This window comes from Macaca nemestrina, chromosome 3 (genome assembly GCF_043159975.1).
Source record: "Macaca nemestrina isolate mMacNem1 chromosome 3, mMacNem.hap1, whole genome shotgun sequence".
Taxonomy (NCBI): Eukaryota; Metazoa; Chordata; class Mammalia; order Primates; family Cercopithecidae; genus Macaca; species Macaca nemestrina.
In genome coordinates, this window is record NC_092127.1 from 131,975,892 (window position 1) to 132,047,980 (window position 72,089).

Here is a 72,089-nt window from a genome sequence, read left to right on the forward strand (position 1 = left end):
AGTGAATAGTGATCACAGAGAAAGTTCAGGGCAGGATGTTTCAGAAGAAAGTTAGTTTGAAACAGGAGAACACAGTTTTAAATAAGCAATTATGAGTTTGAATGATAATTTATAGGCAAATAATTATTTACTCAAGTTTTAAAGGACAGTCACAAGATCAAGTTTTCTTTAGCAAAAACTCTTACATCTCAACAGAGTGGTATGTAAAAGTAAGAATTTAAAAATAGGGAAAATGATAAAAATTTTATATTAGTTACTGAGACATGTCAACCTAATGGAAAGAAACATAAATTGTTAACAGTAAATGCAAAAAATTAATTTTAAATTTGTATTTACTGGTAATATCTGAGATAGGAAAAAATGTATAAGAGAAAAAACATGGTTGTTGTTTCTGTCTTAATTAGCAGAAGGCGGATAATGACATTAGGTAAAATATTATGCACAAAATTTAGAGCAGTTTTCAGAATCAATATGATCTAACTGGGTTATTTTTCCTGTGGTTACTGTTCTAATTATTCAACAACTCTATGTAGATGTAAACCAAAAATAAAATCTTAAGTATCCCCAACCATCTAAATGGACCCTTACTCTCAGCAAAGAGGATTTCAAAGTTAATCTGAAAAACTAGTTCAAGCAATGATGGGAAGTGGGGTGGTGGGATATGACATGCCTCATTATACCCTCCTCCTTTTTGAATTCAGGAAAAACTTATTAGCACTACCATCAACACAGACCTTAAAACCAATAGAACAGACTTATTAAGTTTGACAAGAAACATTTACAGTCTATTCTCTCTGAAGCCTGTTGCTTGACAGCTTTATCTGCATGAAAAAACCTTGGTATTAGCCACCCCTTATGCTAACCCAGACATTCTTGTCTATTAATTCTATGTCTTAGACAACAATATAACTCAACCAATTGTCAATAGAAAATCCTTGAAATAGCCTATGACCTGGAAGTCCCTACTCCTAGTTGTCCTGCCTATCCAGACCAAGTCAATGTAAAACTTACATATATTGATTGATGTCTAATGTCTCTCTAAATTGCATTAAAACTAAGTTGTAGCCTGAGCACCATGATGATATGTTCTTAGGATCTCCAGAGGGATATGTCACAGGCTATTACTGACTCATATTTGGCTCAGAATAAAACTCTTCAAATATTTTAAAGTGTTTGACTCTTTTCATCAATAACAACTTGACACTTGAACATCTGGTGCCTCAGACAAAACTCAGGACACCATAAAACTTGCCTGAACGTGAAGCTAAGGTAGCAACAGAGGCTCACTGAATGCTTCTCCAATTTTGAGCTTCTTCAGTGGAACTGGTAAGTCCTCTTGAGTCTTACATCTCTCTTTGGTTTATAGTCCTTGATTTATTCTGAACTTTTAAAATTTTCTCCTTAGAGGTTGTCTTTTAGAATCCTACTTTTAGAATCCTAATTATAGTTCAGGAGTTCATTCTAAAGGGTCCTCTCCATTGCCTTTTCTCCCAAAGATAAGCTCAAATGGCTTCTCTGCACATTTGCATGAGAAGTTGAACTATTATTTTTGAAGATAAATAAGAGAGGAGAGACTGAGCTTCTCAGCACTGAAGAGAAAGGACATTTTGCTCCTCCCAGCCAAAGGGGCTTATTTGGAATTTCTGGGGTGTTAAAATCTTCATGATGTATAGTGGTCAAACAGAGAATCCCTCCCAACACAGTGAATTTAAAAAAAACTCATCTAGAAAATGCATGTAGGAGCTGATCACTCAGTGTTTTGAACCCTCATGGAGGTGATAGAAGTCTGGAGAGAGAAACTAATGAGAGAAGAGAAAATAAGAAACCAGTTAGGCAGATAGTTAGGATAAGGTTCTTGGTTGAAGTCATCCCCCCAAAAATAACAGTGTTTAAGAAATCAAGCTGCAAGCGCAGATAAGGAAGCAAATCCCAAAGCCTTTGAACCAGTGAGCTCTGCCTATATATGATGGCCTTCAGTGAGCATATTCCTTTTCTTTTTGGGCATACTCGGATAAAGGAACTTGAACAAGGTGCTTGCCTTAGACAGACCTGTGACTGTATACATAAGGAAACTTACACAGAACCAGACACGCCTCTGTGACACATACATAGTAAGCAAAATAAAACAACATGCAATAAGTCAGGCTAAGGACGTGCATACACACTAGAGGGAAGAAGTGAAACTAACAAGAATTTGTATGTATGCAAATAAGACATCCAATCCTGACTGGTTTTTCGTGTCTTATGCAAATGAAACACTCTGCCCCATTAGGTTTTTTTTTTGTTTGTTTTTTGTTTTTTTTTTTTTAATAAAAGTCTTTGCATTCTACTGTGAAATGACAACCCTCTCAAGAGCTCCCAGTCATACCTCAACAACAAGACTGCTCCAGTGACCCTAGGCTGCTTCACTGTAAAAAGTAAAGTACAGGTTCCTCTTCAAAGACTTTCCTCCCCTCTAATTAAGAATAAATAGTAACTTCTCTTAGAAGCAAAATTTGTTCAAAGACCTGTGCTAACATTCTTAAATATCTGCTAGCCGTAATAAAGAAATCAATATACTTTATGTTTTTAACTCCCACAATTTAGTCTAAATATTTGCCCTGGCATGCTTACACTGGTCCAAGCAAGCATTAGGTAATAGCCTGTTCCTTTTCCTTATTTGAAGGTGTTTCTACCTTTCTCAGCATTCCACAAGTTACTTCCTCCTTCCTTTGTTCTCCTCTGCCTTTGCCTCTTAAAAAGTTCTAAGTTGTTAGCCAATCTGCCCTAATAGAGAATGTGAGGTCCTATTCCTTCCAGTAGAAACCAGACACAGCAGTAAGGTGGACACGTCAAGTTATAAATGACCCTGTCTCTTTTTTTCAGTGTAGTTTCATGACTAAACTGCTGGTTAGTGCATACTTTCTGCAGAAAGTAGAAAAAAAAAAAAAAATGGCCTTGCTGAAGAAATTAAATTTATGTTCAGGTGTTATTTCTTTATGGCACTGAAGAAAAAGCATTTCAAAGATTCGCTAAGACATGTAAGCAGGCAGAAACAACTCAACGTTAAAACATGTGGAGTCTCACTTACACTCAGCACACATTGACGCACCACACAAAAAACCCTAGGCCACAGTTTGGTTCCTCCTTTTAAGAAAAAAAGTGGGAAAAAATTTAAGAATGAGGAAAGACAAGGACAAAATCTCTTTTGGGGCAATTTTTTAGTTTCATTGGGCTCACATTTGCAAGCATTTGTGTAAAATGGAGACGTTTGAGGGCATTCCGTGTCTAATGGTTTAGGACCACCCCCTTAGTGCTGTCTTGTCATGGAGTTTTCAGAAGATATGATTGTTTAAAAGTGTGTAGCGGCTCCCCCAACCTTCTTCCTGCTCCAGTCAGGTAGGACCTGCTGGCTTCCCCTTCACCTCATAATTAAAAGTTTCCTGAGGCCTCCTCAGCCATGTTACCTATACAGCCTGGGGAACTGGGAGTAATTTAAACCTCTTTTTTTCATAAATTACTGCTGTCTCTGGTAGTTCTTTATAGCAATATGAGAACAAATGTGAAAACAAAGTAATACAGAAGATGTGAGAACAATGGGACAGCAAATGAATACAGAAAACTAGAGATGTGGTTCATTATTATAAATATACCTGAAGATGTGGAAGCAACTTTGGAGCTGGGTAATAGGCAGAGGTTGGAACAGTTTGGAGGGCTCAGAATAACACAGGAAGATGAGAAAAAGACAGGCAGATCCATAGGGCCTGAGTTGCCTAAAGCCTTGAGAGCCCTCCCGTTGCACTGATGTGCCCTGGTTTTGAGACACAGAGTCAAAGGAAATTATTTTGGAGCTTTACGATGTAATGAGTGCCCTGCTGGGTTTTCGACTTGCCTGCGGACTGTAACTCCCTTTTTCTGGCCAATTTTTTCCTTTTAAAATGGGAACATTCACTCAGTTGCTGTATCCCCACTGTATCTTCAAAGTAACCCTCTTGTTTTTTATTTTCCAAGCTCATAAATGGAAGAGACTTGCCTTGTCTCAGATGAGACTTAGGATTTGGACATTTTGGGTAATGCTGGGATGTGTTAAGACTTTGGGGGACTGTGGAGAAGGCATGATTTTATTTTAAAATATGAGAAGGACATGAGATTTGGGAGGGTTCAGGGAGAGAATGATACAGTTTGGGGCTCTATGTTCCCACCCAAATCTCATGTTAAATTGTGATATGTTTCAGCCGTGTCACCATCCAAATCACATCTTAAATTGTAGTTCCCATAATCCTCATGTGTTTTGGGAGGGACCCAGTGGGAGGTAATTAATCATGAGGGCGGTTATTCCCATGCTGCCATTCTCATGATAGTGAGTTCTCATGAGATCTGATGGTTTTATAAGGGGTGTTTTCCCCTTTTGTTCAAAGGACATGTTTGTTTCTGTTCCACCATAACAGTAAGTTTCCTGAGGCCACCCCAGTCATGCTGAACTGTGAGTCCATTGAACCATAAATTATAAATTTCTTTATAATTAACCCAGTCTTGGGTATGTCTTTATTAGCAGTGTGATAATGAACTATTACGAATTGTTAACTTTGGTGCTAGATGTTGAGGGTGGTGGGAGGTGATTGAATCATGGGGATGGTTTCTAATGTTTTAGCACCATCTTCCTAGTGTTATCTTGTGATACAGCTCTCATGAGATCTGGTTGTTTAAAAGTGTGCATCACCCCCCACCCCCCACCTTCATGCTGCTCCAGCCATGTAAGATATGTTGGCTTCCACTTTACCTTCTGGCATGATTATAAGTTTTTTTAGGCCTCCTCAGTCATGCTACCTATACACCCTGTAGAATGTGAGTCAATTAAACCTCTTTTATTCATAAATTACCCAGTCTCAGGTAGTTCTTTATAACTATGTGATAATGGAGTATCAGACTTTCTAGGGCTCCAGATAGTTACATATTATGTTCTGTTTTGCATTTTTTAAACTGATGGCCAAATTCCACTAAGTAAAAATTTAGACCCAAAGGCTTACATGTAACTAGAAAGTTTCTAGTTTCTCTATTTTTACATATTTTTTCCTACCTGCTTTAAGTCTACTGGCAGTTTTCTACTGAGAAAAAAAAAATTACCTTTTAGCTAGAACCATTATTTTGGTGATTTTCTTTTTATTTTGATTATTATTATTTGTAAACCAGTGAGTTTGTATCAACATCTCATGTCTGGAGTTCTAAAGTAAAAGCGCTAAAATCTTTGTATGAGTGTGCATATGTCTACCTGTACATATGTGTATTTTTTTTATGTGTTGTAGCTACAAGGAGCCAAATAAAGTTAAGGACACCTCATAAATTAAAGAAACAACAAGCCTAATGACTTTTCAAGTCCATGTGACTTAAGTAAAATTTTTAATGAATAAACTAGCTTTAAAATTATAAGTAACCTAATATTAGAGATGTCTTAAGAATTGTCACCATTTTTCTTTCCACTTATTGATCAAGTGGTTTCTTACTTATTCTTGCCAAATATATTTTTTTAACTGCAAAATATTGTAAGGTGCCAAAATTTGGCATGAGGTTTATAAAACTATGAACCCAGCCCCAAACAGAATAATCTTTGCTTGTGTAATTTTTAGTAAAGAAGACATTTAATACTGTTGGCTTAATGAAGGCAAATAAATCCTGAGTGATAGTTTAAATACCTATATATTTAACTTTAAGTTTCTTAGTTAGGTAAATCCCTGAAACTCATAGGGTATGAAAATGGTTAACAACAACAACAAAAAATAACTAAATGATGACTGTCGCAGTTTTTATAAATAATCTAGGTAAACTATTAAATAAATTTATTATGTGACTGTAATAAAATGAATGTCATATAATTTGTAATCTAAAATTATATTAAATAATAGATATTTGTTAAATGTATGGGTAATATTTGATTTCAAGAATTATAAGGAAACTTTAAAAATGTTTTCTTATTAAAAGACAATTATTTTTCTAGTTCAAAGTTTATTTAAAGGGTATATATAATATAAGGCAAAAGAAACTAGGGAATAAGAGAGAGTTAAAGAAACATCAATATAAAAAGTAACCTTTGGTAAGAAAGATTACAAGAAAATAAATCTTGTATGGTAAATTTGTGTTCTAAAATAAAATAACAGGTCATTTAAGAATATGGATGTTTAAGAGAAATCTCAATGTCTAAGTATGTTATGAATAATCTGTGTAGGTCATAGTAAGTTTAGTAAAATGAAATGTATTCAAAAAAATATATGAAATATATATGATTATGTTAGCTATAATTAAAAGAATCTATAATAATAGTCTTTCTGGTAATTGGACTTTAATATTAAAATTAAACTAATACAAAACTAATGTTTGGAGTAAAAAATTATATTAAAAAATTGAGTTAATACAAGAATATTTCAATTTTTAAACTGTATAATCTGTTTAATAGAAGTTTAGTTTCTGCTGTACCTGCTGCTTCAGCTCTTCTTCCCTTTTGAGAAGGCCTGGGATGGTAACTCTCTCCTTAAACTTTTGTTAAATTCTATAACATTTCTTTTTATTAATAAAGTATGGGAGACAGTTTTTGAAAACAGGCATGAAAAACATATTTTGGTTCTGCCTGCCGAGACCAGCTCAGTCGTGGAGAACCTAACCCAGCGGCACTAGAGGAATTAAAGACACACACGCAGAAATACAGCATGTGGAGTGGGAGATCAGTGGTCTCACAGCCTTCAGAGCTGAGAGCCTGGAACAGAGATTTACCGCCATATTTATTGACAGCAAGCCAGTGATAAGATTTACTAAAATTATTCCTATGGGAAATAAAGCCCAAACAAAGGGTTGGGCTCTGGTTAGTTACCTGCAGCAGGAACATGTCCTTAAGGCACAGATCACTTATGCTATTATCGCAAGAACAGAAAACCAAACACCGCATGTTCTCACTCATAGGTGAGAACTGAACAATGAGATCACGTGGACTCAGGAAGGGGAACATCACACACCGGGGCCTATCACGGGGAGGGGGGAGGGGGGAGGGATTGTATTGGGAGTTATACCTGATGTAAATGACAAGTTGATGGGTGCTGACGAGTTGATGGGTGCAGCACACCAACATGGCACATGTATACATATGTAACAAACCTGCACATTATGCACATATACCATAGAACTTAAAGTATAATAATAATAATAATAATAATAATAATAATTTCTCATTTAAAAAAAAAAAGAACACCTTAAACGGTTTTCTGCCCCAGGTGGACCAGATGTTCCTTGCCCTCATTCCAGTAAACTGACAGCCTTCCAGTGTGGGTGTCATGACCATCATGAGTATGTCACATTGCTGCAGAGACTTTGTTTATGGCCAATTTTGGGACCAGATTATGGCCATATTTGGAGGCCTGTTTCCAACATCTGCCTTTGTCTGTATCTCTGTTATATTCATATATTACTTGTGTCATGTAGAAGTGATATTTCAATATCAAAATCTATGAAAGAGCTCTAATCAATTGACTTAAAGAAAAGTTAATTGCTTATCATACTAATAAAAGCTAGCTTGGATACCTTTGAGTTCACATGACTATAGTAATATTTGGTAACATTAAATTAGAAAATTTAACCTCAAAATTCTCTCCAATAGTATAAAATCTGACTTATGTTATATTAAATTAAGTAACCCTCAGTATGGTCACTGATAATTTATGTTGCTAACAGTTAAAATAGTTGTAGAATAAAAAGGTTTTTTGGGAGAGGTTTATAAAAACAGAAGGATGGGCCGGACGTGATGGCTCATGCCTGTAACCCCAGCACTTTGGGAGGGTGAGATGGGTGGATCATGAGGTCAGGAGATTGAGACCATCCTGGCTAACATGGTGAAACCCCATCTCTACCAAAAAAAAAAAAAAAAAAATTAACCAGGTGTGGTGGTGGGCACCTGTAGTCCCAGCTACTTGGGAGGCTGAGGCAGGAGAATGGTGTGAACCTTGGAGGCAGAGCTTGCAGTGAGCTGAGATCGCACCACTGCACTCCAGCCAGGGTGGCAGAGCAAGACTCTGTCTCAAAAACAAAACAAAACAAAACAAAAATGCAGGCGGCATAGATAGATAGATAGATAGATAGATAGATAGATAGATAGACCAAATGGATAAATAGAAAAATGAAAACTCAGGGAATGAGAAACTTTTGACTCTTGGGTGGTTACATGGTCACCCGCCTTCAGGAGCTGTAGCTGGACTACATTCACTAACTAAAGGTAAAAGTTACCAGTGGAATTTAGAGATGGATCATAGTCATACTCCCAGGTAGTTGGTTCACTGAATGCATAACCAAATGTAAACTAACAAGAAAACTACAAAATGTTACTTCCCTCAGTTAGTGCTATCTGTAATCACTAAAATGAAAGAAAAAGAATGCTGGATTTTGCCTTAAGACTGAACCAAATTTATGTGGGTCTTTCCCACCTCAGGAGTTAGTTCACTGAATGCATAACCAAATGTAAACTAATAAGGAAACTACAAAATGTTAATTCCTTCAGTTAGTGCTATCTGTAATCACTAAAATGAAAGAAAAAGAATGCTGGGTTTTGCCTTAAGACTGGACCAAATTTATGTGGGTCTTTCTCACCTAGCCTCAAAGCGACACACACAACACACACACGCGTGCGCGCGTGCGCGCACACACACACATACACACACACACAACTTAAGCCAGTGCAACAAAGTTACTTTTGAGACCTGTAGTTACCAAGATCCTGTTGTCAATGCGGAGAAAGGGAACACCAAGTTAACTATTAAACCCAGAGGGTGCAATGTAAAGAAATTGCTCCATTTTGTAGAGTAATATAATCAGTTTCTGAGAAACCTTTACTATAATGGATTGGAAAAAGTAATTTAAAGACAATATTTTTTATATTAAGTGCTACAGAATGAAAGAGCATGGGTTTATGCAGTTCCCACAACTCACGATTAAACAATCACTGAGGAGTATATGTGACCCAGCTTCACAAAAGGTGATTCCTAAGAAAACAAGCAGCCTAGTGGACTGAATAATTGCCACTGTAATGTTCTATCATCCTGAGAGAGGGACTGCCCAACTCACCCTGTAAAATTCCAGGTGGAGTTCCCCAGATGAAGCCCCTGATATGCTTCATATGAAAGCAATATGGGACTGGCTTTATGATGACCAGAATATTATTCAACTAAATATATCTATTACCCTGGTCATAGTAAATGCTATGGTTAATTGGGCCCCTTCTACCTGGGCATCCCCTGTGACATTACTCCTGCAGAATCAAACAAGTGTTTGAGAAGCCTTCCCAAATTTGCTATTCCTCATGGATCTTACCAATGCTATTAAAACATTAGGGTAATTTTTAAAAATGGGGAAGGCAAAAGGGAGTCAAAAGTCTCATCCCATCAAGGTGGAAATCTTTAGATGATTATTAAGAAATAAAATAAATAAAATAAAAATCGACAGGTTTAAAACAAAGACTTTTACAATGCTATCAAATGTGGGGTGAACCAAAGGGAGCGCCTACTGGTCTCCAAACATTAAAGGGACCTACACCAGTTTTTTGGTGTTTGCCTTAGATTGGATAATATTTTTCTCTAAAAAAAAAAAAAAAGCAAGATTTGTAATCTAATGGGAAAGCTGGCATTGCCTGTGGCAATGTTGAGGCAAGTTTAGATAAAGATTGACAAAAGACCTTGACTCTCTTGGCTCAACCCTATTTTAGGAGAGTTTATTTTTTACCAGAAAGGTAAATTGGTTTGAAGATAAAGAAGAAAAGCTCCTGGGATTAGGACATAAAATTGTAAATATTGAGAGGATTTTGAAATTTGAGATGTTTAAACAGGTTGGATGTAAGGTGGTTGTGACTCCTTTAACTAAATGTCTTATGAAAATGGGTATTCTATTTGACTGGGTGATATTTCCCAGTGTAGTTGTATAAAATTGAAGGCATGTAAACCTGCTCTTTAAGAAATGTTATTTGGACAGCTAAATGAATACTAGCCGAAGTCCTGGTTGAGACAAATTTTCCACTTCATGGCCCTTTGTAGAAAGTTTATTGAGGCTTGGGGCAAAAGCCTGTGAGCACTTTCAAATGGCAATTACTGGGACTTTGGACTAGAGAATTTCCACTTGAGAATCATTTACAGCTTTGCTATGGGATGTTAACTGAAACTACCTCTATGCTAGTGGGAACAATGGTGACTGAAAGAGCTCCATGGTAAAATAAAAATGGTTTATACAGGATATTGCTACCTGGGATGCAAGAAGGACATATTTATGAGCAGGGAGACTCTTTTTCCTTTAGGATGGACTCTAACTATGCGAGAAGCTATTATATTCTACAGTGCTTAATAAAAAGCTCTCACTATTACAAGAGCTGCTTATCTTGTGAATGGCAGTTCAAAAGTGAACAGACGCCATCTTGTTTGGAAAGCTGCTGCTTCAGTGAAAGAAGCGTCAAATAAATCTTTTTCTTATGAGTTTTTTATAGTTTAGAGCAATTGGGTAAAATTTGCTTTTGTAAGCAAATTTACCTTTCTATCTGACTTCTCCAAAATTTAGAAACTGTTCATGAGTCTTGATTTTGTGACAATATTGTTATTGGCATAAGTTTACTAAAAATACATATTTTTAAAATAGGACAATTGGAAACATTAGTTATTTTATCAAGGCTTTGACTAGAATATTTTTAGGTAAAGTTCCAGCAAAGCTAACTTGAAAAGAGCCAGTGTGGTTGATTAATTCTTGATGCACTTTATGTGAATAATAAGGCCAAGTATAATAATCCTGAAGCTTATTTTACACACAAATTGGTCTTACTGTAAGGTTTTTTTTAGTATGAAAAAGAACTAGAGAGACAGAGAAATTGTTTCAAAAGAAAAGTGACTTTTATTTTTGAATGCAGATTGAATCATGACTCATTTCTTGGCTGCAATAATCTCCTAAAGAATGCCAGTTTATCACTTTTCTTCATGTTTTTATTTTGCACCCTACTGGAATAGTTTGTTTGTTTGTTTGTTTTTCCTGATCTGACACACACATTCTCTTTTGTCAAATTATTGTTATTAATGTTTCCCAATTTCACTTCTGAGAAAATCAGAATAAAGCTGTTCTGAAGTCTAGAGATCATTTGACAAAACCTGTTCATCTTCCTCGTTTGAAATCCTATTGGGCTTTGTTATGCCCAGACCGTTTGTTCCCCAAAGAAGACCACCAGAGTCCAGAGTCAAAGCCAAGTGGCAAGGATCTTTTACTACAAGTTCGAACTTGGTCCCTCCATTCCACCGCATATACGAGGGCCCCGAACAATGCAAGTGCTTGCCTTTTATAGCCCGAGGTAAATAGGATACGTCAAGTTACAGAGGAACAAAGGAATTCTTTTGGTTACAGCACTACAATTGGTTAACATTTTAAGTTATACATTTAGCAGTTTTCTATTGGTTCCCGTGCTTTCAGTAAATCCACGAACGGCTGTGTCCTTATCGGAGACTTTCCAGGTGGTGTTTGTACTGGGCTCAGGAAGTTGAGTGATATATGGGGGATGTGTTTGTACTGGGCTTGGGAAGTTGAGAGATATATGGGGGGATGTGTTTGTACTGGGCTTGGGAAGTTGAGCCCGGGGCTGAGGAATGTGCCTGATTTATTTCATTCTTTTCATCTTGATTTAGTTTTTATTGCAAATGCCCTGCTACACAACTATACAAGTACCTACCTTCTGTTTCCAGGGACTACCACAGAAAGGGTGGGAGCATGAGATTGTAAGGGCCAGTTTTGAGGGACAGAATTAATTCAGACCCTCTAAATAAAGAATTGAAGATAAACAGCTGGTAAAACTAGGAACTTCACTTTCTGAGCTATTATATGGCATATGTTTATTTATCCCAACCTTAAAGAATTTTCTGCTTCCTGTAGAACTAAAGTAAAATTATAATAAAGAAAATATTACGATTCCTCATGACAAAGTGTCCTGGATATAATGCTCACAATTATGATATTTTATTTAGCTAGATACAGATTTGAAACAAATTTTTTAAACCACGTGAGAATAAATTACTAAAAGACTTCAAAAAGTCTTGCAGCACAGTAAAAGCCTCTTAATTGTATAACTAAGTGCGATAAATCTGTAACTAAGATTACCTTAGCTACACATAGTGGTTAAAGATAAGTTAGTTTTTTAACCTTTGACTTTTTGTTTCTTGGTTTTATATTAGTTTAAAAATTTTAAAGGTCAAATATAATGCTTGTCCATATTCACTCCTGTCTTGTATAGGACATTTAAATTGACTGTAAATATTTTGGCTCTAAGTCTCTTAGCCATAGGTGTCTCAACCATGGACAGTAGGAGCCCAGGGCTGGCAGCCATGCCATCCCAGCAATGCTATGGAACAAAATAAGAGGTTGTTCGCTATTGACCTTGCCTCCTGCAAACCCTGGCAAGAAGGGGAAAAATGTAAATCAAGAATAATATTCTAAGGCCCACAATCATCTGAATTAACCCTTCCTCTCATAAAGGGCATTCCAAAGTTAACCTGAAAAACTAGTTCAGGTGAAAGGACACAAAGATAGATGTGTATCCGCCCCCCACCCGCTACACCCTTGTTCTGCTCTCTAATCTTTGCACATACCAGAGATTTCGTAAGTTCTGTGAGTACCTGGTTTTCTGCACGTACCAGAGATTTTGTTTTGCACATACCAGAGATTTTGTAAGTTCTGAGGCAAGGTCACAAGACGTGTTTAAGTAAGATAAACTCTTGCTGCCATAAACCTGCTCTCCCGCCTCAAAGTTTGAACCAAAATATCAGAAATGGTGGGAACCAATCATAGTTAGCCAAATCGCCTTGTTCAAACACTAGCCAATCATATATCTGATTTGTATAATAACTCTATGCCCACTTTTCTTAAGCTATATAACACTGCTCGGAGCTCAGTGGGGGAGCTCTCCTGCCCGTCTCGTTTCACGAGTGAGGGAGAGTTCCAGGTTCGAACCTGTAATAAAGATCCTTGCTGCTTAGCTTTGACTCTGGACTCTGGTGGTCTTCTTCGGGGAATAAACGGTCTGGGCATAACAAATGGGGGCTCGTCCAGGATTTCCCCCAAGCCCACCAGACCCCCAAGTCAATGGATCTTAATCTGTAGGTAAGCCGGCTTTGTCACTGTCTCTGTCTTTGTCTCTGTCTGTCTCCCTGAAATTTCACGAAATCCGTAATCTGTAATCTGTATTGGTCTGTTTTATAAGTGGCATGGTCTTGGCGGACGCGCTAAAAGACAGCCACTCGGGACTGGTGGGAGACATCCCCCAGTGCCCATCTGGGGGCCTCCATCCTTGGTTGCCCCGTCTGACTCAGGTCGGAAGTCCGACACGCGCTCGCGAAGGCTCATCGTTTCTCACTGTCTGTCCGTTATTGTTAAGTGTTAAGTGTAAGTCCAAAACGAAATATAAAACCTTTTCTTCCCCTTCCAGGACTGGACCTGTCGGATACTCCCCTCTGTTTCACACTCATTTTCATCCCTCCTTCTCTTTGTAGGAGCAGTCCAAAGATGGGCAACAACCAGAGCATGCCGCTCTCACTCCTTGTTACCAATTTTAAGGATGTGAAGGCTCGGGGGCGTAACTTAAGCATAGAACTAAAGAAGGGAAAGCTAGTTACTTTCTGCCGTTCGGAGTGGCCCTCTTTCGGCGTAGGGTGGCCCTCCGAAGGAACTTTCTGTCTCTCTATTATTACTAAGGTAAAAACTAAGATTTTCCTGCCAGGGCAGTCAGGACATCCTGATCAAATTCCTTATATTCTAGTGTGGCAAAATCTTGTGGAAGACCCACCGCCCTGGATAACTCCATTCATCCTTGAGCCTTGCAAGGTCCTAGTAATGCGACCTACAAGACAAAGGACTCCCTCTGCTCCCTCGGCCCCTGTGCTGCCAGACAGCCAGGACCCCCTAACGTTAGAACCCACACTTCCCCCACCATATCCGCACCTTATCCCGCAGGACCCAGTCCCCCAGGGTGGTGCTTCCGTAGAGGGAAACCGAGAAGCGGAAGGAGCCGAGAGCGAAAGTAACCCGGGGGGGCCGGCCGGCCGAACGCGAGGCCGCGTACTGTGGGACCAAGCTTCCCGACTCCCTGACTCCACCGTAGCCCTGCCTCTCAGAGAAATAGGATCGCTCGATGATACCGGGCTCTCCCATCTCATGTATTGGCCTTTTTCCACTAGTGATTTATACAATTGGAAGTCCCAAAATGCTCGGTTCTCTGATAATCCCAAAGATCTAACCTCGTTGTTAGACAGTGTCATGTTTACTCACCAGCCAACCTGGGATGACTGTCAACAGCTCCTCTGAATCCTGTTCACAACGGAGGAGCGGGAAAGAATCCAAGTTGAGGCCAGAAAGCTGGTTCCAGGAGATGACGGCCAGCCAACTGCAAATCCTGACCTCATTAACGCGGCTTTTCCTTTGACCCGGCCCAGATGGGACTACAACACGGCAGAAGGTAGGGGACGACTGCTCATTTATCGCCAGACTCTAATGGCGGGTCTCCAGGCTGCAGCTCGCAAGCCCACCAATTTGGCTAAAGTATATTCTGTGTTACAAGCTAAGACAGAAAGCCCCGCTGTGTATTTAGAGAGATTAATGGAAGCTTTCAGATAGTATACCCATATGGACCCGGAAGCATCGGAAAATCAGGCTGCGGTAGTAATGTCCTTTGAAACCAGGCAGCATCAGATATTAGAAGAAAACTCCAGAAATTAGAAGGTTTAGAGGGAAAGCAGATTCAGGACCTCCTTCAGATGGCCCAGCGAGTTTATAATAATAGGGATACTCCAGAAGAAAAACAGTTCAAGGCAACCAAAGAAATGACCAAAGTTTTAGTAGCAGCTTTCCCCCAGGCAGGGAATGGCCAAAGCAGAAAGCAGACAAAGCAAGGCTCTAGGCAAGGATTAGAAAAGGATCAGTGTGCTTATTGCAAGGAACGTGGTCACTGGATTAAAGACTGCCCAAAGAAACGGAGACCAGCTAACCCTACCTCCGTACTCGTTACCCAGGACTCTGACTAGGGAAGAGGGGTTCGGACCCCCTCCCCGAACCCAGGGTAACTTTGCAAGTGGAGGGGTCCCCAGTTCGCTTCTTGGTCGATACTGGGGCGGAACGCTCAGTCCTAACCAAACCAATTGGAAAAATGTCTAAGAAAACATCCTGGGTGCATGGGGCCACAGGCATCAAAAAATACCCCTGGACAACCCAGAGGACTGTAGACTTAGGAACGGGAAAAGTCTCCCATTCCTTCCTAGTCATCCCAGAGAGCCCCTGCCCTCTACTAGGGAGGGACTTGCTGACAAAAATGGGGGCCCAAATCCACTTTGAGCCAGAAGGGCCCAAGATAACTGATTCCCAAAACAGGCCAATATCTATCCTGACTGTCACCTTAGAAGATGAGTACAGACTCCATCAAGAGCAAAAGCCCCCCGATCAGGAAATTGACTCTTGGCTCCAGCGTTTCCCTGAAGCGTGGGCAGAAACTGGGGGCTTAGGGCTAGCTAAACATCGACCTGCCATATTTGTGGAAGTTAAGCCAGGGACGGACCTGGTTCGGGTTCGGCAATATCCTATGCCCCTGGAGGCAAGAGAAGGAATTACACCCCATATCCGCCGACTCCTAGACCAGGGAGTCCTACGGGCTTGCCACTCATCCTGGAATACTCCACTGTTACCTGTTCGTAAACCCAACAGTACGGACTACAGGCCAGTACAGGATTTAAGAGAAGTTAATAAAAGGGTCATGGACATACATCCCACTGTGCCCAATCCATACACCCTTCTGAGTGCTTTACATCCCGAAAAATAGTGGTATACCGTTCTTGATCTAAAAGATGCTTTCTTCAGCCTTCCTCTGGCTCCCAAAAGTCAAGGACTCTTTGCATTTCAATGGACGGATCCTGAGAGGGGCATCAACGGTCAGCTAACATGGACCAGGCTGCCACAAGGGTTCAAGAACTCGCCAACTCTGTTCGATGAAGCCTTTCATGAAGATCTGGGTGAGTACCGGCGGCAACACCCTGAAATAACTCTTTTGCAATATGTTGATGATCTCTTAATAGCAGCCAGATCCCCGGAAACTTGTGTTCAAGGGACTGAGGACCTCTTGAAGACTCTGGGGGAGCTAGGCTACCGAGCCTCAGCAACAAAGGCTCAGATCTGCAAGTCGGAGGTAACTTATCTGGGGTACCTATTAAAAGGGGGGCAACGCTGGCTAACCAAAGCCCGAAAGGAAACAGTCCTACGCATCCCTAGACCCCAGTCGACACGGCAAGTGAGAGAATTCCTGGGGTCGGCAGGGTTCTGTAGGTTATGGATACCCGGATTTGCTGAGTTAGCCAAGCCCCCATACCAGGCAACAAAGGAACGGCAGCCCTTCAATTGGACGGAAGAGGCTGAGCTGGCCTTTCAACAAATCAAAACTGCCTTGTTATCAGCCCCCGCACTGGAGCTCCCTGATGTCTCCAAGCCCTTCCACTTATACGTAGATGAAAGTAAGTGTGTTGCAAAAGCCGTGTTAACACAGTACCTAGGCCCCTGGCAGAGGCCAGTTGCCTATTTGTCAAAAAAATTAGATTCAGTGGCTGCTGGCTGGACACCCTGCCTGCGGATAATCGCGGCGACCGCCCTAATGGTCCGAGACGCTGATAAACTTATCATGGGGCAAGAGTTGCGCGTTATAACCCCGCATGCCATTGAAGGCGTCCTCCGGCAGCCGCCGGACCGATGGATGAGTAACGCCCGGCTCACCCACTATCAAGGACTGCTGTTAAACGCCCTCAGAATAACTTTTCTTCCCCCAACCTCTTTAAACCCTGCTTCACTGCTGCCAAATCCAGACTTGGACGCCCCGTTCCATGAGTGCACTGAGATACTGGCTCAGGTGCATGGGGTGCGGGAGGACCTGCAAGATCGTCCGCTCCCCGACACAGAACTCACCTGGTTCACTCATGGCAGCAGCTACGTCCACCAAGGCCAGCGGTATGCAGGAGCGGCTGTAACGTCAGAGACTGAGGTAATCTGGGCGGAACCCTTGCCTCCAGGGACATCGGCCCAAAAAGCCGAACTGATAGCCCTCACACAGGCCCTCACCCTAGGGGCAGAGAAAAAACTAACAGTATACACGGATAGCCGCTGTGCTTTCGCTACTGCGCACATACATGGGGCCATCTACAGAGAAAGGGGACTATTAACAGCCGAAGGCAAAGAAATAAAAAACAAGCAAGAGATTCTAGCTCTATTAACTGCTTTGTGGAAACCAAAGAAATTGGCTATCGTACATTGCCCTGGACATCAGAAACCAACTACGCCAATTGCTCGAGGCAACTTCTTAGCCGATCAAACCACAAGGAGCATAGCAAAAGCTCCCAGTCAGCTCCTAGCACTCCAGCTTCCCGATCCTGGCCCGCGAAATTTGCCATGTTTTCCCGACTATACCGAACAGGATCGTGAATGGATGAACACGCTTCCCCTAAAACAGGTTAAAAATGGGTGGTGGACTGATATAAATGACCAAATCATCCTACCAGAAAAATTAGGATGGCAGGTGTTGGAACACATCCACCGGACAACCCACCTGGGTGCCCGGCGAATGATGGACTTAATCAGGCACGCCAAGTTTAGAATCAGGCGCATAGCTGAACTGGCCAGCGATGTCACAACAAATTGCAAAGCCTGCCAACTAAACAACGCTTGCCCCCAAACCCAGACCACTGCAGGAATTAGGTGTAGAGGAACTAGGCCTGGTATCTATTGGGAAATAGACTTTACTGAGATAAAGCCTGGAAAATATGGGTATCAGTACTTACTTGTCTTTGTAGATACTTTTTCAGTATGGACAGAAGTGTTCCCAACTAAGAGAGAAACTGCTTAGGTTGTAGCAAAGAAAATTTTGGAAGAAATCCTCCCCAGGTATGGCTTTCCCATCCAAATAGGGTCAGACAATGGACCAGCCTTCGTTGCTAAGGTAAGTCAGGATTTGGCTTCCATTCTGGGGGCAAATTGGACATTGTGCTTATAGGCCCCAAAGCTCAGGACAGGTAGAAAGGATGAATCGGACTCTGAAGGAGACCTTAACTAAATTGACCATGGAGACTGGCGCTAATTGGGTAGTACTTCTCCCCTACACTCTGTTCCGGGCCCGAAATACCCCTTACAGACTAGGCCTCACACCATATGAAATCATGTATGGCAGACCCCCACCCCTGGTCCCCAGTCTAAAAGATGACTTACTCAAACCTGAAACTGAAAATGTCTCTGAGCTCCTGTTCTCCTTACAAGCCTTACAGAAAATTCACCAAGAAATTTGGCTCAGACTACGAGAACTGTATGAGGCAGGACTTCCGCCGACGCCTCATCCGTTCCAGCCGGGAGACTGGGTCCTAGTCAAGCGCCACCAGCAAGAAACTCTTCAACCCAGGTGGAAAGGACCACTGCAAGTACTCCTGACTACTCCCACCGCTCTCAAAGTAGAAGGCATCGCTTCGTGGATCCACTACACACACGTCAAACCAGTGGACCCAACATCCGACCTTCTCGAGCCGTCTGGAGCACCGGTTACATGGACTGTAGACAAAGCTAAGAACAATCCCTTAAAGCTAACCCTGCGCCGTCACCCACATAGCTGTAACCATGTCTAGCTTGCCTATGCTTTTATGCCTTATACATCTGACTCTCCTAACTGCTGTGCCGTCTAATCCGTATGTCTGGAGGTTCTGGCTCTATGAGAACAAAACTCACCCCGGGGAAACCCCCCAAGCGGGTAAACTGCTAGCTAGTGCAGACTGCCCCCCCTCCGGGTGCAATACTCCAATTTACCTCAATTTCACTAATTTCCAAATTGCCCAACCGGGGATACCCATGATTTGTTTTGAATATGATCAGACTGAATATAATTGTAAGAATTATTGGTGGCACCAGAATGCAGGTTGCCCATACCACTATTGTAAAATGCACTCAGCCAGGGTATGGGACGAATACCCGAGAAAGTCTAACCTCCTCAGGACTTGCTACCCAACAGGGACTCCCAACATATTCACTTGGATAATAACAGATCCAGGGCACTCCTGGTGCACATCGCCCCAACATGGGGCAGTCTACTACGATGCCAGTAGTAGCTGGCCTAGTAGCCACCTGTACTTGTGGCGGAGTCTAGTCCAGATTCAACCCTTAATCCATACACAAATCCACAGACAGGAAACCAAGCTATCACAAGACTTGCAGCCCTTCTCCTGGCTAACCCTATTACAAGAAGGGCTAGCACTCGCCAACCTCACCGGTTTAGGCGACCTGTCCTCTTGCTTTATGTGTGCAACCTTAGGAAGACCACCATTAACCGCTGTTCCCCTTTCCTCCCCACCCACAAACTATATGCCAGATTCTAATTCATCAACAGTTGCAATACCTGATGTAGCCCTGTACCGTGACCCATACCAAGAGAAATACCCCTACTGTTATTCAGCATTTAGTAGCAGCCTCTGCAACCAGACGGCTACATACCCTAATAGCCCCATATGTGCTTCCCCTGGTGTGTTCTTCTGGTGTAATATGACTCTGTTAAAAACTCTGTCCAGAAGCATCTCTGACGGACAGTTGTGCATCCCTGTTACACTAGTTCCCCAATTGACCCTGCTGACCCTGGCAGAGTTCATAGGCTGGGCAGGGACTGCCCCAACTGAAACTGCGCGACATAGACGAGCAGTTTTTCTACCACTAATTGCCGGAATATCCTTAACCACCTCTGTCATCGCAGTGGGGTTAGCAGGAGGGGCCCTACAACACTCCATGATAGAAAACGACAAGCTGTTACAACAGTTCTCTGTTGCTATGGAAGACTCCGCCTATTCCCTAGCCTCCCTTCAGTGGCAGCTCACCTCCCTAGCACAGGTCACCCTTCAAAACCGCAGAGCCTTAGACTTACTCACGGCTGAGAAAGGAGGTACCTGTATGTTCCTCAAAGAAGAATGCTGTTTCTATATAAATGAGTCAGGGTTAGTTGAGGAAAGAGTCCAACGCCTACACGAACTAAGCTTAGAAATGAAAAAGCAACAATTCACTACAGCCACTAACAATTGGTGGAGCTCTTCAATGTTTTCCCTTCTGGCACCCCTTTTAGGCCCCCTAATGTCTTTACTACTTCTATTCACTATAGGCCACTGTGTGGTAAATAAAATTTTACAATTTGTCAGAGAAAGGTTTGATACCATCCAACTAATGGTCCTCAGTAGCCATCACCAGCCTCTCCTGCACCCAGAAAGTGAGGCTATATTATAAGACTCTGGAAATCCAAGATTGGACATCCAGTTACTTATGAGAAGGGGGAAATGAAAGGACACAAAGATAGATGTGTACCCGCCCCCCACCCGCCACACCCTTGTTCTGCTCTCTAATCTTTGCACATACCAGAGATTTCGTAAGTTCTGTGAGTACCTGGTTTTCTGCACGTACCAGAGATTTTGTTTTGCACATACCAGAGATTTTGTAAGTTCTGAGGCAAGGTCACAAGACGTGTTTAAGTAAGATAAACTCTTGCTGCCATAAACCTGCTCTCCCGCCTCAAAGTTTGAACCAAAATATCAGAAATGGCGGGAACCAATCATAGTTAGCCAAATCGCCTTGTTCAAACACTAGCCAATCATATATCTGATTTGTATAATAACTCTATGCCCACTTTTCTTAGACTATATAACACTGCTCAGAGCTCAGTGGGGGAGCTCTCCTGCCCGTCTCGTTTCACGAGTGAGGGAGAGTTTCAGGTTCGAACCTGTAATAAAGATCCTTGCTGCTTAGCTTTGACTCTGGACTCTGGTGGTCTTCTTCGGGAAATAAACGGTCTGGGCATAACACAGGCCGTGATGGAAATGGGGGAATTGGAACATGCTCCATTAAAGCCTCCTCCATATTGGAATTCAGGAAAAGTTGACAGCATTACATCACCACAGAACAAAAGACTGATAGAATAGACTCATTAAGTTTGATAAGAAACATTTATAACCTATTCTTTCTGAAGCCTGTTACCTGGAGGCTTCATCTGAATGATAAAACCTTGGTATCCACAGACTCTTAACATACAATTTTTTTTCTATTGATTCTAATGCTTTAGACAATAAGATAATTCTTTTAACCAGTTGCCAATCAGAAAATCTTTGAATCTAACTATGACCTTCAGAATCCCATTTGCAGTTGTCCCACCTTCTCAGACCAAACCAATGTATCATTTACATGTATTGATTGATGTCGAATGTCTCTCTAAATTGTATAAAACCAAGTTGTAGACTGAGCACATTGGACACATGTTCTAAAAATATGAAGGCTGTGTCATGGGCCATCAGTCACTCCTATTTGGCTCAGAATAAATCTCTTTGAATATTTTACAGAGTTTGACTCATTTCCTCACAGCAATTTGACACTTGAACATGTGGGAACTCACAGAAACCTCAGGATCCCCAAAATGTTGCCTGAATTTGAAGCTAAGTTACCAGAAGGGGCCCATTGAAGGCTTTTCTAACTTTAAGCTCCTCTGATGGAACTGGTAAGTCCTCTAGAGCCCTGGATCTTCCTTTCATTGAAGGACATTGTTTTTTCCTGAACTTATTTTTTTTCCTAAAAAGTTGTTTGGTATTCTAATTCTAATTCTGGGGTGAATCCAGAAGTGTCTTCTTCATTGTCTTTTCTCGAAAAGATAAACTCAATTGGCTTGTCTTCACATTTGCAAGAAGAGTAGAACTGTCATAGATAAATGAGAGACTAAGCTTCTCAGCTCTAAAGAGAAAGAACATTTTGCTCCTCCCAGAAAATGGGTCCTGGGTGACCAGAGGCTAAGTGGGAACATCTAGGTGTTTTTTCTCCCACCCCCATTATGTGCAGTGTCCCTACAGAGGATGCCCCAACATAATTAGTTTCAAAAGGCTTATTCAGCAAATGAATATAAGAGCTTATCCCTCAGTGTTTTCACCCTTCTCTGAGGTGATAGACTTGTGGAAAGAGAAACTAAGATGCATAAGAAAGCAGACACAACTTAGTGGTCAAACACTGAAGTCTCGCCCACAATCAGTGCACAGTGACCCACCACACACATAAAACATTAGGCCATAACTTGGTTCCTCTTTTTAAGAAAAAAAAGTAAGAAACAATTTAAGAATGAGGAAAAACAAAGAAACCAAACCCCTTTTAAGCACTCTATTGGTTTGATCGAACATCTACTTGCAAATGTTTGTGTAAAATGAAGTTCGAGGGCATGCCAAGTTTTCTAGTACTCCAACTGGTTACAAATTATGGTCTGTTGTGCACATTTTAAACTGATGGGCAAATCACACAAGTAAAAATTCAGAACCCCAAAATTGATACCCAACTAGAAAGTTTCTAAGTGTTTTTGTTTGTTTGTTTGTTTTCCACCTACTTTAAATATGCTCTTATAAACTATTTGAATCCAGCCATTATTGTTTTGTTTTGTTCATGTAAAAAATGAGTTTATATCAACATTTCATGACAGAGTTCAAACGTAAAAGTTATAGGATCTTTGTATGATTGTGTAGGTATGTTTTTATGTGTTTATACACATATTTTCTTATGTGTTATGGCTGCAAGATATCAAATTAAATTAAAGTTAAGGAACACTTATAAATTAAGAAAAATAATAAGCGCAACTGACTTTCAAGTTCATGAGACTTAAGTAAAATTTTCAGTTAAAAAGCTAGCCTTAAAATTATTGGTAAGGTACTATTAGAGATGTCTTAATAATTGTCAGCATTTTTTGTTCCATTTATTGATCAAGCAGTTTCATACTTATCCCTGCCAAGTACTATAAGGTGTCAAAATTTGGTATAAGGTTTATAAAACTATGAACTCCACTCCAAACAGAATAATCTTTACTGGTGTAATTTTTGCTAAAAAAGACATTTAATATTGTTTGTTGAATCAAAGCAACTAAATTCTGTTATTGGTAAAACATTCATATGTTTAAGTTCTTTACTTATATAAATTCATGAAATTCATAGGTCATAAAAATGGTTAATAGCAAAATAACTTCAAAAGACAACTATCACAGTTTTTAGGAATATTTTAGGTAAACTATTAAGTAAGTTAGTAATTGAATTGAGCATTAATAGTACGCTAATGCAAAGGTAGAATTTTGATTTCTCTATAAACATGATTTTCATGTAATATTAAAAAATGAAAGATCTTTGTTTACCATTTATTGTAAACAAAATTTCTTTTGTTTCATTCTTGTTTCATTCTTATTTCATTCTGTTTCATTCTTGCTTTTTATAAATATTTTAGTTCTCCTTTTGGCTAAATAAATGACTTACAGTGACCTAGAATTTTATTTTATAACATGAATGGTTTAAAACTTTTATATTTGACAAAACAAACAAACAAACACGTATTTGGTGTAGCTTTGTCAAGTATAAAATGGTGTTTGGCTTTTTTAGGGAATGTTTCTATAGAAATCTGTTACTGTTGTGTGTTCCAGAATTGCATAAATCTTTTATAATTCTGATATGACACAGCATATGTTTTCAGTAAAAATTTTGATGATTACATTAATTATTGTGTGCTAAAGATATTGTCAGACTTTACGTATGGTTTTTCTAAGTGTTTTATTATTCACAATTATTTTACTTATTTGGTTATTTCAAGATCACTTCATAATCAGAACTCTGACTAGTGCTATTGAATGCAGGTTTCTGATAACTGTGGTGTTTGTTACATTAGAATGGAGGACAAAACTTCCGAGATTTTCATAAAGAGATAATATTGAAAAGAACAGGAGTAAATTAACCGCACCTAACTAATGGAAGCTCAAAATAATTTTTTGTGGATTTTTGTTTGAAACATTGCTAATTATTTTGCTTTTTAGAAATTAGAAAACTTTTTTTTTTTCTTTTGAGCCACATACAACTTTTAACAATTGGGTAATGTACACTCCTTTGAGCAAAATTTAAAACATATTTCTCTCTCTACCTGATTTCTGCAGGATTTGAAGACTCATTTTAAGTATACTTAATTTATGACAGTATAGTTACTTTAGTTACTTGTAAAAGTTAAACAAGAAGCTTTTTTTTGTTTTGTTTTGTTTTCCTTTTTAATAACAGGACACTATTAGGAAATATATATCAAAGCTTCAACTGGAATGGCATAATTTCAGATTGCTTTTAGGGATCAAAGTTGACTAATAGAGCCAATAAAAGCCCCTTAGTAAATCTGACCTCTTAACTTGTCTACACAATTCTTGTAAGAATTCTTTCCCTATGGCAAGTAAAGCATGTCACTTTCAACGAGTCTCAGGAGCCCCACATTATCTTGGGACCTCAAGGTGAGAAATTCATCCAATCCATACTGATATTTGCAGGCACAGAGGGTTTGAAAAGTCTAAGCTAAGATTTCTTATGCAATAAGGTTCCAGCAAAGCTAGTTTTAAGAAATCTATGAGGCAAATAATTATTCTTATTAACTTTATACAAAAACTCAGGCCAAATTTAATAGGAATTTTTTTTAATACTTTTTGCAAATACATTTGTCCTACTATTTTTTTTTTTAGTAAAAATGGGAATTGAAGAAAGGAAAATTATGTTTCAGAAAAATAATATAGCATACCTGTTGTTAGATTCTAGTTCTGTCTATTATTTTTGAGATTTTATTATTTTCTGCAATGTGGACTTAATCCTGATTTCTTTCTTGGTTACAAGTCCCAAAAGTAATGCCTGCAAATTATATTTTAATTCTTTTTCTGACTTGGTTGCAATAAAATTGTTACTACATCTTTTCTGAGGCTTTGGTTCTTTGTAATACAGGTGAGAGAAAAGCTTGTGGAATGGATATTACCTTACTCCTCTATAAATAAAAATCCTTTAAGTCTAATGTATAGAAAAATTGTGCTCAACATTAACCTTGTGTTTTTCTTTGGTCTCTACATAACTGCCTTTCATTAAATATATGTTTTCTTTCCTACATACAGAGGCTTAGCTCATCTTCAATGCTGCCTCCTTAAACAGATATGGGAAACATCTGTTTAACTGAACTCATCTGGTCTCAGGACTAGAACACTGACTAAATAGATATAGGATGATGTATTTAAGTTTGCTCTTGTTGTTTAACTGAGTCTGTCTTTCTAAAACTGAGTGACTTTCTATAGTCACTGTTCACGTAAGTGCTGTACTAGAACTGTGGGTGAGAATATTAACATATTTGTTATACACTCATGAGGACATGCAGATAGCTAGCTTCACAGCAGTGGTTTCCCTCCTATTTCCCTGGGACTAACTCCTTACCTATGCTTCTGTCAGGAGGAAGAAGCCAAATTGGTTTTAACCCTTTTTTTTATCTCTATATTCACAAACTTAAGAATAAGATATATGAAAGCCAAAAGAGATATCAATATCACCTTTGCAAAAATTGTATCAGTGTGTAACCAAGCAGCTTAGGTTAAACCAACATTTTAAAAACTTTTTTATTTCCTCTTTCTCTCCAGTCTCAAGACATAGCTTTGAGGCAGTCTACGGATGTGTGTTCTTTCATCTTGAAATACAGCATTAGAATGTGCTTTAAAACTCCACTCTCCTTTCCCACTTTAAGCTCCCATGTCTTATGCACATTTATTTACCTAGATACCTGTTAACCTCACACTATGCTAACTTATCTGGCCATATACACATTAGAAGCTTCAGGGATCAAAGCCTCACATGCAGCAGGCACCTGTGGAATTCTCTTCCCAGCAGGAGATTACTTCAAGGCTGGAGTTCACTCCCAGCTTTAGAGTAACTGTAAGATTCTCTGTGATTAATTTGCAACCAGGTTGAGCACATAATGCTCTCACCTTCACTAGATGGAACAATAATTCAAGATATACCTCTGGAGTGTGTCACACCACCTGGCACGTCCTATCCCACCTTGCCTCTTCTGCATTCCAAGTCCCTCTTCTTAAATCATTACCATGTCTCCAGAAGTTGAGAAGTGGTAAATTTTGAAAATGCTTCTGGCCACTTTCCCCTCTGCTGACAACAGTAATAAAATTTACTGTCTTTCTTATTATACCTTGCTTTTGTTATTGTGGCTTATTTCTATAAGCAGTGAGCACCCAGACCCTCTTTTGGTACAGTGGGAGGTGATTGGATTATGGGGGTGAAACATTCTTGAATGATTTATCGCAATCCCCTTGGTGATAAGTGAATTGTCACTCAGGTAATTCACACAATAATTGGTTGCTTCAAACAGCTGGGAACATCCCTTCTTTCTATTGATCCCACACTTGCCATATGATGCCCTGGCTCCTTCTATAAATTCCATCATGATTGTGTGTTTTCTGTAGTCCTTGCCAGAAGCAGGTACTGGAGACAAGCTTGCACAGCCTAAAGAACTGTGAACGAATTAAACCTCTTTCCTTTATAAATTATTCAGCATATTAGTCTATCTCACACTGCTCTGAAGAACTACCTGAAACTGAGTAATTTATGAAAAAAAGGAGGCTTAATTAACTGACAGTTTCACAGGTTTGACAGAAAGCACGACTGGGAGACCTCAGAAAACTAAAAATCATGGAGAAAGAAAAGGGTGAAGCAAGCAGATCTTCCAAGGTGGCAGGACAGTGAGAGAGAGAGAGAGAAAGAGAAAGAGAGAGAGAGAGAGAGAGAAAAGGAGGAAGTACCACACACCTTTAAACTGTCAGATCTCATGAGAACTCACTCACTATCAAGAAAACAGCAAGGAGGAAATCCACCTTCATGATCTAATCACCTCCCACCAGGCCCTCTCTCCAATTCAACATGAGATTCATACAGGAATACAAATTGTGCCATATGACCCAGCCATCCCATTACTGGGCATATACCCAAAGGATTATAAATCATGCTGCTATAAAGACACATGCACACGTATGTTTATTGCGGCATTATTCACAATAGCAAAGACTTGGAATTGGTCTGTTCTCATGCTGTTATAAGGACATACCCAAATGTCCATCAGTGACAGATTGGATTAAGAAAATATGGCACATATACACCATGGAATACTATGCGGTCATAAAAAAGGATGAGTTTGTGTCATTTGTAGGGACATGGATGCAGCTGGAAACCATCATTCTCAGCAAACTATCGCAAGAACAGAAAACCAAACACCGCATGTTCTCACTCATAGGTGGGAACTGAACAATGAGATCACTTGGACTCGGGAAGGGGAACATCACACACTGGGGCCTATCATGGGGAAGGGGGAGGGGGGAGGGATTGCACTGGGAGTTATACCTGATGTAAATGACGAGTTGATGGGTGCTGACGAGTTGATGGGTGCAGCACACCAACATGGCACAAGTATACATGTGTAACAAACCTGCACGTTATGCACATGTACCCTAGAACTTAAAGTATAATAATAATAATAATAATAATAATAATAATAATAAAAGAAACCATATCACCCAGCCTAATTTATTACTTTATAGCAATGCCAAAAATAGCCCAACACAGAAAATTGATATCAAGTGTAGCATGTTGGCATAGAGATACCCGAAAATATGGAAGTAGCTTTGGAAATGGGTAATGGGCTCAGGTTAGTAGGGATTTGAGGGCTTAGAGGAAGAAAGAAAGTTGAGAAAATGTTTGGAACTCATTTGAAACTGGGGTGATGTTTGTGACCACAATTCTGACACGAGTATGGACAGTGAGGGACAGACTGAGAAGGTACCAGGTGAAAATGAGGAAGATATGAGGAACCAGAGTAAGGGTCACCCATATTACACCTTACCAAAAATCTTGGCTGCATTATGATCATGTCCTAGGGATTTCTGAATGTTTACACTTAGGAGTGGTGACTTAGAGTGTTGGGTGGAAGAGATTTGTAAGTAGCAAAACATTCAAGATGTGACCTGTCTGTTTCTAACAGCCTATGATAAGATATAGGAGCAAGGAAAGAACCTAAAGTTAAAACGTATATTTAAGAAGAAAAAGAAAAAAAGCATAAAAGTTTGGAATATTCTCAGAATAGACATTAGGTTGAAATGAAAATAGCTTTTCAGGAGAGTTATTCAAGTGGGCTTCAGTGCATTCACTTGCTAGACAGGCTTGCATGAGTAAAAGGGAGAGAATGGAAGGAAGAGAGAGAAGGTAAGTTGAAGATATTTTTTTAAGAACTAGATTTTTTATGATGTATTGGTCTGTTCTCATGCTGTTATAAGGACATACCCAAAACTAGGTAACTTAATAAAGAACAAGTTTAATTTACCCCAAATTCCACAGGGCTGGGGGAGCCACAGGAAACTTACAATCATGGCAGAAGGAAAAGTATACATATTCTTTTTCACCTGGTGGCAGCAAGGACAAGAATGAGAGCTGAGCAAAGAGGGAGGCCCCTAATAAAACCATCAGTTCTTTTGAGAACTTACTATTGTGAGAATAGCATGGGGGAAACCACTCCCATGATCTAATTACATCACATTGGGTCCCTCCCATGACACATGAGAATTATGGGAACTACAACTCAAGATGAGATTTTGGTGCAGACACAGCCAAACTATATCATTTGCCTCTCGTCCCTCCAAATCTCATGTCCTAACATTTCGAAATACCATTATGTCCTTCCAACTGTTCCCCAAAGTCTTAACTTCACCTTCTTCCATGATTGTAAGCTTCAGGAAGCCATCACTAGAAGCAGATGCTGGGGTGATGCTTGTACAACCTACTAAACAGTGAGCCAAATATAATTCCATTCTTCATAAGTTATGCAACCACATGCATTACTTTATAACAATGCAAAAATGATCTACAACAAAGAATTAAAGATTTAACTCTACAATCTCAAACTATAAGAATCCTAGAATAAAACCTAGGAGACACCATTCTGGACATTTGCCTTTGGAAACAATTTATGACTAAATCCTTATGTGTTCACCCATTCTCCAACTACTAGAAAGTACTTCCCAAGACTGGGTAATTTATAAAAGAAGGAGACTTAATTGACTCACAATTCCACATGACTGAGGATGCTTCATGAAACTTACAATCATGGCAGAAAAGGAAGCAACCATGTCTTACAAAGTGGCAAGCAAGAGAATGAGTGTGTGAAGGAAAAACTGTCAGACACTTATAAAACCATCAGATCTCATGAGAACTTACTATCACAGGAATATCGTGGGATGAACACTGCCTCCATAGTCCAATTTCCTCCCATGTGGTTTATTCCTTGCTATATAAGGATTATGGGGTGTACAATTTATGATGAGATTTTGGTGGTGACACAAAGCCTAACCATATCATTTTATGCCTGGCCCCTTCCAAATCTCCTTTCCTTACATTACAAAATCAATCATATTTATTCCACAGTCCCCCAAGGTCTTAACTCATTTCAGCATTAGCTTGAAAGTTCATGTACAATGCCTGACCTGAGATAAGGCAATTTCCTTCAACATAGAAACCTGCAAAATCAAAAGCATATTAGTTTCTTCCAAGATACAATGAGGGTACAGGCATTGGGTAAATGCTCTTATTTCAAATAGGAGAAATTGACCAAAATAAAGGGGTTATACTGCCCAAGTACATTAGACATCTAGTGGAACAGTCATTAGATCTTAAAGCTCCTAAATGATCTCCTTTTTACTTAATGTCTCCCATCCAGGCATGCTGATGCAAGAGGTGAGCTTGCATGGTCATGGGCAGCTATGCTGCTGTAGCTTTGCCCAGTGCAGTGACCCTCTCTGTTGCTTTCACAGGCTGGTGTTGAGTGTCTGTGGCTTTTCCAGGTGTGTGGTGCAAACTTTTGGTGGATCCACAATTCTGGGATCTGGAGGATGGTGGCCCACTTCTCACACCTCCATTAGACAGTGTCCCAGTGCAGACTCAATGTGGAGCTTCCAACCCCTTATTTCCCTTTAGCACTGCCCAAGCAGAGGTTGTCCATGATGGCCCCACCCCTGCAGCAGACTTCTGCCTAGACATCCATGCATCTCCATACATCCTCTGAAATGTAGGTGGAGGTTCCCAAACCTCAGTTCTTGACTTCTGTGGACTCCTATGCCCAACAGCATGTGGAAGCCACCGAGGATTGCAACTTGCAGCCTCTGAAATAATGGACTTAGCCATACCTTAGTACCTTTTAGACATGGCTGAGAAACAGAGCATCAAGTTCCAAGGCTGCACAGAGCAGCAATGGAGACCTGGACCAGGACTGCAAAACCACTTTTCTCTCCTAGGCTTCCAGATCTGTGACGGAGGGGTTGCTGTTAAGAGCTCTGACATGCCCTGAAGACATTTTCCCCATTGTCTTTGGAATTAACATTGGGCTCCTCATTATTAATGCAAATTTCTGCAGCTGGTTTGAACTCCTCCCTAGAAAATGAGTTTTTCTGTTTGACTACATGGTCAGCCTGCAAATCTTTCAAACTTTTGTGCTCTGCTTCCCTTTTAAACATAAATTCCAATTTCAAACCATCTCTTTATGAACACATAAGACTGAATGCTTTCAAAATCAAACAGGTCACTTCTTGAACACTTTGCTACATAGGTTTTTTTTTTTTTTTTTTTTTTCCTGACAGATACTCTAAATCATCCCTCTCATCTTCATAGTTTCATGGATCTCTAGGGCAGCGGCAAAAGGCAGTGTCTTTGCTAAAGCATAGCAAGAGTAACCTTTGCTCCCGTTTCCCAAGTTTCTCTTCTCCATCCGAAACCACTTCAGCCAAGACTTCATTGTCCACATCATTATTACTATTTTGGTCAAAACTATTCAACAATTCTCTAGGAAGTCCCAAACTTTCCTACATATTTCTATCTTCTTCTGAGTATTTCAAACTATTCTAATCTCTGCCTGTTACCCAGTTCCAAAGTCACTTCCACATTTTCAAGTATCTATTTTTTGTTTGTTTGTTTTTGTTTTTGAGACAGTCTCACTCTGTCGCCCAGGCTGGAGTGCAGTGGCGAGATCTCGGTTCACTGCAAGCTCTGCCTTCCAGGTTCAGGCCATTCTCCTGCCTCAGCCTTCCGAGTAGCTGGGACTACAGGCGCCCACCACCACACCTGGCTAATTTTTTGTATTTTTAGTAGAGATGGAGTTCCACCATGTTAGCCAGGAAGGTCTCCATCTCCTGACCTCATGATCCATCCGACTCAGCCTCCCAAAGTTCTGGGATTACAGGCGTGAGCCATCACACCCAGCCTCAAGTATCTTTATAGCAGTACCCCACTACCTCAGTACCAGTTTACTGTAATAGTCCATTCTTACACTACTATAATGAACTTCCCAAGACTGGGTGATATTGTTTGGCTGTGTCCCACCTAAATATCATCTTGAATTGTAACTCACAAAATTACCACATGTCGTGGGAGGAATCCAGTGGGAGGTATTGAATTATGGAGGCAGGTCTTTCCTGCACTGTTCTCGTGATAGTGAAAGAATCTCAAGAGATCTGATGGTTTAAAAAACGGGAGTTTCCCTGCACAAGCTCTCTCTTTGCCTACCACCATCCATATAAGATGTGACTCCTTGCTTTCTGCCATGATTGTGAGGCTTCCCCAGCCATGTGGAACTGTAAGTCCATTAAATCTCTTTTTCTTCTTAGTCTCAGGTATGACTTTATTACTAGATAGAAAATGGACTAATACAATAGTCAGGGCTATTGGAGGGCTGAGAAGAAAATAGGACAATGTGGGAAAGTTTGGAACTTCTGAGAGACTTGCTGAATAACTTTGACAAAAAATGCTGATAAGTGATATGAACAATATGGTCCAGGCTGAGGTAGGCTAAGATGGAAATGAAGAACTGGAGCAAAGGTGACTTGCTATGTTTTAGCAAAGAGACTGGCAGCATTTTTCCCCTGCCCTAAAGATTTATGGAACTTTGAACTTGAGAGAGATGATTCACGGTAGCTACAGGATTCAGGGTAGCTACATAAAGAGGATCTCCGAGACGAAGGATTTACACAAATCCAAGTGTTTTTTTAGGCAAGTACTCGGATTCTAAGTCATGATTACACACCAGCAGAGAGGAACTGAACCCTGAATATATCTATATATGTGCTCAGTGCATCTCATGGAGTGATGAAATGATCAAAAAGGTGGGGTTTTACTGTGCTTTCTGGAATCCATTTCATTGCTTTATTAGGCCTTTTTACTAAGAAATATATATATGAATGGTGCAATACTATCTACGATTTGTTTCATGTTAACACACCACCTGGTAGTGTGGTGAAATACTGTATGGAGAAACAAAGGTGAAAGACACACAAAAACACAGATAAAGAGAGAAAGTAAGAGAGAGAAAAAAATTATTAGAGTTAAAATTTATTTTTGTAACATGAGGGGTTAGACTATGACCCAGCATCAGCAGTGCTCTTAAAATGTGCGTTGAAATAAGTACAGCACCTGTAGCAGGGTTAGATCATTCATATTCCAAATTTTATGTAAGTGATTCTTTTCAGTCTGAATATATATCTTAGTTTGACAGAATAATGAGACTTTTTATTTTATACACATGTTATAGATTTAATTTTGAGAAAGTATGCAATGTTTACTAATGACAGAATTTCTTAAATATTTTAAAAATAGACGTACATACATTGATATGAATTGACTGATGTTGTTACTGAGTCTCCATTTTTATTCTGGTAAAATGCATTTATAGTTATTATTTTGAAGTAAAACTGAAATAATTATACCTATCGGAAAAATAAAAGCTGTGATTGAAGGGTAATTGTATACAAATAATCTTGCTTAGGTTGAGATTTAAATTTAGTAATATTCCAAATTTACAAACAAATATAATGACTATTTCTTAGTAAATATTTTGAATTCAATTGAATTTTAACTATACATTACAAATGTGAGATGATATTGATGGAATATAACTAAATTGATCAGAACACTATTGATTCTCAGCAACATGATGCCACAGATAAAGTTTTAACCTTTAAATTATATTTTCCTTATTATAGATAGGGATTACAGAAATAAAGTAAGCAGATAACTCTGAATCATGTGCATCAGATAAACACAAACTCTATGTTATGATTGTTTATATAATTAAAAATATTTTGCTTAATCCATAGTGTAAGAAAGTAAGGATATAAGGAGTTCTAAAATTACATACTACATAGAAGTATAGAGGATTTTCCGTATAAACAGATACAAGCTGAATCTGAAGGTACTGTTGGTAAGAAAGCAAAGGAAGGAATGCTTGAAAAACATACAAAGAAAAAAATGGAAAAAGTCCAAAGCCTAAAATCATGATTCTTTATAGAAATATCATTCCATTTTTCTGTAGAGTGTCAAAAGAGGGAAAAAATGATATTTATTCCTAGAACTACATTATTGCACCATAAACCTACACTGAATTCTGACTCTAGAAACCAAGTGCAACCATTAAGAATCGTAAGCAGTGTGAAAATGTGAAGAAATACCATGGAATCACAATCCGAGTGAAAGGTACAGAGATACTCCACAAAGTGAGACACAGATGAAAGAGTTTTGGTTACAAAGTAATAAATACTTTATTTCTAAAACACTGTGGCCACAGTATTCTATGCCTTAACTAGAAAGTATAGTCATTACTTTCACAGTTACTAAAGTAACATAATCCTCCTAGCTCACTTCATCGATATCTTTTTAACTCTTTCTATACTGTAATATTACTTTTATAATTTCAAAGATTTAATTACATTTTAAGTATAAAGTAATTAGGACAATAAACTTTTGCTATGACCTAACACTTAGTTATACTACTCACCCCATTCTATAAATATATAATAGCAGATCACAAGTTACATAGAAAAAATAATAATTAAGCTTTGCACATAAGTCATATTGTCTGTCATTCTGATGTGCTGCTAGTAATATATGAAGGAATGAGACATCTGCCATTCCCATGGGTAAACTAAAGAGAATATATACATGAAATGTCGAAGAGCTCAGCCATCAACTTTCCACATTAAGCTAAAGGGTCTGCAAAAAAGGTATTAAACTTGGCTGCCTACAGCCTGCTGAGTGACTCCTCACTTATTGTAACACTGTCACTCACACTTTTGGAAATTATTTCTCCATTTGTGACAGCTTTATTTGCATGCTCACCATAAAAATTTCAGCAGTTCCAAAGAAGCTGAACACTGTTAAATTAATTCAGTGACTAGAATTCATGGACTATACAAGTACTTTTCCAGTCCTTCCAGAGTCAAAGAAACACAGATGCAGCAGGAAAAGAACATGGAAGCCATTCAGTCTCTGTGATCAGTTCCTGGTCTAACTAACCCTGCGCTCAAAACAAGTGCAAGAAGCTCATAATCCAGAGTAATCATAAATGTGTTTTAAGTTTCAATTTCTCAACCTGTTGATGGTAAGTGAGTCTCAACTTTGCACAACCTGTTTATCCTAATGTTCAAAGTTAAAGGTAGCTGCTCTAAAGCAATGGTTAATAAAATTAAACAGTGTAGCTCAAATTACATAAAAGCTTCTTTAAAAGTGCTTTTATAAAACAGAAATTCAAACACCTACAACTAAACACAACTGAAAAGCTTTCTAATTGAGTCTAAGAAAGTTCACTCTCAGGTCTTATCAGTTTACATAAGATGTTTTGATTCTGTTATTTAGATTTGAGTGTTCATTTGTGCAGAATACTTTCTCTCAATGTATTTCACTTAATGTTGGCGTGATAGAAACTGTATATTTTAACCATGCTTATCTACTATTGATTTTTCGTATTAAAATGTATATAATTTATTTTGAAACTTTAAATAAGTTAAATGATTGTTATGGGCTGAATCGCGTGTCTCTCATTCCAAGTTCTTATGTTGGTGTTCTAACACCCAGTACCTCAGAATAGGACTATATGTAGAAATAAGTCCTTTAATGAAGAAATTAAGGTAAAATAAGGGCACATAGAACCCATCCCATATGAAGATAAGGACATAGACATACAGAAGGGAGACCATGTGAAGACACTGGAGTAAGACAACCATCTACAAGACAATTGAGAGAGGCCTTCAGAAAAACTAACCGTGTCGGTGACACTGTGATCACACTTCCAGTCCCGCAAACTGTTAGAAAATAAATAACTATTGTTTATATCATCTAGTCTGTGGTGCTTTGTTATGGCAGCCCTAGCAAACTAACAGAGTGGTACATAGCCATACATTTAAATTTTGAAGGTTGATATTGTATAGGAAATACATTTTGAGAAAGTCAACTACGAATTAAGGTATGAACAAAGAATTGTGCACCTTTCAAAGCAATACATGTGTAACTGGTTATATAGGTTTATCAACATTCATTTCCAAAACACAATACATAATTTTAAGAAAATGCTTTTTAGGTTTATTTTCTGGGAATGCTTTTGCACATTGAAGAGTTACCTTCAGATATTTCCTTAGTTTTTACAAATTTATAGTATGAATTTTACTACTTTTGATACCACATATAAGTGGACTCACATAGTATTTGTCTTTCTGTGACTGGTTTATTTCATATATTATAGTAGGTTCAAAGTTCCTCATGTTTTTATATATGACAGAATTTTCTTCTTTTTAAAAACTAAATAGTATTCCATTGCATGTATATACCATGTTTTCTCTGTCCATTCATATATCCATGGATACTTGTGTTGCTTCCCTCTCTTCATTCTTGTGAATAACGTTCCAAAGAACTTGGAAGTGCCAATAGCTTTTCAAAATCCTACTTTTCATTGTTTCTGGATAATTACCTACTAGTGACATTGTTGGGTCATATGTAAATTCTATTTTAATTTTCTGCCATGTGTGCATATTTGAGTGTGTGTGTATGTATGTATATGTATAAAGTTCTGTGGCAAAGGTCAATATACAGTCCAATATAGAGTTCTTTAACTTTGTAATGATTTTTATATATTTATATATGTGTATATATTATATATGTATAAGTGTGCATATTTATGTTATATGTATGTTATATATGTATATATGTTTATATAGGTATATGTGTGTTTGTATATATAAACACATATATACACGATTCTAATGGTTATGAGGTGATAGCTCATAATCTATTTAAGAAATGCTTTATATAGATGGATAGATAGATAGATAGATAGATAGATACACACACACACACACATACACACACACATATACACCACCCTAATGGTTATGAAGTGATAGTTCATTATATTTTTTATTTACATTTCTCTAATGATTAGTGATGTTGAACATATTTTTATATGCTTTTTGACCATATAATATTTTTTTGATAAATGCATGTTCAAGTTCTTTTTTTAAAAAATTGTGTTGTAGTTGCTAAGTTGTAGAGGTTTTATATATGATTTTGTTTATTGAACTCTTCTCTCTTTTATCTTAAAATTAGTCTAGATAAAAAAATTTTAATTTTATTGTCCATTTGAAAACCTGACTCTTAGTTTGGTTGCTTTTTTTTCTATTCAGTATGTTATTTATTCCTGTTCTAATCTTTAATATTTTCTTCCTTCTGCTGTCTTTGAGCTTAATTTTTTTTTCTCATTTCTTGAGGTGTAAATTTAGGTTATTTATGTCAGATCTTTCTTCTTTTTTATGTAGGTATTTACTAGAAACTTTTCTCATACCACCGTGCTTGCTAATCATAAAGTTGTTTCTTATTTCTTTTTGTGTATCTTCTATAAGTATTTTTTAGTAACTTTGAGGATTATATAAAATATTTTACAGTTTAAAAATGTATTTTAATTTGTTCAAAACTTGACTTCAATCACATAAGAAAACTCTACTACTATCTTCACTTTATGTTACCTGTATCACTATATCTTTTTACTGTTGTGTAACAGTTCCTTTTTTACATAGACTTATTTAGATAGATTTATAGTTTTTTAATGTTTTTGCCTTCTAAATTGTATTCCAAAATTGAAAGTAATTGATACACCAACATGATAAAGCTGTATATTGAACTCAATGTTTACCTTTGCCGCAGAGTTTTCTATTGTATATGGCTTTTTTTTTTTTTTTTATGTCTAGCATCCTTTCATGTAAACTTGAAGGAGAGCATCTCTTATAGTGAGGTCTTATACTGACTATTTCTTCAATTGTTGTTTTATTTTTTATCATAGAAGGTATTCAATATTGTATAAATATTGAAAGATATAAATCTGCCAAATAGTAGTCTTGTTTAGCAGATTTCTTTTTTTCTTTCAGCACTTTGAATATATCATCTTATTTACTTTTGATTTGGAAGATATCTGCTGAAATTCTTGTTGATACTCTTATTCAAGCTCACTTATATGTGATGAGTCATTTTTCTCTGATTTTTCAAGATTCTCTCTTGTCTATGACTTTTGAAAATTTGACTTTAACCCAGTGTTTTCCACATTCCACTATGCATTGGGATCACTGAGACACCTTTAACAATAGATAATCTTGGCTTTTGACCAATACACTTTATTGATTAATATGAGAAATGGGCATTGGCATTGTTATAATAAAATCTCCCCTTTTTTTCATGTGTAGCAAAAGTTGGAAACTCTTGTCTTAATCAATCTGATGCACACAAAATTTTTATATTTATATTAGAAATTAAATTTTCTGTTCCTCTCTGATAACTCATATAAACATTAGTCTCTCATTAAAAATCCTCTTTTTCAATATTTCTTTCTTTGTTTTTCATGGCTCTTGGGACTCTAAGCTAGCAGTTCCTTATAGGGAGAGGATAACAACCTTGAGCAGATTCTTGGAAAAGGACGAAATGGTTAGGGCAGAGCATATTACAAACACAAGGCAAGTTGGACTCTGATTACTGCTGATCTCAAAAAGCAATGCTAAATTGATGAAGAATGAAAGTCTTATGAGCAACAGCTCTTGAGTGGCAGGGAATCTCATAAAGGACCTCAGAGAGCCCCAGAGTTTTAGAAGGCTCGTGTAGAGACAGCTTCCCACCTATCACAGCATCTTAGCCAACTGCTGCATTTAATTACAAAGAAAAAATTAGATGAAAAAGAGATGTAAGCAGCCTTTACCAAATTATAATAAAATTATAAAAGTAAAACTACATATAGAAATAAAAATGTAAAAAGTTCTAAATACTTGAAAATAAATTTATTTATTAAATTTTAGTATGTGTATTAGTCATAAACATGTACTAGAATAAATATTTACATTTTTATAGTCATTTTACAATTGGAATTAATTTGGAAATAAACCTTTATTAATTTTATAGTATTTTAAAATTTTCAGTAAGCCAATTAAGGTTATTTATTTAATAAATACAGAAATCAAAACTCACTGACTATAAAATGTAAAGAAAATAAAAAGTTTAACATATTTTTAAATTGATATAAATATTATTAAAATATAAATACTATTTTAATGTAGAGATTTACATTGCTACATGATTATTATGATATACCATATATTCTTGGTCATGCAGATCTTGTAATATCTTAAATTCTTGCATACAGTTATTTAACAAACATATATCTAGAATATTGAGACTGAAAGACAATATAATAATCTTAGTTTTAGATTAAATGTATCTCTATTTTCCTACAGTGAATTATACTTTATAGATACTAAAAATTATGAATAAATAGTAATTCTTAATAGACATTTAAAACTTCATCAAGAAAACAGTCAAAAGTTTCTTAAAATTAGTATTTTTAATAAAATGTTTCCTGTGGTTACCTCTCCTAAAATAATCTGTTCATCTTGATCATCTTGTTGACATTTTCTCTCCATAAGAAAGGATCACTTACCCTTTTGTTTGAACACAGTAATGATAACTATCTCTCATTGAGGAGACAAAAAATATTGGTTGACTAAAGGCAGAAATGTAGGCCATTATATCTAGATGAGTTCTAGAGAAATACACTAAACCTTTTCTAGAGTAATGCACTATCACTATTATTACCAATTCATGGTCCAAGCCCAGTACTGTTGGCTATGTAAAATGGCTTATTTTTATCAAAAAAGCAAGCAACATTGTTATGTTTTTCATAACAAACTAATATCATAGAACACTTCCTTGATTTGTATAGTCTATTGCATCTTGTGAATTTTATACTTTTGACTTCTTTACATCTATTGATGTCAACTCATATTTATGCACTACACAAGAGCCAGCAATTGTGAAGAAACATATCAACTAAGGTTTAAAAAATGTGACATTATGAAAATAGTGATGTCATGAATAGGACATTCTAGAATTATTAGTGATCTTGTGTCAGCAATGTATTAGAAAAGGATCAAATAGCCTAGGCAAATACAACAAAAGAGTGTGACACACACCCCAATTAATTATTTGTTTAAATTTTAGGATATAGAGCTAAGATAAAATATTGGTGTGGAAAATATGAAAATGAGGAGAAAGTAATGTGTTCTTTTAAAATTATCTGTGGCTGAAAAATTAACAAGATTGCTCCATTCTTGACTTTCCCAAATTCAGAAACATGTATTTCCTCTTTTTCTTCTTTCCTATTTTACCAAATTTTGGACAGAAAACCAAACAAAGTTTTGTGACCAAAAATATAGCCATTGCCACACAGACTAGCAAAAATACAGTCACATCCAAAGAGCAGCATTGGTACTAGGAGAAGTTGTGGGCAGCTAGCCGAGGGTGCTTGGCTCCTTTGTGGCTCAGGACAAACTCGATCCAGAAAACTGCTCGATCCAGGGACTTTACAGGTTGATCATGGTGAATTCTCGATAATCTCACAGCATTCTCTTTATAACTGGAAAGCAAGATCACACATGGAAAACGTAGAGTTTTCTTTTGCTCTCATTAAAAAGAAGTAGGTAAACCATAGCATATGTTATACAAGCCAAAAGCTTGTTGAATAAAAGATTGATTTTTGTTGTGGTATGAACTTTGTTGGTTGAATAGCACTGAACAGATATAGTGGGGAAATTGAAAAAGAAACATATTTTTACCAGAATGGGGTAAAATGAAGACATAGGAAAATACTTAGTAAGCTGATCTTTAATTTAAATCTATGGTTTCTAAGAAGGAAGATTGACACTCTATGAACTAACATTTGCAGGACTATTGCAATATTAAGATGATGAATCACCTGAGATTGAGGGGAAAGATCTTTTAAATAGTCTTCCGGTAGGGCCCCTAACATTTTCTAGTATGATGTATAACATAATCAATGGTAGATAAGCCTTTTAAAGCAGTAATACTTACAAAATATCATTAATAACTGTTCTCAAAGACCTAAGCAAAACTGTGCTTGTAATTGTATTCATGTTCACCTGCACAGCTGCTCCTTTGGCTTTCATGTGAGAGGTGTTGTCAAGATGATCACCAAACATGGGAACTCCCACCACAGGGACTCCACGGTAAATAGCTTCATAGATCTCATTTATGTCACCTTGAATGATAAAAGCTTTGGTCTGGGAATGATCTAGTTGGGAAACTGAATGAGAAGTATAGCTTTTATTATCATAATCTGAAAAGAATTTCAGAGACTCGTAGGGAAAAAAATCTATGAAATAACTCACTGAAGAGGGCAGAATTTTCTACAAATGTGAACAAAAAGGGCATCATCACAAAAGAAATTTGCTATCTTGAGGAAAAGAGGCATTAACTTTTTTCTCCATTGCTTGAAACTTTTACTTTAAAAATAGAAAGTAAGAATCAAAAAAATTAATGACCAATTATTTAATTATATGCACTTTAAAATTAAAAGTAAAGTAACAAACTATAAATTTTAAATTTTTGTTAAATTTATTAAGTGTTAAACAGTTATTCAATTTTCCCCTCATGAAATTCATTATTTTTACTTTGTCATAATCTTACCATGAAGATCACTCTGGGATATCCAAACATAGGGCTGTGTATTGGCTCCTAATGCAGTTGGTTTCTTTCCTTTGAATCTCCATAAAACCTGAGGAAGAAAATGTATGCATTTCACAAGCTAAACCACAAGATAATAGCATTTTGAGTTTTCAGAGCATTATAATTCATACAATCCACTCTATTTCAGATGATATTTGAGACGGGGTATATAAGCGTCCTTTGTCATCACTGAAAGAAATAGTAAGACTATTGACAGTCACCTTTTAAAAGGGTGTATACCATTCAACTATTAAGTATACCATTTGTTATTTTGTTTACTGCAAACTCAAAGCATCTAGGAGTGAGATTATAAAAATAACAAAAAAAGCAGTGTTGCATAATTTGTCGCATATGGAAGTTAAGTATTCTTATGGACACTCAACTTCTGTGTAAATGTAAATCACTTGGCCATTCTAGGTCTTTTATCAAATTTACAGTTTCCCAGAGACAAATATTTCTTTGGTTTTTGTCTGGTTTTGGATAGTTGGTTGTCTTTTCTCTTTATGCCTCCTTCTCTCCTTTATTTCATTTATTTCTAATTCAAAAACAAAGAGACAGGAGTTACCTATATTTCTTTGTTCAAAGTTAAATTTTGTTTGTATTTGTACCTTAGTTCCATACTTTTTTCTTCCTGGAAACCTACATGAAAATCTTGCACTTGAAAACAAAGGATTACATAGATAGTTTGAACTCCCAAAAAGAGAATCTCATGACTAAAACTAATTTCACATTCCTAATTAGCATACTTGCTTTTATTGCGTGTTTTTAAATTAAACAAAACATAAAATTAAAGAAAAACCTCTTGGCTAGTGTATAAATAGCATTAACTAAAGAGAGGAAAACTGGAATTACATTAATAACAAAACTAATTGAATATCATAAAGTATTACATGCAGGTTGTTAGACTATATTAAAATCATAATTGCCTTCTAACTATAGAAAGCTCTAGTTCATTAGAAAGACGACATAAATCTAAGCTTCTACTTTTATGTTCAAACACACTGAATAGAGTTCCTATACAATAATATATGCTGAGGATACTATTGGCATGATTCTTCACTTTCTGATATCATTCCCCAGTTTTTATGTTCCTTTGAGCTAGTATACTTAAGAAGTTTCCTTTGGAGTCATCAGAGTAGGTCTTAAGATTTCAAATCCTGCAATGTGAAATAGGTACTTAATGCATTATTTTTATTTTATTATTAACAAATGACAACTAGGAGATGTGTTACTAAAGTAATAGCAAAGATCATAGGCAAATAATCAGTTGTGTCCACATACACTACCATAATGCTTTCCAAATCGTTACGTAAATCTAGTGCTTGTTATGCAAACTGAAAAACGAGATTCAAGTTCCAAATGAAAAGCCATACTTTTTCCACTGTGTGAATAGCTTCTTATAAGGATTAGAAGTTGTACTGACTTTTTGCGGAATCTGAGCCAGGGCTGAAGTGATAAGATCAACCTTTTCTTCTGTAAGGTTTTGCAAAACTGACTCCAGAGAAAACACAAAAATACCACCTTCATCAGAGTTCTGGACAAATTCTTCCATTTCCTCCAGAGAAGAAATTGTCTTCATCTTTATAGATGCAATACCACATAGAATAATATAGTTTATGTATACTTCTAAAATAAAATTTTGAAGTTGTCATATACATAGTTATATTGTCCCTATATTCTGAGATGCCTTTTAGAATAGAAATGATGAAGTTTGTGTTAGAAACATATGGCTTCAGTACATAATAATTATTTACCAGAAAAAGCACACAACCAAATAATTATACAGAACGTTTAAGTGAGAAATGTCCAGCTCATTTAATATTTAGTAGACATCAAACGCTAAAAACATAATGGATTGTAAACTCATAAAACTATTTCAACAATATCAAGTGTCAGTTTGTTGACATTTTGTGATGTCAACAAAATAAAAAAAGTTAAAAAACCCAACATCAATTCCCCCACAAATGTACAACTAGTAGCTATCCAAACACAAAAATGCCAGTCTGAATTCACCAGATCTCAATAGAGAAGGAGAAAACCCCAAGACTCATGGACATGAGAAAACTTATGATTGGTAAGATGAATAATTTTTTGGACGGTACCACCCGCCTTCCACACACCAAAATGACACCACTGTGAGAGAACTTCCTTTTACCTGTGGTTATTGAAATGGGACGAGGGAATTTCAAGTGGACATATAATTTCTTCATAGATCTGTAAATTTGGGGGGAAAGCCCACATTTGTTCCACCACACAGGAGGTATTAAGAGTATTCATAGGGCTGAACCACCTGGGGTAAATTTGAGACCAAAAATGAGAGTAGTAATCACAGTGATCGCCACAGAGATCTTGACATCTGCTTTGCGTTCCTAGCTACAGGGACACCACACTGAGGAGTCTGACCAGAACCATAGCAATGCAGGGACAAGATCTAAAGGAAAGTTTGAATCTTTGACAAGATTTTTTACAATTCCCAGGTAGTCATGTGGAGATTTTCCATGACGGGGAAGCAAGTAAAAGGTTTGAAATTAAGTTCCAAGGATTGTTTAAATCTCTCCCAGACCTAGAAAACTCTGCAAGTCTGGTTTTAAGTTCCAGTGCAGCATTTAAGTTCAGATGCTCCCAATAAGTCTCCCGAGACTGGAAAACAACATTACAGCAAATATTGACTTTTGGTGCAGTATTAAATTCTGGTGGCAAATATTAAGTCCTTGCCCAAACAAAAAGCAACTGGTGGCAAGGAATTAGATTCCAATAATAAATAGAAAAGGTTGACACAAGAGTACACCTATAAAATACACCTACAACACAAGAATACACCTATAAAAGCTAGAACATGTGGGTATCTCTTTAAATATGGAAACAGCAATGTACAGATGAAAGGAAATACGATCCTGCTAAAAAACAACAGAACTCACCTAATGCAGAAGAAATAAATACATATAAAATTTCTGACACAGAATTCAGAGCACATCTTTTCATAAAAGAAGTCAGGAAACAGATATAAACGGAAAGTTAAAAAAATCATTTGTAAAATGTTTAAAGATTAAGAAGAGAAAAGTTGTTTTTTTTTAAATACATAAATTGAAAAAGATTCAGCTAGAATACCTATAAAAAGAGATGACTCAAATAAATTAAATAAAAGATGAAAAGGATACATAACAACTAATACAGAAAAATACAAAGGATTATAAGTGACTATTATAAACAAGTATCTGCCAACAAATCAAAAAATCTAAAAGATACAGACAAAATTTTTAGACATGTACAACCAATCAGGATTGAATTATGAAGAAATAGAAACCTGAGGAGAGAAATAATGAGTAACAAAATTGAAGCAGCTATAAAAACTAACATAAAATGTACTAATTTTATTCAAATTATTAAAAAAAATAGTTAAACAGTTTTTCTAAAATGTTTCTTCCAAAACATTAAGGAGAACTGAATGCTTTAAAAAATAGGGTTTTATGGTTGGGTTAAGGATCACTTTGATAACAAAACCAGAAAGAAGGAGCCAAAAGAATAAAAAAAAAAAATACAGAAAAAAAATCTGTAGGCCAGTTTTTCTGATGAACATAGATGCAAAAATTCTCAGCAAATATTAGCCAATAAAATTTAACAGCACATCAAAAAGATTATACACTATGATGAACTAGGATTTATCTCAGGGATGCAGGGAAGGTTAAACCTATGCAAACCCATAAATGTGATACATAACACCAAGAGAATTAAGAAAAAAAACATATAATTTTTGCATGTCTTAAAAAAATCTTCTAATATACAGCAGAATGATTTTAACACAAAATGCCACGTAACCAAGATAGGGCAAGCTTGAATGGAGAGGGACTGTCTGACGTGTACAAACATCCTTTTAGGTTGGTGACAGTTTTGGATCTAGATTGAAGTGATAGTTACACAATACTGTGAATGGCACTGAATTGTTAACTTTTAAATGGTTAAAACAGTACATGTTATTTTATGTAATTTTATCTCAAATATTTAAAGAAAACGTGTAAACATGTGGCTGACAAAATTTTGAACAGAGGACCCAATTTATTTGTCAACCCTTGGTTAATTAAATTATAATAAATTTAATTCTGACATATTTAAAATAGCAAATGCTATCATTTTTATCATTTACTTTTGAAACATGATACATTTAAAAATATATGAGGCAACTTAGGTAAGGACTCAAATCATAGTGGAAATTTTTCTGTCTAGCTAATAATTATTATAATTAATGCAATTTTAGTTTGCTACATACAGCAACTGTAGTGCTTTACCAAATTAATGCATCCATCCTCTCATCAGACACAAGATAATGCCATTACTTCATCTCCATTTCACTGATGGAGAAGTTGAGGCATAGAGGTGATCCAACTTGCCAAACCCCATATAATTCTGTAGTGGTTTTGCAGGGACTTGAATCCAGCCTAACTGGATCCAGAGAGCAAGAGCTCTTAATCACCATGCTATGCTGACCTCCCTTTCTGGATTACAGTTATTTTCAAAATGTCACATTTGTAGTTTTCATTTTCTTGCCTCAATATTAGTTATATATAATTATGAATGTATAATTAAATTTTTAGAAATATTATTTTAGTTAACTCTCACTTCATAACCAACTACCCTCAAATGTGGGGACTTTGAAAAACAATAAGCATTTTATTACAACTCCCATAACATGAGTGTTGGGTGGACTCAGCCAGGTGGTTCATACAGAGTATTTCTCAGGTCGTTACTTTCATATGACGGCTGGAGATGTAATAATCTGAAGGTCATTCATTCACATACTTAGTGATTAATGGTGAAAGACTGAAACTCCTTTTTGACTGGATAATCATGACTTCCTAGTCACCTCTGTGCACTACTTCCGAAGCTGTCATTTATCGTCAAGACTTTGGCTGTAACACAGGGCTCCAAAGTGTACAGAGGGAGAAAAAGAGAGAGAAGAAGGACAGAGAGGAAGAAAGAGATAGAAGTAAAAACAAAGACAGAAAAGTGGACAGAGAGAAGGAGACAGAGATAATGTACTGTGTTTTCTAACACAGTCTTCAAAATTGCGCTGTCAGTTATACTATACTTTCTTTGCTGACACAGCCACAAGCTTTGCTAAAGTTCAAGGGTAGGGGCCATGGTTTGATTAGAATGTCAAAGTATTTTCAGTCATGTCTCAAAATCACCAAAATATAAGCTGTTGAGTTAGTCAAGAGAAGTCACTGTGCAACTAGCAAATTCATTATATATTGACAATAGAAACACTGTAAAATCACAAAAATGTGTGAATTTAAAATTTTGCAACTATTGAAACTTTTATTATGCATTGTAAAATATTTATTCATACATATTTTAAATACAAAGTAGGTTTCCTATGAACAGGCCTCAAATTAATCATATGGTATAGAATACTGAGGTGATCATAAGTGACTCAATTCTTTCCCATTTATTCTACTGCAGACACATACACATCTACAAGAAAAGATGACATAGAACAATATATATAGCCTAGTATAAAATGATGGAAGAGCCAGGCTTGGTGGCTCACACCTGTAATCCCAGCACTTTGGGAGGTCATGGTGGGCAGATCACCTGAGGTCAGAAGTTCGAGACCAGTCTGGCCAACATGATGAAACCCTGTCTCTACTAAAAATACAAAACTTAGCCAGATGTCATGGCAGGTGCCTGTAATCCCAGCTACTCGGGAGGCTGAGGCATAAGAATTCTTTGAACCAGGGAGGCAGAGTTTGTAGTGAGGCGAGATTGTGCCCCTGCACTCCAGATTTGGTGTTAGAGTAAAAACAAACAAACCAACAAAAATTGAAGGAAGGATGTTTACCGACTGTTACAATCAGAGGGAATTCTGTGACTAGATGCTTGTAAGAGCTGTGAGAAAATGACTTTTGGGAGGAAAATTAATGAGACATAGTCTCTAGAAGTAGGGAGCAAAATTTACTCTACAGGGTGCAATGACATCCTGTTAAAAAATAAGTAAGGAAAAAAATGTGTGGAACTAGAGATCTCCCTAGACTGCAGAAGAGACAATTGAAAAAAAATTGTGAAACGATGTTCCTACAATACAAAACGTGAGGGATGTTGCAGAAAGCAGCACCTGTTGAAGATTTCCTCAAGAAAACGACATGAGGAACTGAGCAGTCATACACAATTGTAAGATTTACACTCAAGGATTCTAGATAGAGGGAACAATCAGAATGAGATTTTGATTTTTGATTTTTATGTTGATTTTTTAAGGCATTTCTCAGTCCTCCAGGTTGGAGTGCAGTGGTATGATCACGGCTCACTTCAACCTCAACTTACTGAGCTCAAGTGGTTCTCTCACCTCAGCTCCATGAGTAGCTGGGACCACAGGGGCATGTCACCACACTCAACTAATTTTTTTTATTTTTTGTAGTGAGGAGCTCTCGTTGTGCTGTCCATGCTGATTTCAACCTCCTGAGTTCAAACAGTGTTCTCATTTCACACCCCAAAGGGTTGAGATTACAGATGTGAACCACCATAACTTTACAAAATGAGATTTTTAAATAAGCATGATTCAAATGTTCAGAGATTAAAGAATCCATAACCTAAAACAAGAATGGGATGAGGTGAGAAAGATGAATACAAAAATAATTAGATATTTTTGAAATCAGAAATGTGCTCCTTAATTATATGAAATGTTGGTTGATGACATAAAGTGGAAATGAATGATTAACTGATACAGCCCCCAAGAAGAATCACTTAATGCCCTCGAAATTACCAGTAAACTGATTAAAATCTAAACGTGTTCCTTGTTAACACCTTCTGTTAAAGCTTTCCTGATTAGTTTTTCTTCCAAAACTCTCTTGTTTCTAGTTGTTTTCTTGGTCCTAACTACCCATTATATGCTTTGTTAAAGTATTTATGCCCTGATTGAATGTGGTTGTCTCAATTTTTATTTCATCCTGTCCTTCCTCTTGCAACCTGAATGTCCTTATTATTATTTATCAATCCAAATGCAAACTTCACCTTGTCTAAGGATTATTCATTGATTTTTACTTGTTTATCTGGCCTTTATTCATTTTGCTTTTTTGCTAGTCACTGTGAGCCATGGTCATGGTGACTTAGGATTCTGGATCTCTTATGAATAATAAATTTATCCTCAATAAAGCCTCTATACTAAAGAAGAATCTAATGAAAAATAGAACTTGAAAAAATGAAAGCAGTACATGAACAAAGTTCTGACTGTATCAAAAACCCAAAAGTGACTAACAATGAAATCAATGATATATCTTCATTTACTTTGAATTGGTAAACATTCATATTTATTATAGGTAAAACATCAAATAACTGGTGACTCCAGTGCTGTTTTGTTGGGAGTATGAGTAGAGTGGTGATATGTGAAGGACACACGTGGGCCAGCACAACAAGATTCCCTCTAACCAATTTCGAGCTAGCAACTACTGAAATCGAAAATCCAACATGCTAGTACCACACTTCTTAATATATCGTTGGACATTAGGCAAGTGATCGCCAGTGGAACTGTGGACTCAGTGGGCCAAATCTAAGCTCACCTTTCTCAGAACCTCTTTATTCCCCCACTTTCAAAAATGTTATTTTCAAAAGAAAGTCATGCCTCCTACTCATCCGAACTTTACCAAGATTCAGTGCCCAAGGGTACAACTTTTAGAATAATAACAAATGAGAAATTTGAAATGTTATGCCTCACCAGTTTTCAATGTATTGTCCCTCAGATCCAAATATAGCTTTATGATACTGAAACAGGATCCCGTAAGCATTCCCCCTTTGCCAGCTATCTGGATGTTAAACTTCATCCATAGAGGACACTGGAGTGATGGTAAGGTGCTTGATGCAGGAAGGTGCATCCCTTCCAAGACTCACTCTTTAGTTATTCAGTAAAGTTTATCATTAATATTGGAGTTTAAGAATATGTATGTTAAAGAATATACTTAAGAATACTAAGGAATACTCTTAAAGAATATATGTGTGCTTCTAATAGCACATTTGTTTTTATCTTTTAAGAAAGATTGCATTCTGCATAGAAATTAATTCAGAAAACTCCGACATAAACCTTTTGTCCTTTTGTCCTTGACAGAGATAGATTCAGCTTCATATGTTATTTTTAAGATTAAAATTACAATTATTTTATTTTTGTGTTCAACTTCAGTGGTGCTTGAATATCCCTGTCTTTATGCAGCATATTCAAAATTTAAAAAAAGAATATCACGAATATGAAGAATCTTATATCAATTATATCATTCTATGTGATTGCTTAGAGTTTCTGTGTTTATTTTTACTGCTGAGATATTTAAAAGCTCATAGAATCAATCTGCAAGAAGCAGACACATCATATTATTGCACTTTTTGTAATCCAGTTTACTATGGAATTTTTATGACTCTCCATCAAACATACCTTCACGTTCACATATTTTCCTACGTATATATGTACATATCACTTTATGTAAAAAGTCTTCTCAGAATTAAACTAGTGAAAGTATTCTTTGTTCACTCATGGATGGACAAAAATATATGTATCTGGATATATGGTCTAAGAATTTCAAAGAAGATCTATTTTAAGAATATACTTTATTAGGAAAGTATATTCTGATATATTCTGATACATTTTCAGAAGATACTTCATTAAGAAAATATCAACAGACTAGAATTGAGCTTTTGTAGTACATGCTCAACGTCATTATTGCCTCAGACTAATATTTATCCATAAATTTTTCACTGTTTTAAAAAAAAGACATTATTATAATTAAAGCACACAAATGCTTTTTTCCTTTCTTGCACTTCGTTGTTTTTCTCTTTCTAGTGGCATAACTATATGTTCAAAGTGTAATAAAGTAAAATATTCAGTGTATATTTCTTTTCTAGACATTACAATAATTTGTTTTATAACCAATTGTTTCTAAAAATATTTTTTTCACAGAAAAGAGTACTATAAAAATCTTTTTCGTGTGTTAGAATGATCATTATGCTTCTTTTCCATCCGATTGTTCAGGCACATCTCTCGTCAGACAGAAGAACCGCTCTTAAGTTGATTTCGTTCTTCTCTGTGGTTTGCTTTGCAAATCTTTTTCTGAATGCAGAGGCTGTAATGACCAATATTTAAAGACAGGATTTAGAAAGATTTTTGCCATTTATTATGCTTTCTTCAACATAGATTTTAAATATTATTGCACAGGATATTTGGCTCTTTATTCCATCTACAATTTATTTTTCCATGTTATGAGGGGAGAATAAGTAAAATGATTATATATATTTCTGGTTTGTGTATCCTCAGTATTCCAGGTATTAAAGAAGTTGGAAATATCTGACTTGACAAATTAAGGCCAAGAAATAGTGAGATATTATTGCAGGAGAGAAATTGTAATACTATAATCTAGAGGGACTGGATGAAACTTGCTGAACCATATCTATAATTCCTAACTAAAGGGAACTAGCCTCTACTTTTATTTTGTGTATTATTATCCAATTACAAAGAGTCATTACTAAAGTGAAAATAGTAACTCAAGCATATTCCAGGTCTCATGTGGAAAACATGTTTTGTCTTTCTAACCAAGGATTTTACCAGGTTGCATCGTTTTGGATAGGAGATCAGTTATGACCATCAATAATTTTAAACAGAGAACATTCCCATTAAGAAATATTTTGTATTTCATAAAGGACTTGAATTTTACACTCCATTGTAACACAAAAGACTTGCATAAACACCGTGTTAAGAGACTTGGCCAAGTTTAGCATAGCTTATATGTGCACTAGGTCATGAATTTGTCTTTAAAGTTCAACCTAGCTTCCATGGTAGGTCTTGGCTCAAAAGAATGTGATCCTGCCAAACTGCAAAACATACACTGTCTAACCCACCTTGCCTAATAATTTTCAATTATTTCCCACTGAATTTTTATGTAATTTTCCATTTTCACATATCCCACCAGCTCCTTTTTGTTTTCCTCATTTTTATTCATAACAGTTTTCTCTTCAAAAGCCTCAGTTACCTTTGTTTTAGTTAAAGTTGAGCTCAATTTATACTGTAGTCTCCATCCCCTACTTCACTAGTCAGAATAAAATGTGTCTTGCCATTTTTAAGAATGATCTTGCTCTGTTTTTCTTGACAGGGACACATGTAATCCATATCATTGTATTTGTTTATACAGAAGAGTTTTCTTTACCTATGTAATAAACCTACACCTCTTACACATGTACCTCTAACAATAAATGTTAGAAATAAAATAAAAATAAAAAAGGAGTTTCTAAAAATGCACAGTAGAAATACACTATTCCTTACCTTCTCAAATAAACAGCCTGAGTTTTCAGTGAATCTCATTTTTTTCAGTTTAGTAATATACATAAGTAAGCATCAAAATTGAGTTATTTTAGTTTTTCTGAAATTAAAATTGTATATTACTTAATGATTAATGAAGAGTAAAATATTTGAATAAATCAGGGAGGCACAAGTCTTGTGAAATATAGAGAATTTTGCCACATCTTGAAGAATAGTGGTGGCATTAAATGTCATGACCTTCCCTATCATGTCTGCCTGCCTTAGATCTCAAACAATTCTACTCTATTTTTTTCCTTCTTTCTTGTCTTAACAAACTTTTTATAATCAAACAAGCAACATATTATGACAAAGAGAGTAAAAATTGCCTTGCAGGCCAGCACAACCAGAGAGTGGCACTGTAGCCAGGTGAGGCTGTTGGCAGGTGGCAGCAAGTGCTTAACTCCTTTGTAGCAAGCAACAAACTTGATCCAGAATACTGTTTGTTCCATGGGATACATAAACTGATCATAATGAGTGATTGATAACCATATAACATTCTCTTTACAGTTAAGGAAAATCAAATACACATAAACTTATAGAATATAAAATGTAAATATGTGAAACTTTTGTGTAGATGTTAAAAATTAGTGCCACATATAAGTGGGTGAAAAATAAAATATTTTATTCCCTGGTGGTTATAGAGATTTTTGTTTATGGTTAGAATTTGTTGGATTCATAAGATTTCAAGATGTGAAAAGAGAATATAAGAGATAATAAGTATTTCTATCCAAGAAATTAAAAGTAGTTAAGTCCAAAGGATTAAAAAAAATAATTTGAGAGTACAGAGGTTGAGTTAGCCATTAATGAAATTGTAATGAACCTGGTGTGCAAATTTCAAAATAGTATCAAAGTCTAGAGAAAGGAGAAAAATCTATGACAAGGTTCAGGTCCATGTCAGGGCAAAGCTGATAAGAAGTTGTCATTGATCAGGAATTAGTATTTATATTATATCAGTGAATTAGTGATTAAAAGTGTAAAACTAAATGGCCTTAGTTTGAATCATGACCTGATATCTACGGGTCCTTTTATTTTTTGAAAAGTATTTGTTCCTAGTTTTGTTTGTTTGTTTGTTTTGTTTTAATTGTTAAATTGAATGAATAAGAATGGTTTCTTTTTCTTTTTTTTCTTTTTCTTTTTTTAAATTTTTTTTGGAGATGGTGTCTTGCTGTTTCCCAGGCTGGAGTGCAGTGGCAGGATCTCGGCTTACTGCAAGCTCCGTTTCCTGGGTTCATGCCGTTCTCCTGCCTCAACCTCTGGAGATGCTGAGACAACAGACACCCGCCACCATGCCCAGCTAATTTTTTGTATTTTTAGTAGAGATGGGGTTTCACCGTGTTAGCCAGGATGGTCTTGATCTCCCGACCTTGTGATCCGCCTGCCTCAGCCTCCCAAAGTGTTGGGATTATAGGTGTGAGCCACCTTGCCCGGCCTAAGAGTGGTATCTTTCTTATCTGATTATTGTGAGTAGTCATGTAATGATTCTTAGGATACTTGGTAGAATTATTCTCATCATAAAGAGACATTTGGCTTTCAAACAAGAAATTCCAATCTATCTCTTTCAAGCCAATTATTTTTCGATTTTATAAATCTTCCAAATAAGCAAAAGCAACCACAACCATAAGAACAAAGAGTATATGGCTACATTTATAAAGTATGTGGTTTTTTTCCATTAATTTTTAAAGGTAAATTTGAAAGCTCTAGTAGTTTACAAGTTATCAGTGATGGGATCAAAATGTTAGCATAAAAATTTGGAAAGTATTAAATATAATGGGAATTAGAGATTGATTATGTCATGCTGATTTACTGAAAATCAATTATTTTACAAGATTTTTAAAAACATGGAAAAAAGGGTAACTAAAGTGAGATGACGGACATGTTTATTTGCTTCATTATGGTAGCCTTTTAACCAAGTATTTGTATCCCATAATATCACTTTCAATACCTTCAATAGACAAAATAGCATTTATTTAAAGACTAACATTTGATGAGATCTCATCCTAAAAGACCCTCATAACTGTGCTGAAAATTAGTAAGTACTGTAATAAAATTCATGCTTCTTTTCTTCAATGCACTATCCTAAAACCTCTGAGAAATGTTTACACTAAAACCACCAAAAAAACAGATTGTGATACTCACAGTGGTTTATTGACGATTGCCTTTAAGTGTTAACCCCCCAAAAATGTACTCAGCATTGTGTTCATGTTTAGAGTCACTGCTGCTTCCTTGGCCTTCATGTGAGAACTTATCAATACATGCTATATAGTTAAAAAAATTACATTCAAGAAGAGTCATTAATGACTGCTTTTAATGCCTTGAGTAAATCTGTAGTTGACATTGTTTTTGAGTCCACTCTAACAGCTTCTTCCTTAGCTTTCATGTGAACAAACACATACAAACAAAGGAAGGCCCACCATAGGGATCCCATGGTAGGTCCTTTCATAGATGCCATTGGCTCCACTATGAGGTATAATAAAAGCTTTGGTTTTTAGATGACCTAGGATTAGACAAATTTTTGAATAATTATTCGTGATGAGTTAAAACTAAAACGAGCAACGCTCAGTATGAAGCAATGAAAAGGGCTGTGTTCTCTAGATAACAAATTACTGTAACAGTCAACTTCATTAAAATTACTTTCAGATCTCAGAGAAAGAAGCACCAAGTCCCCGGGGGCAAGAAGTGAAGGCTACACATTGAAGAAGTGGTATGTTATGTGACTTGAGACTTGAATAAATACAAGATTGACAAGTGGACAAATAGAGCACACTATGGATAAATAAAACTGCATATCCTCCACTCCAGCCCCCAAAAAGCAGGATGCATGCTAGAACATGTTCTCTTAGAGAAATACTGAAGTCACTGAGTGTGATAGGGCATGGTCCAGGGCAGCCGAGAGTGGGGTGGTGGTGACGCTCGAACAGTAGAACAACAGGCCACTCTCCATCACAAAACTTGTTACCACTTCATAATAAAGACTGGGGATTTATTCCCATAAAAAATGCAGTGGCTGGTAATAAAAGAAGGGCTGTTATATTTCAGTTGCATTTGAAATATCTAGCTATTAGGAGAAAAGGGTAGGTGTAACATTTGAATTAGTAGACAGACAATCCAGAAAATTATGGAAAAATTATTCCTGAGATATAACTACACTTGAAATAAAGGTAGTTTTTTTCTGGCCATAAAAAATGTGACTGTGAAAAAAAAATGTGACTGTGTATAAAAAATGCCAACTGTTGTAATTCATTATATTTTTCCCCAGGACTGGAACATAAATGAAGTTAGATTTTAAATAATAAATGGTAAATAAGAAATTTTCTGTTGGACTGTTTTCATCCTGATTGGCTGTTACCCAAGTTTTCAAAAGTTATTCTTCAGAGTCGTACCAAGAAGGTTATTCTGGGTTGGGAGCGGTGGCTCACGCCTGTAATCCCAGCACTTTGGGGGGCCGAGGGGGGCGAATGACGAAGTCAGGAGATCAAGACCATCCTGGCAAACACAGTGAAACCCCGTCTTTACTAAAAATACAAAAAGTTAGCTGGGTGTGGTGGCAGGCACCTGTAGTCTCAGCTACTTGGGAGGCTGAGGCTGCAGAATGGCGTGAACCCAGGAGGTGGAACTTGCAGTGAGTCGAGTTCAGGCTACTGCACTCCAGCCTAGATGACAGGGCGAGACTCAGTCTCAAAAAAAAAAAAAAAGTTATTCTGGACTACCCACTTGTACAGCTGAGTAATTGTAGTAAGGTGTCTGGTTTTCTGTCATCAAATTTCCATAGATCCATATAGATAAGGGAGCCTACTGATGAGAACACATGGACACATACAGGGCAACAACACACACTGAGGCCTTTCATAGAGTGTAGGGTTTGAGGAGGGAGAGGATCAAGAAAAATAACTAATGGATACTTGGCTTAATACCTGGGTGATGAAATAATCTGTACAACAAACCCCCATGACACAAATTGACCTATGTAACAAACCTGCACTTGTACCCCTGAAATTAAAACTTCAAAAAAAAGACAAAGTACCTTGTTTTATGAGTCCAATTCAAATTAGAGCATGTCTGTTAGAATTCTAAAAAGGGACCGGGCACAGTGGCTCAAGCCTGTAATCCCAGAACTTTGTGAAGCTGAGGTTGGTGGATCACGAGGTCAGGAGGTCAAGACCAGCCCGGCCAAGATGGCAAAACCATGTCTTTATTAAAAATATAAAAAAGTTAGCCAGGCGTGGTGGCAGTCGCCAGTAATCCCAGATACTCAGGGGGATGAGGCAGAGAACTGCTTGTACCCAGGAGGCAGAGGTTGCAGTGTGCTGAGATCAAGCCACTGCACTCCAGCCCAAACGACAGAGAGATAGTCCATCTAAAAAAAAAAAAATAATATATTTATATATATATATATATATATAAATATAAAAAGATAGAGATCACCTACTTAAATGCTTTCTATATGGCTGATAAGGAAATGAGGACAAGGCAGGTTAAATAATGAGAACTACCAGAAGACTGATGTGAACAGAGCAACTATATTTCCTTGATTTGATTTTATATTAAATCAGATTAAATAAAATCATGAGGTTTTATACATAGTGACTTAGATATTGAGAAAATAAATGAAAAATTCAAATACTTAAGTAATCATTAGGCAGACGCAATTCCAGTGTAAAGAAGAGTAAGAAATTACTAATGGTCCACACCTTTTTTAGTAATATATTTACTACATTCACTTTCAACTTCCAAATATGATGTTAAGCTTTTCATTTCTAAAGCAATGAAATGGGAGTGAGTCCACTTATATTCACTTGTTTCATAACTTACATTCTCATACCTGATGATTTACAAAGAAAGCAAATCTATCAATCATCTATGTCTGAGAAATGCATTAATCTCCTTAAAAAGCACATATAATTTGTTTCCAATTACAAATTATTCAGCACTTTTTCCAAGAAAAAAATTCAACTGACTTTTTTCCCCATATATCCAGAATAATATCACATTTGCTACCGCTGGAAATTATTTAAATGTAGAAAAGACTGATTGTCAGTTCATTAATAATAAGACTGTTGAAAATGTTCCAAAATTGTGATGATGCTAAATTTCATTCTGCTGGCTGTTAACTCTTCAGTGGTACAATCCAAAGCGTTGAAAGCATTGGTTAATATGGTCTGCTATAGCTAAGCCATGTATTACATGCCTAGTACTAAAATGTGGTACTGATTTTGGAATTACCAAGCAATATTCATAAACTAGAATATAATCTACAAGCTTTCATCATCTACTTGCTATCTGAGTTGTAAAAGTAACTACAGATTTGCATCAAAAAAATTAGTAAAGGTGATTACAAGAGTGCTATGCAGGATATAAAACTAAAAACTGCTTTTTAAATATTCGAATATCAAAGTTGTGTTGTACATACTAGAAAGTTAGTTATTACTATATTTTATGTTGGAAGAAGCATCTGAACCTTTCCTCCTGCCTGGCTTCCTTCTGCATGGTATGCGATGCTCTTTTAGTTTAATAGTCCCTAGTTGGCTTGTATTAGTCAGCTCAATTAGACACCTGCCTTATTACAGGATCGGGGGTTCTTGCCTAGGTGTATCAGAAGACTGGAATCGTCGTGGGCTTGAAGAATGAGTGCAAGGTTTTAGTGAGTAGAAGTAGTTCTCAGCAGACGGGGAGCCAGAAAGGGGACGGTTTTTCCCTGGAGTCAGGCTGCTCTCCAACAACCCCAGCCAAACTCCGCGTTGTTCTGACAGTTAATGGCCTGCCTGTGTGCTCCCCTGGACGTCCTCTTGTCATCCAGCCATTTGTTTCTTCTTCTGCTAATCCAGTCCTCTTGACGTCCAGCCACTTGTGTGCTTGCCTGCTACAGTCTCAGGGGTTTTTATAGGCACATGATGGGAGCGTGACAGGGCAGTGTGGTCTTGGGAAATGCAACATTTGTGCGTGAAAGCAAGAGTGCCTGTCCTCACCTAGGTCCCTAGACATAAGGCAGGGGTGGACCCCTTGCCAGGAACCCACCTTTCTCCTCCCTGCAGTTCCCTGCTCCTCTTCCACATCACCTTCCTCCTCCTCCTGCTCCTCCTCTTCCTCCTCCCCCTCCTTTTTCTTCCAGATAGGGGTCACATTGTGTTTCTGAAGCTGGAATGCAGTGATGCAATCAGAGCTCACTTCAACCTCAAATTACTGGGCTCAATCTTCTTGCCTCAGCCTCCTGAGTAACTAACACTACAGACATTCACCTCCATGTCCTGCTATTATATGTTTTATTTTATTTTTAGAAATGGGCTCTCTCTAAGTCATCTAGTTTGGTCTCAAACTCCTGGTCTCAATGGATTCTCCCACTTAGGCCGCACAAAGTGCTGGTATTATAGGCATGAGCCACTGTGCCTGGTGTTGACTCCTGCTTATATCCCCCTTCTTTCACAGGTGGGAGGTAGTATCAATGTATGTGTTAGAAGCAAAGTCCTTTGGGGCATATTTTATACTGCATAGAATTTACTTCAGATCTCCCTCCTTTCTGTTACTTCTTTCTTTCAGACGTTAGCAAAGTCCAGTCACCAAGGCAGTTTGGTTTTTCTATTTCTCTAAATCTACCTGGCTGAGTGGGTACTTAGACTCAGGGAGGGTGAGCCTTGGGTTTCCACTCTCTGAATAGCCCTCTGAACAATGTACTGAATAGGTCTATTTCAATATTAGGGGAAGTAAAAAGGCCCAGATTACATGGGAAGCCTAAACTCCATGAAATGTTTCAGATTTTCTTCAATAACTACTTCTTGTTATTGTGCTAGTGAAGTTACCCATTACAACATAACTCCTCTCTGGTAACATTTGTAGTGTGTACCACTCAGTAATCCTGTAAACAAAAGTACTAAATGACAGGGCAGAATTTGTTGATATCTGTTACCTGCCTCCAATATCATGATAATACCAAAATGCCACACTGCACCTCCTCATTACCATTCTTTTTTGTTCCTATAAATTCAAGTTAACATTTGGTGTCATTCTTCATTTTCCAAATTGTAGTTTATAACTGTTCATATTAAACAGAATTTCAATATAATCCACAATATTAGTACAGTGACTGAAACACAAAGAAGAAATAAGAGGTGCATGGGGATGCTCATGGTGTGTGACCTGATATACTCTAAGGTTTCTCTTTTTTTTTTTTTTGTATCTCACACAGGCAAGTATCGGTTCTCTCTCTCTCGTTTTTTTTTCTGTTTGTTTGTTTTTATTTTTTTAGATGAAGTTTCACTCTTGTTGCCCAGGCTAAAGTGCAATGGTGCGATCTCGGCTCACTGCAACCTCTGCCTCCCAGGTTCAAGCAAGCCTCTTGCCTCAGCCTCCCAAGTAGCTGGAATTACAGACATCCACCACCATGCCTGTTTTTTTTGTTGTTGTTGTTTGTTTGTTTGTTTGTTTTTGTATTTTTAGTAGAGACAGGGTTTCACCATGTTGGCAAAGCCTGTCTCAAACTCCTGACCTCAAGTGATCCACTCGCCTCAGCCTTCAGTTCAGGTTTTGAAGGCGAGTGGACTATCCAAGATTCATTTATTGTTAGGTGTATTTTCCAAAGTGTGAAAAACAGGAGTAAATTTGATAATGAATCTCTGCAATTCAAAACCATTTAATACAATCAAGAATATCTTTCTTATGTATTATCACAAACATCCCAGTTGCCTCCTTCTAAAAATTTCTTTCAAATATTAAGACACAACTAATTCTGCTTTATTAATTCTCTCAAAAGCAAAAATAAATATGTACCAATCAGCATACCAAAGTTACACAGTAAAAGTGAAATTGTATATATATTTCTTTGTTAATTAGTGCACTCATTAAATTTACATTTGGTCATCCTTACCCTTAACATGTATATATAAATGTAGTTCACTATAAATTTAAAAAATTACTTTCACACAATATATGCTTCCATCATGATGTTTTAACCTCATTTGTTTCTCAATCATTGTAAACTTAGATAAACCCACACTTTGTGGTACAGTTAACATACAAGATAAACATCACAAATTTCAATAAAAATCTGGGCCAACTCATTGTTTATTTGCTCCTTGAAATGAATAATTAACTAGAATTGAAGTAGTGTTTTGCCGTAACTTACTGGGAAGGTATGTGGGTTCGCTCATATTTATAGAACTCAGATTGAAGACATTACTGGTAAACTCTAATATGAGTGCTTTTAAAGATAATTTAATCTTAAACCTTGAGACAGCTAGGACAAATCTTATAATTTTCATTTTTCCTTTTCAAAATAAAATATCCTTTTGAAACTTAATATCTTTAGTTATCATTCTTACTCCATTATAAAGCTAGTTTATATAATCCTGCATAACATTGGTCAAAATGATAAGGCAAAATAAAAGAAAATTAAAGCATTATTATACAAACAAGAGAAGTCACTGAAAATAATTTTAGGCCTTGAAGTGAATTAATCAGTCTAACTTAAAACTGAAGAATAAACCATTAATTATCCACCTAAAATGCAAGTAATATGTTTTTTTCAGCTTCTGTTCTGTGGACCAAATAACAGAAACAACTCTTCCTTAAGGTTTTTGTATTAGAATCCTTCTAGACTTGAATGACTAAAAGTCAATTCCATTTTTCAATTGTTCACGGAAGATTTAGGACTGTTTTAGCCGTTTGTGTGGAATGCCAAACTGTGGACACTGTGCAGATGCTAGTGCTCAGAAGGCTTCTGCTACTAAGTAAGGGTGAGACTGAATTATGCACTTCCACCTTGATGTTTCCATTACAGCGGTTGCTTGGTTGCCATTCCGGTTTTTTTTTTTTATGTTTACATCCAAGTTGTCAAAGTACAATGCAACTATTAATAATGTCTATGCTTGTGCTTCCAACTGTTCCGCAATGTGCAAATCTGCAAGGACAAGGGTATCAGCAACATTTTCTACTGAGGTATTGCTACACAAAACTTCCTCACACATCACCTTCAACTGTTCCCAGTGCATGTTTGCCTGCAGCTGCCCACAAGTTGTCAGCCATTTTGTCAAGGTTTACTTATTTCCTTGTGTTATTGAATCTCATCATTTCTTTAAAAACATCAGGGTCTAAATCATTTATCTCCACTCGATTCTTTATGCTTTCTTCCATTTCATGTTCAAACATGGCACTAAAAACAGGAGATGGAGGTACAAGCAGATTTGTGAGCTTTAAATTCTTGTCCTGTCACAAAAAACTGCAGTCTGTAAATATTGTGTTTCCCCGAGATTACCTACATCTTCTCCTAGCTGACACTCAGCCACCTTCAAAGTATTTGTATTAGTATGTCCTGATTTGTTTATTGAATCTTGGACCACACTCACCTCACAAAATAATGTGAGCTTGTTATCTGGTAGAAGACCATTAGCTTTGTCAAGCTAAAGGTCCCCTCTAAATAATTTTTAAAATCTTAGTCCTTCCCTTGAATGAATTGATATGCTCTTTGGCTTTCCATTGCTTTTGTTTCTTCCCTTTTGGCATTCAGAAGGGAAAATTTGAATTTTGCTCCTACTTCACTTTTGGGGCACCTGACTAAAAGCAAATATAGGGACAAGTTTTCTTTACTTTCATTATCTAATCCCTTTGGGTTTACCCTCAGTCACCATTTCGTCACTGGGCCGAGTGAAAATGTTGAACTTTTTACCACGTCACCCATTTCCTCTTGACAAAAACTGAAGTTGTTAATGGTCTATGTGTTGAACATTTTACTATTTTGACCTGTGTATAACACTAGCTTTCTGCTATGGGAAAAGAAGACATATTTCTGTGTAGAGGTGGGGCGGATTCCTGAAACTCTGCCACTTTATTGCATTGTTTTACAATTTATGCAGTACCCCACACAGTTGAGTACCTTACCTTAGATATCTCAGAGCATTAGTGTTTGATTTTCACCAGGAGCATGGTTGAGAAGGGCCACCCTCCTGTCTGCTCAATGCCTGGACTTGCCAGGCAGCAGTGGGCAGCCCTGGCTGCATCAACTCCAAGAGGCTGAGGCTGTGCTAGAGGCAGCAGGGTTATTGGTCGCAAGTCCCTGTGGAGTCACCTTCACTGATCCACATTCCTCTTCTCCTGCCCACCATCCTTCCCGATCTCCCGCTCATCTTGGTGTCATGCCTTACTGCAATAGGGTTTTGCATCCACATAGCTACTTAGTGCTATTATTGACAAATATATTACATATATATAAGTTAAATGTTCAGCATGGCAACTATATATATGCTTTATATACTTGCTTCTTAAATTTATTAAGAAAGTTTAATAAATATGAATTTACATTATCTGTTAAAATTACATAATTTTTTATTCAGGTGCGCTTTTATATTATGCAGGTTCACACTGCTTCCTGTGTTTATTTACTTTTAGCCTGGAAAACTTGCTTTAGAATTTATTGTGAGGCAGGTTAGTTAGCAATAATTTTCTGTTTTTGTTTGTTTAGAAATGTCCTTATTTCACCATTTTTTTTAAAGATGATTTTGTAGTATAAAGAATTTTTGGTTGGCACTTTTTTCTTGCAGTCCTTTGAGTATGACATAGCACTGCATTAGGGGCAGCATTGTTTCTAATGAGTAGTCAGTTATTAATGTTATCTGAGTTCCCTTATATGTGGTTACTTGTTTTTGTCTTTGTGTCTTATAATTTTCTTTCTTTAGCTTTCAACCTATTATATTGTGTCTCTGTTTGGAACATTTTGTATTTAACCTAAACTAAGAATTTATAGAACCTATAAAATATATAAATTAGTGTTTTTAAAATAGTTTATGGGATGTTTGGGGCATTATTTATGAATATTTTCCACTGAACCTTTCCCTTCTTCATGTGGTACTTCTACTTTGCATATGTTGCTGTGCTTAAGTGTGTCCCAAAAGTCTATAAGTTTCTGTGTATTTCTCTTCTTTCTTTCTCTGTTCTTTGGATTATATAATCTCTACTGATCTCTCTTCAGCATTATTTTTGGCTCTTATTCATTTGCCTCAAATATGAAGTAAAATCCTGCTTGTGCATTCTCTCTTTCTGTTATTATATTTTCATTCCAGTATGTTCATTTGCTTCTTTGAAAATATATAAGTTCTATTTCTTGTGACTGATAATGAAAATGTGACATTGTCATAGCTTAATTTTCAGCTTTATGTGTGGTTTCCTTTAGGTCTTTTAGTATAATTATAATGTCTAAAATTTTGCCTACTAAATCTACAACTCACGTGTGTGTGTGTGTATATATATATGTATATAGTACATTATCAAGTTTTTTGAATGACAGTAGTGAATTAATAATGTGATGTTACATTTTGAAACTTCCTGTATTAAATTGATGTGTTTATTTCACAGATTAAACATTCAATCTCATAATTAATTCATGAAAACTTTTTGGAAAGTTAAACATTGCAGAATTATATAGAATAAAAATTTAAATTCTCTTCCTTGGAATTACATTTTTTTTTTGAGATTCTTTCTTCTTTATACCAGTTTACATATATTTTATTTCATTGCCAAAATACTTTTTTTGTTTTTCTGGAAACTACTTTTTCTGTTTAGCAATATGATAATCAGCCTGTTTTCTGCAGTGGCTACACTCATACATTTGTTGGAGGTACACGTATTCATTGACTGAAAGCCATTTTAAGTGCTGGAGGAATCATTCTGTTCATACATGTACTTATGTGTATGGATTTTTGCATGATAGATTCCTAGATGTAGAACGTCAGTTTCAAACTGTATATTTACATTTTAAAGTGTTATTTCAAATTATATTACCTCAAAAACAGATTTCTCAGGTTTTTATAGGGTGCAAATCTTCTTTATGGCATTAATTTATTGACATTATTATTTTACTGAGCATCAGTAAATTTTTAATCTTTTATATCTTATGGGCTATTTTTACTTTGAATTGCTTCTTCATATTTTAATCAATTTTTTATTAGATTGTTTTTTGGTTTTGGTGGGTGATTTGTAGTTCTTACTGATCAATGGATACCAATCTTTTGTTATGTGTGTTATAGGATAGGTTTTATGTGAACTAATTCAGATTTATAAGCATGATAAACAACATGATTAAACTTTGGCACTATGTAAGTTCTGTTTTTCTTTATATCTGTATTAATTCCTAGATGATTTGAATAAAATGTTCTGTAATCTCTCTATCTCATCAATGTTTTAAAGTGTGTGTGCATATATATATTACCTGATTTGTCTATGTCTATATAATTATAAATATACATATATATTTGTTTTTAATCACAGCTTATGCTGGAGAATTTTTTTGTGAGAATTGGTTAATGGTAAGACTTTTTAGGGACAAAGACAACTAGGCTTTTGTCAATCTGGAATAGTTTGATCATAAAGTGCTTCCCTGACGTGCAAATTAAAAGAGATTTATGGCTTGATTTAGCTGTTTTCCACCAAATTTATAAACTATTTATATCTTTTGTATATATTTTTTGATTTACTAAAAATTTATGTTTCCCTATTACATTTATAGGAGGGATGAATAAAAAATCTCTGTGGAAAATAAAAAAATAGATATGATCCCTTAAAGTATAGTTACGTAGAATAATCATTATTTCAAGCTGTCTTCAAAATACACATTGAATTTCATAACATATCTATTAGCTAGTTAATTCATGCTGCATCTTGTTTTAAAAGAAATTTACATGTATATGTACATGCATATTTAGGAAGATTGAAAATTCGCTAAGTCCCTTTAGAGTGCAATTTATATATTATCACAGCCTAAAATAAAGGACTTACATTTGTTATTAAAAGTGAAAAATGATAATAAAACCCATATGAAATTTAGGATTGTTTTTTCTAGTTCTCTTAAGCATGATGATGGTATTTTGGTGAGAATAGAATTGGATTTATACATTTATTTTGGCAATATGCTCTTTTTCACAAAATTGGTTCTACCCATCCATGAGAATGGGATGTATTTTCATTTGTTTGTATCGTCTGTGACGTTTTTCAGCAGTGTTTTGTAGTTTTCTTTGTAGAGGACTTTAACCTTCTTGGTTAGGTATATTCCTTAGCAATTTGTTTTGTTTTACTTTTCTGTTTTTTTTTTTTTTTTTTTTTTTTTGCAGCTATTTTCAAAATGGACCAGTTCTTTTTTTGATACTCAGCTTTGAAACCTGCATAGCCAAAGAAAGACTAAGAAAAAGAATATACCTATAGGCATCACATTACCCAACATATTACAAGGCATATTACAAGTTACCAAAACAACATGGTATTGGTATAAAAACAGGCATGTAGATCAACGGAACAGACTAGAGATTCCAGAAATAAAGACAAAGACTTACAGCCCACTGAAATTTCACAAAGCAAACAAAAACATAAAGTAGGTAAATGACACCCTATTCAACAAATGGGGATGGAATAATGGGCAATCCACATGTAGAAGAATGAAACTGCATTTTTGTTTCTCACCTTATAAACATCATTCTCAGCAAACTATCACAAGAACAGAAAACCAAACACCGCATGTTCTCACTCATAGGTGGGAAGTGAACAATGAGATCACTTGGACTCAGGAAGGGGAACATCACACACCGGGGCCTGTTATGGGGAGGGGGGAGGGGGGAGGAGGGAGGGATTGCATTGGGAGTTATACCTGATGTAAATGACGAGTTGATAGGTGCTGACGAGTTGATGGGTGCAGCACACCAACATGGCACAGCTAATTTTTTTTTTAAGTTTTAGTAGAGACGGGGTTTCACCATGTTAGCCAGGATGGTCTCAATCTCCTGACCTCATAATGCACCCACCTCAGCCTCCCAAAGTGCTGAGATTGCAGGCGTGAGCCACTGCACACAACCAGGTTTTTAAAATTTTGTGTAATCTTTCTGTAAAACATAAATCCTAAACTTTATAGCTCATTGAAGTTTCACAAAATAACCCCAGCCTTGCAACCAGCACCCAAATTAATAAACAATACATGAATGCCATCCATAATTCCTCCTCCTTATCAGTTCCTACAACTTCTATCTAAGGGTAAACACTTTCTTGGCTTCTAATACCATAGATCTATTTTCCTTGACTTTAAACGTTATATAGATGAATCACACATTATGTACTCCTTTGTATTATGCTTATTTTGATTAATATTATGTTTTTGAAATTCATACAAGTTGTTGCATGTGGGTATGCTGTGCTCATTCTTATAGCTATATGGAGTCTATTGAATGAATATATCACATTTTATTTATCCATTGTACTGCTGATGGACATTTAGGCGATTTCGGTTTTGCCTCTTTATGATGAACACTGCTTTGAACATTCTTGTACCTAATACTGGTAATACTTGTATGCCATACTGTTGGATATATTTGTGAGAGTGGAATTGACATGTCAGAAAGCATGCTTATGTATAGCTTTGATAGATACCGTTAAAATTTAGTTTCCCAAAGGTTGTACAAACAGTAAACCTACTAGCTGAATACTAGGGTTCCAGTTGTTCTCCATTGTCGTCAACACTTGGTAATGTTCTTTCTGCTATTTATTTTCATTGTAACCATTTTGTTGATCTGTATTGTTTTTATTAAGGGATAATTTTTATGTGATTAAAAAGTACATAAATTATACAGTGTGATTTGTTTCATCAAAAGTGTATGTGTGTAACTAACAAATCAATCATTCTCTGGGATTCCTTTCTAACAAGGCCACTACCCAGACCTTTTCAGATACCTAGGCTGAATAACTCCCACCTCTTAGCTCTCATTCTTCATTCCTATTCACTTTTAGTTTTCTTTGGTGGACTCTTTACTACATCCTCTTATCGTTGTAACTTTAACATCAGGATTAAATTATCACCCATATCTGGTTTGTAAGTCATCAAGAATCTCTAGTGCATAATGCATTCCTTGATTAAAAATAAAAGTTGTCTTAAAAATAGTTACTTCTTGTTTGTTTATTTATTTATTTATTTATTTATTTATTTATTTTGCAGTGGCGTGATCTCAGCTCACTGAAACTTCTGCCTCCCAGGTTCAAGTGATTTTCCTGCCTCAGCCTCCCAAGTATCTGGGATTACAGGCTCCCACCATCTTGTCTGGCTAATTTTTGTATTTTTGGTAGAGACGGGGTGTCACTATGTTGGCGAGGCTGGTCCCAAACTCCTGACCTCATGATCTGCCCGCCTCTGCCTCCCAAAATGCTGGGATTGTAGGCCTGAGCCACTGCACCCACCCAATTACTTCTTTTATAAGAGATACTGACTAAAGCTGATTTCCATATTTACTATTGTCATGCTTAAGAAGTTTGCCACCTGCCTGTTTTTAGTTGGTCATAAATAGAAATTGTCCTCAATGAGATTGTGCTCTTTTGGCCTAAATGATGAAGCCACTGGATGTTTCAAAGAAATCATAATGTGGGTGTACTGGCATCATCAGCAACTCAATTTCAACTCAAAAAGGTGCTGTATGTAAACTAAAAAATTATTTCCCTAGTTGTGGGAAAAAAAAATTACCTTATCTTTAATGCAGGCCCCTTATTAATCCCAAGACTTAATTCTTTTGAGCTTTGTAACATTACATGTTCTGCCTTTATGTATATAAATCATATAAATATAAAAGAAATTACAAAACAATTTGATTGGCTACCATGAAGGAAGAGGTAATGTTCCTTCATGGTAGCAAATCAGATTATTTTGTAATTTCTTTTATATTTATATCAAAATAACTCAAACCTTTAAAAATTGCTCTGAACGTAATTATCTTTGAATTCATAGACCATTTTGTTATTGCAAATAAACACATATAGGAATAGCTCTTTTATTTTCAAAAATAAAGATAACAATGTACATCACATAAGGGAACAATTTTAGGAATACAGAAAAACTAATAACTCTAATGTGGTATTTATTGGATTCATACAAATTGTGGTGCTTATATTGTCCTTTTAATGATATTATTTTGGAATCCATGTTTCCAGATACTTTCTATCTTTTCTTGACAAAAGTGCCAACTAAAAGTAGTGTGAAGCGGTAGCCTTGTGTTAGAATAGAAATTGAATTCAGCCAAACTTTGTTTTTAGCTCAACTGTGATTTCATTAAAGTTGGTATCCCAGCATCAGTGGAGGCTAGTAGTATGTTAGCAGTCTTCAAATTCCCAAAATATCCTGATGTAGTGGCTACAGTTGTTCTCTTTTTCAGGTTGTCAGCTGGGATAATTAGTGGACACACCCAGCAATGCCCATTTACATACTCTTCTCCTTGCTTGACAGGTATAGATACACAAATATCTGACTATATTGAAGTTATGGCCTCTCATCTCAAATTGTATTCTTCATTCTGTGATATTTTGGTATATTCTGTTATATACCTTGGAAAGATAACTAAATTATTTCTCAGTATTGATGGTTAGGCAGTAAATCTGTGGACCATCTACTTCCTGGTGCTATAATCTTCAGTTTAGTATTAAAATTTATGATGACCTAAACTCTCCATTGAAGCATTTTTCTAAACATTTGGATTATTATTACTAATTTTCACAATATATTAACAAATTTTATCATTATTTTAATTTTATGTTAAAATAAAAACAGAAAAATTAAGTAACTCTCTCATTGACAAACATCATTTTGAAAAAATATGGGAAGATAGATCTATTTACCTCCAAAGCCCACTTAACTAATTTCCCTAAAATGGTATACGTACCTTTGTGATTCCAGGATTCACTCAAGCCCTAGCACTCTGCTTTTCCAAAGAAAAGATGTCAATAGGAAGTCAAAAATATTTTATTTCAAATATATTAAAAATTACATAAGAAAATCCTAGACATTAATTGTATTATAATAATAGAAATATTTTTAGAACTGTTAATACACAATAATGGTTAATAATGTATGTTATTTTAGTGTTTAAAATTATTTTAAAGAACATATTAAATGGATCCTGTATGTTGCCAAGGAAATTTGCTTAAACTTTTAATGTATTTATATCATTATATTGCATTTACATCATTTCTATCATTTTAATGTATTTATAGCAACTAGCCCTAATTTGAAACAGCCTTTCCTGCTGAATATCAAGGAAACTAGTGCTTAGAGAAGGGCCACAAAATTTCCTATTAAATATGTTGTATGTGTGTTCATCTTGGTTTTGTACGTCTACGTATGTACACACAATACTTCGTTTTATAATATATATTTCCTTTGTGTTATAAACCCATATATATTATATATTTGTATAAACATAAGTGGATCTAAATGAACTTTATTTTTACGTCATCAACAAAATTATTAAATTCCTAATAATTTGGACTCATCATACTGATTCAGCACTGTCAACCATCATCCACAGGAGGGCAGCACATCCTAAAACTTGGTAAACTGCTTGAAGAAAAAGTAAGTCTTGAGTGAGATTCGGCTTTAACCTAAAGCCTTTCAGCAACTGCCAAAGGATGCACATTTTTGTTTTATAGTTTTGAAAGTGCTTTTACACATAGTTTATTGTTGAACACTCACAAAATATCTGTGATTTTAACTTTATTTTACAAATGAGGAAATCAAGATCAGAGAAGTTGAGAGTTTCCTGGCAATTGGAAACTGGAATTGTATCCCGTTTCCACCAGCTATACATATTTCTTATTCACCTACATTTTAACTACAAAAACAGTAGTGAAAACAGCGTGGGCAGAAACTTATGCAGATATTTCCTTACTTCATTGTCATTGGTTATAGATGCCACATACACAGAGGAAAATGAAACTTAGAAATCATTATTCAAAAAAATTAAAAAAAAAACTTTGCAGAGAAATTTAGAAAGTGTCATGAGCTTTTGATTTTTATTACAATGAGAAGCTACAGTTCCAATTAAAAGGAGAATGTATAGTTTATACTTTTCCATTCCTTATCTCCCTAAATGAACTATTGCATATCCTAGTCAGAAGATAAAAATATCATTTTTCTTGCTTTATTTCTCTCTTAAATTAACTGAATGAATAAACCAATGGCTTTCCAGGAAATGGTAAACTGGAAGTTGCAAACGCTTCAGTTCCTTTGTTTTGGTGGGGTATATATTTAAATTTTTTAAGTTTTTATTTTTAATTATTATGTATACATAATAGTTGTACCTATTTACAGGAAACGTGAGATATTTTGATGCAAGCATAAAATGTGTAATGATCAAATCAGGATAATTGGGATATCCATAACCTCAAAATTTATCTTTTCTATGTTAGGAAAATTCCAAGTCCACTCTTATTTTAAAACACACAATAAATTATTGTTAACTATAGTCACGCTATTGTGCTACCAAATACTAATTTTCTTTCAGTCTAACTATATTTTTGTAGCTATTAATCATGCCTTCTTTATACCCTCCCCACCCACAAGACCTTTTCCATCCTATGATAACCATCCTTCTACTCTACATCTTCGTTAGTTAATTACTGTTTTTAGCTTCCACATCTGAATGAAAACATGGAATAGTTGTCTGTCTGTAACTGTCTTATTTCACCTGACTTAACTGCAGGAAACTCTAGTTTCATCCAAGTTATTGCAAATGACAGGATTTTCATTTGTCCATTGATTTATCTGTTGATGCACATATAAGTTGATTCCATATCTTGGTTATTGGGAACAGTACTGCAATAAACATGGATGTGCAGATATTTCTTTGATATACTGATTCGCTTATTTGGATATACGCCCAGCAGTGGAATTGTAGAATCGTAGGTAGTTTTATTTTTAGTTTCTGAGAAACATCCACACTCTTCTCCATAGTGGCTGTACTAATATTATATTCCCACCAACAGTGCACAAGGGTTTCTTTCCTTTTTTCCACATCCTCACAAGCATTTGTTATTGCCTTTTTTTTTTTTTTTTTTTTTTTTTTTTTTTTTTTAGAGGAGGTTAAAGGCATTTTAACTGGGCTGAGATGATATCTCATTATTGTTTTGACTTGCATTTGATGATTAGTGAACTAATTATTGAACATTTGAACATTTCTTCATTTGCCTGTTGGCTGTTCTTTTGAGAAATGTCTATTCAGATGTTTTACGCATTTTTTTATTTGGATTACTTTTCTTATTGAATTGTTTGAGCTCTTGATTTATTCTACTTATCAATACCTTGTCAGATTGGTACATGGAAAATATTTTCTCCCATTTTGTAGACTGTTTCTTCCGTTTGTTGATTGTTTAATGTGCAGAAGGCTTTTAGGTTGAGGTTGATGTGATCCCATCTGTCCATTTTTGCTTTGGATCCCTGTGCTTCTGAGGTCTTATTAACCAAATCTGCCCAGAACATTGTTTTAGTATTTCCTCAAAGTTTTGGGTTTTAAATCAGTGAGATTTAACTTAAAGATTAGAAAGATTAGATTTAAATTAGTGTGATTTAATTTTTCAGTGTGATTTGGTTTTTGTATATTGTGAGAGATAGAGATTGGTATGGTTTGGCTCCTGTGTTCCCACCCAAATTTCATGTTGAATTGTAATTACCAATGTTGGGGGAGGGACCTGTTGAAGGGTGATTGGTTCATGAGGTTGGGTTTCCACTTGCTCTTCTTGTGAATGAGTTCTCACGAGATATAGTTGTTTAAAAGTGTGTAGCACTTTCCTCTTATCTCTTTCTCTCTCCCGTCACCATATGATGATGTGCTTGCTTCCCCTTTGCCCTTCCACTACAATTGTATGATTCCTGTGGCCTCCCTGCCATGCTACCTGTAGAGCCTGTGGAACTGTGAGTCAGGTAAACCTCTTTTCTTTATAAACTACATGGTCTCAGGTAGTTTTTTATAGTAATGTGAAAACAGACTACTCAGAGGTCCAGTTTCATTCTTCTATATATAGATACCCAGCTTTCCAGCACCATTAAGAGTCCATTCCTTTCTCAATGTATGTATTTGACAGCTTCGTTGAGAGTTTACTGTAGATGTACAGATTTGTTTCTGTGTCCTTTGTTCTATTCCATTGGTCTATATGCTTGATTTTATGATAGTGCCATGCCGTTATGGCTACTATAGCTTTGAAGTATAATTTGAAGTCAAGTAATGTAAGTCCTCCACCTTTGTTCTTTTTGATCAGAATAGCTTTGGCTATTCTGGTGTTTTGTGGCTCCATAGAAAATTTAGGTATATGTTTTTTTCAATTTGTGAAGAATTTTATTGGTATTTTGATAGGGATTGCGTTGAATCCGTAGATTGTTTTGGGTGCTATAGATATTTTAACACTATTAATTATTCTATTCTATGAACATACAATGTATTTTCATTTTTTGTGTCCTGTTCAATTGTTTTCATCCATATTTTATAATTTTCATTGTAGATATATTTCTTTTTTTTGATTCAGTTTTTTTCTTAGGTATTTTATTTTATTTGTAGCTGTTGCAAATGGGATTACTTCCTTTTTAACATATTGTTCACTGTTGGCATATAGAAATGCCACTGATATTTGGATGTTGATTTTGTGTCCTGGAACTACTTAATGTGCTTATCAGTTTAAATCATTTCTTGGTGGGGTTGTTAGGTATTTTTTCTAGATATAAGATCATATTTTTTGGAAATAAGAATAATTGACTTTGTTTCTCTGTAATTTGAATATCCTTTACTTCTTTCAGTCATCTAATTGTTCTGGCTAGGACTACTACTATGATGTTAACTGAAATTTGTGAAAGTGCATATCCTACTCTTCATACAGGTGTTAGAAGAAAGGCTTTCAATTTGTACTCATTCAATATGATGCTACCTGTAGGTTTGTGGTTTATGGCTTTTATCATGTTGAGCATGCTCCTTCTATATTCAGTTGTTTTGACAATTTTTAATCATGAAGGGATGTTAATGATCTCTAATTTTTTTTTTCAACGTCAAACAAAGTAATCATATGGATTTTGTCTTGGCACTGTTGATATGATATAACACATTTATTAATTTGCATATGTTGAAACATTCTTGCATCCTTGAAATGAATCACACGTACTAATGATGAATGATCTTTTTGATATGTTGTTGAATTCAGATTGCTAACATTTTGTTAAGATGTTTGTGTCTATG

General features: G+C 36.3%; 2 pseudogenes; both read right to left on the reverse strand.

The window, feature by feature from the left end:
• Window positions 1-27,810: 27,810 nt before the first annotated feature.
• Window positions 27,811-42,327, reverse strand: LOC105477396 (UDP-glucuronosyltransferase 2A2-like; annotated as a pseudogene).
• A 17,402-nt stretch (window positions 42,328-59,729) lies between these two features.
• Window positions 59,730-60,864, reverse strand: LOC105477395 (speckle-type POZ protein-like pseudogene; annotated as a pseudogene).
• Window positions 60,865-72,089: the final 11,225 nt, after the last annotated feature.